The sequence below is a fragment of the Sarcophilus harrisii genome, chromosome 1, assembly GCF_902635505.1.
Source record: "Sarcophilus harrisii chromosome 1, mSarHar1.11, whole genome shotgun sequence".
Taxonomy (NCBI): domain Eukaryota; kingdom Metazoa; phylum Chordata; class Mammalia; order Dasyuromorphia; family Dasyuridae; genus Sarcophilus; species Sarcophilus harrisii.
Window position 1 is genome coordinate 569,998,722 of NC_045426.1, and position 72,089 is coordinate 570,070,810.

The following is a 72,089-nucleotide window of genomic DNA, read 5'->3' on the forward strand; positions in this document are numbered from 1 at the left end:
TTCCCCTGCATATGATGGCATCATTTCCCTGATGTCATGGTCCTCTTCGAGAACAAAGTTCAAACAATATACAAGGCACTGTGCTAAGAAGAGAATAATAATCATTGCCCAGAAATGATTTTCATGATTCTCTTGAGGCGGCATTAGGACAGTGTTTAGTTTTTAACTTGGGAGTATACGATTACCATATTGGACACTGGAAATACGGTGGAAGTGGTTGTCTGAGGAAGAGAAAAATTCTTAATGTATCTTGACCCAAGGACTGGAGAGATTGGTACAATATCTGTCAGCCCTCTGAAGGATTGAAGAGAACATAGATGATAAATGGCACAGGAAGAAAAAGGGTGAAGGGGGTCATCATGACTGATAGAGGGAGAGCCTATAATACTCGGAACATGGATATGTCCAAATAGGCAAATCAGTGTTTGAAGATAAGAAAAATAATACTCAGAAAATCTTAGGATCATACTAGGATTCTTAAAGACTGTAAAAACCATTTAGTCCAACTCCTTTATTTTTCAAAGGAGTTGGACTAAATGGTTTTTTCAAAGGAGGAAACTGAGGTCCAGAGAATTGAAATGACTTGCCCCAAATCCCACAGAGTCTATAAGAAACATTCTTATCCATTACATTATAATAACTCCATATAAATTTCAACATTTGTATAATTTCTATTTCTATAAAGGATCAACAATTATATTAGTGCTTTGATTCAAAGTGATAAAAAGATGTACAGTTTAAATGCAATTATTTGCTTGAATCAAATTTAATATACTTGAGATTCTCTTCTTCTTTGCTTTCTCCCTCCCCCATATAAATGTTCATTAAGTTATATCTATGTTGTTTTCTAGAATGTTGACTTTTCTTTAATCATGAGAATGTTCAATTCAACTGAATATATTAAAGGTAGAGATAAAGCATATACATAAGGCATAATTCTAATGTGCAGGAAGAAATGGAGATCTCTATTTCCAAAGAGATAAGGAAAAAATGGAGAAAATATACCCTGTGTGTGGTAAAACATCAGGCAGCAGAAATTCAATTTGGTTCTTAAAATGTTTTAATCTCTACCTACACAGAAAGCATTATTCCCACCCCCACTCCCACCCCCAGGTGTCTCTGCCTTGCAATGATACCACTCAGTTACAGCCTCCTCATCAAAAAGTCTTTATAAGATACCTAATTGCACACTAATTAACTAAAAGAACACACTCTTGTTATTGCACCAAATAAACTCAGAGTTCCCCCACAGACAGACTCTCATGAAAATCAAATAAAACTGGAGATTGCCAACTGCTTAATTTTTATTGGGTCTTGTCCAGTTTTGTTTGTTTTTTGTTTGTTTTATTTTTTAACACACAGGTCAGTGGTTATCTTTATGACTCTTCTCTTAAACAATCACTTTAGGAATCTGCCTTAATAAATGCTTTAGGCCAGAAGATAACATGAGATAATGCCTTTCAATGTCCAGAAAGCTCTGGGGATAAGGATCTTTCATAACATGAATTCTGTTCTGTTGTGAATATTTACATGAATGGTTCATTAGAAAAATGGGCAATCTCAGTGTCACCAGGCATATTTTATTACTCAGCTTTCTAGTCTACCAGATGATCTCAGAAAACAAAAGTTTAATCCTTTATGTGTTCAACCTTGGATAGCAGAACCATGAAAACAGTGTACATAGTAACTACAACAATATAAATGAAAATGACTCAAAAAGGAAGTTGAAAACTCTGATTATATGGAAAAATTAAAGGTCTCAGAGAAAGAAGAGAAACAAAACACCAAAAACCTCCTATCCCTCAGTTTCCTCATCTGTCAAATAGAGGAGATAGATTGAGTGGTTTGCAAGGTCCTCTCAATCCAAGATAATGATCCCACATGGCAGAGATAGTTCAAAAGGTCATAGCACGAAGGGACCTTAGAAGATGTTGAGAACAGCTCTTTTGTTTGATAGATGAGGAAACTGAGGCTGAGAAAAGTTAACTAATTTGCCAATAGTCGCACAACTATTAAGTGTTTGGAGCAGAACATGGAACAAAGCTTTTGTGACTTCAAACTCAATACTCCATTCAATATAACACCTAGTTGTAGAAGGATTACTCAGACAGAATACTACGTGTGTGTGTGTGTGTGTGTGTGTGTGTGTGTGTGTGTGATAGAAACAAGGCAGTGGAGAAAGTATTCTGGACCTGATTTCTAGAGTACTTGAGTTTGAATCCTTCCTTAGACACAAGTCACTGAAGCTTTATTTGCCTCAGTTTCCTCATCAGAAAAATGGAAATCATAATATCAATTATGTCCCAGGGTTATTGTAAGGATAAAAATGAGATAATATTTGTAAAGCATTTTACAAAATTTAAGGCTCTTTAAACATATTAGTTATTAAAAATAAACTGTGAAAAACATTCTGGAATCATTTTGCTAATCATTTCTTATAGAACAATAACATTAGATAACATTCATATATCTTAACTTATTCAACCATTCTCCACTTAATGGGCATCCACTCCATTTCTAGTTCCTGGATAGGAAAATAACAAATGTAGGTAGGTCAAGACCATAGTTCACCATTACCATTACTGAGTAATAAGTGACAGAAAAACATTCTGTTGCTCAGAAAGCAAAGATTAAAATCCTCTTTCCATGTGGGTTGCAAAAAAACCCTGTAACTCTCTTTGGTGAATCTCCCTGTCCCTCTCTCTCTCTCTTTTCTAATCTGACTTAAGATACATATAACTACTGTCACCATCATCATAATCCATTCAAATAAGCTGTGACTAATGATATGCTACATTAGGTATATGATTTTTAAAGTAGTTTTGAAAAGATGTTATTCCTCCCACCAGAATCTGGTATAGTCAATACTGGTGAAGATGGGTGTTGAACCACCTGGAAGAGAAGCTCAAAAATAAAAAGCACTGTCCGATTAAGGATGATCCAAGGTACATGCTTCAGCTCTTAGACTACTCTCCATTCTAGCCTAAGAAAAGTGAAGAAACATCAAGGAATTGTTTGCTAGGACAAACTCTTTTACCAGGGTTAGCAGAATCAGGCCAAAAATTAAAGGGGGGGGGGAGAGAGATAATTTCATTTATTGTCACCAATCATATGTACCTCACATCAGTTTTTAATTCACTTCCATTCAATTCAACAACTCTTATGTGTGTGTGGCATTTGGGGTTAAAGTGACTTGCTAAGTGTCCAAAGCTGGATTTGAACTCAGGTCTTTCTGACTTCAGGACCAGTGCTCTATCCACTGCACTACCTAGTTGGCCAACAAATTCTTAATAAATGCTTACATGTAAAAGGACTGCAGACAGGGGAAAAGGACATGGATACAAGATGAAATGGTTTCTGTCTTCAAAATATTTTTAAATTTTTAACATTTTATTGAAATTTAGCAAATACTAACATTTTGATAAAAATACAAAACAAAAAATAGAATTACAACATAGGATTAAATAAAAATAGAATGAAACAATCTGTTAGACAGGTTTTAGGTGTGCATTACATTTTAAAATATATAGTAACAAAATTGCACTACATGCCTATATCTTTCTCTGAAATTTCTTATATTTTTGTATGTATTTTTCCCTGTAAGTAATTTTATAGAAAAGGAGAACACTAAAGCTAGGTGGATGAGATGATACTGCAGCTGAGTCTTGAAGTGAGCTAGGGATTCCAAATGCCAGAGGTGAAGAAGGAGAACATTTTAGGTATGGGGTCAACCTGTACAAAGGAAGGAAGACTAGAGAATACTATGAGATGCAAAATGAATAATTTTGATTATATTAAATTTAAAAGATTTTCTACAAAATAAAACACCCAGTGCAGCCAAGATTGGAGGGAAACAGAAAACTGGGGAGAGTAGGGGGACTGAATTTACAGCCAGTGTTTCTGATAAAGGCCTCATTTCTAAATAAATAGAGAATTGACTCAAATTTATATGAATTCTAGCCATTCTCCAATTGATAAATGGTCAAATGATATAAACCGACAATTTTCAGATGAAGAAATTAAAACCATTTCTAGTCATATGGAAAAAAGTTCTAAATAATTTTTGATCAGGAAATTCAAATGAAGATAACTCTGAGATAACACTACACACCTCTCAGATTGTATAAGATGACAAGAAAAAATAATGTTGGAGGAGATGTGGAAAAACTGGGACACTAATAAATTGCTGGTGGTGTTGTGAACTGATCCAACTACTCTGGGGAACAATTTGGAACTACGTCCAAAATACTATCAAACTGTGAATGTTCTTTGATCCAGCAGGGTTTCTACTGGGTCTGCATCCCAAAGAGATCATAAAAAGGGAAAAAATACTCACATGTGCAAAAATATTTGTAGCAGCTCTTTTTGGATTTTGGATAAGGAACTGGAAACTGAGTGGATGCCCATAAGTTGGAGAATGGCTGAATAAGTTATGGTATATGAATGTTATGTAATGTTATTGTTCTATAAGAAACAATTAGCAGAATGATTTCAAAAAGACCTGGAGGAACTGATGGTAAGTGAAGTGAGTAGAACCAAGAAAACATTGAATAAAGCAACAAGACTCTGATCTTCTTGAGGCCCAGCACTCCATCCATTGTACCACCTAGCTATTTAATAATAATGATAATAATAATAATAATATTTACTACCTTATTATTATAGCTAGTATTTATATAACATATTAGAGTTTTCAAAGTGCTTTACAAAAACTCTTATATTTTATTGTCACTGCAATCCAATGAAAAAAGTGCTATTGTTATCCCCATTTTGAAGATGTAGAAAAATAGGCAGAAAGACATAATTAAATGATTTGTCCAAGGTCATATAGCTAGTATCAGAGGAAGAATATAAAAACTAACTTGAAAACCACCTCAGAATTTGTGTAGGGTCACAGACAGTGGGGAAACTCTGGATGAGGTATAAGATCCTTCAGCCCAGAGGGAACGTGCTAATAATGTCTGGCTGGGCTCCCCATCTGCCCTAAGGGCTCTCGGCCTTCCTAAGAAGTTAGGGGGTGATGACAACCTGTGTTGTGATTGAAGGAGAGTGATAGCAGGTGACAATCTATATACAATAGCAACTTGTTTATGTGGTCCCATGTTACAGTATATACTTGGCTCATGCCCAGTGTTTTTGTTACATAAGGGTATGAGGGTATAAAAAGGGGAAAGTCCTTGAAATAAATGGACTCCATTTTCCCACCATCCTCAGGAGTCCTACCTCATCACTTCTCCACTAGGAAGGTATATCTTAATCACCCTGGTGTAGGGATTCTAGAAAGCAATGGTATGTTTTGTCACCCCAACTTGTGGGCTCTCAAAAGCAGGACACAATATTGGTGCCCAATGTGGGGCTCGAGGTGAGGTCCTATACACATCAGCTCAACTGATGCAATTGGCTGAGTTCAGTGGAGAAGTCTCTGTGACCCAGTATATGGTAAGTATAAAAATAGGCAAGCACAAAGAATCAGTAAAGGCTAATTTAGTCACTTTCGTTTTTTTAACCAAAATGAGGCAAATACTAAGAAAAGAGCCTCCCCTCCAAGAGAAGTATGAAGTATGCTTAGCTAGGTTAACAAAGAAGCAAGGTTTGTTGGGAACTCAGAAGCAGATCCCTGAGTTCTTAGATGCTCTGGAGTGCATATCTCTGTGGCTTTGCAAGAAGGAGAGTTTAGAGCCAAAGTTGTGGAAGTAAGTGGGAGAACAACTAACTGAATACAATGGAGTAAAATTTGTTTTAAGTAATTCTACAAGTTTTAAAACAAGGAAAGTTTAACTTGGATGGTCAAACTAGAAAGTATGAGAAGAAAAACAAGCAGAGGGTTGGTGCCTGTAGCCATGGAGGGTATAGCACATAGGACAGAACTAAGGAAGTCTTTTTTTTTTTTTTTTTTTTTAGCATTTTACTGATTTATTTTGCAAACCTCAAGGAGGTTTGCAGGGCATGGCCAGTTGGGTCAAAAGAGAGTTAAGTATCTTAAATACCATGGCCTGTTGGGCAGAAAAGGAATTAAGTACCTTAAATACTTTGCTGATGAGTTTGCTTTTTACCTTCAAAGCTCTTTTTCAATTCTGCCTACAGAGGAGCATGTGCCCTTAGGGGCACCATCTCCTGACACTTCTTCCTAAATCCACCTTCCTGGGTGGGAGGAGGAGGAAGAGGAGTGGGAGGAACAATGACACCATCAGCACTGCCCATGAAGCAGTTTTGCCTACCACCTATGTTCTCATTACAAGAGGCAGGGCTTGGCTCCAGAGCTCCAAGTAAAAAAAACTTGGAGCATACTGGCAACTGCTATTACACCCAGAGAGTCTTTAAGCAAGCTGGTGGGGAAAGGGGATTTTAATTAGGGAGAATAGAGCTGTGTGCTGCTAGGACAACTGAGATATCCCCTGGAGGGCTGAAACCTGTCCCTGTTCAACCCATGGACCCCTTGCCCCCACACACAGTTGGCTTGATCATTTCACCTCCTGAGAGTGCTCACAAAACAGTGTCCATCCATTCACTGATTTGGGAAACTGGAGAATGTGTAGTTAACGTCCCAGTCACTGGCCAAAGATTACAGCAAACAGTTATGAGTCTGACATAGGAGATCAATAGCAGCTGAACTTAGTGCTACTCCTTTGAGATGGAAATTTGAAGATAAAAGAGGAGTTCTTACTCTTTGTAGTAAAAAAAAATCCCCATCAATCTATGGGGAAGAGACATTTTACAGCAGATAGGATTACAATTAAGTACTTCTGCTTTTTAGGCAGAGCTACTGTTGAAGGCCTGCCTGCACTCTCATCTGTTCCCATTCAATGGAAAACTGACCCACCAGTGTGGGTGGAGCAGTGGCCCTTACAAAGTGAAAAAATTCAAGTCTTATTAGATATAGTACAGAAGCAACTTGACCAAGGACACCTACAATCTTCTCTAAGTCTTTGAAATTCCCCGATATTTGCCACAATATTAGATTTCACAAACCACTGGTATACTTTTTAATCCTCAAGGACAGGCAATAGTAGAGGAGAAACAGACATCAAGATGCTCTTCCAAAAATAAAAGAAAGGGGGAGCCACAAGTAACCCTAGAGAACTTCTAAACTTAACTTTATTATTATTTTTATTTTTAATAGAGATGCACTGGCTCCGGCAGACAGGTTTCATAACCCACCGGAAGGGCAGTGTCCAGTGAGAGCAGCTCAAATATCTTTAGATAATTGCCAGGTGATATGAAAAGATTTAGAGAGTGGTGAATGGAAGGGACCAGATAGGTTAACTGCTTGGGGGAGAGGGTTTGCTTGTATCTTTACAGATGGAGAAAGAACCTGATGGGTGCCAATGAGTCGTATCTGCCTTGTCCATCAAAGAGAGACAGAAAAAAAGAAGACCCTACAAATGAAGGAGACCCAAGAAACATCGGGTGGTTCCATTGCTGACTGTGCCCACTACTGAAAGAGCCTGGCAGTTAACCCAATGTGTATGGCAATTAACTCATGAACATCAAAAGTAATTGTCAATGACACTGATGCAGAACTTCAAAACCTGCATGGATCAATGGATTTCCTAACACATGAAGTGATGGACAATGGATTGGCTTTGGACTATATCTTGACTGCTGAAGGAGGTGTATGTGTGGTTGTGAATTGATAGTTATTTTCTATACCTTCCTTCTGGGACTCATGGAAAATTTTATAGTATTTTGTTTATTCATATTGTTTGTTATGTTACTACTTGCTTATATGATATTACAACTTGCCTGTGTGATTCCTCCCATGGTGATGGATTTAACCACTGATATACACCTGCTTCAATTAAAACAAAAGAAAGGGTGAGATGTAGAGGGCCACAGATAGTGGGGGAACTCTGGGTAAGGAATAAGATCCTTCAGCCCAAAGGAAACTTTCTGACAGGGTCTGGTTTGGCTCCCCATCTCCCCTAAGGGCTCTCAGCTTTCCTGAGAAGTCAGGGGGCAGTGACAACCTGTGTTGTAATTGAAGCAGAGTGATACCAGATGGAAAACTACATACAATAGCAACTTGTTTATGTGCATGTGCAGTATATATTGGGCACATGCCCAGTGTTGTTTGCATACATAAGGGTATGAGAGTATAAAAAGGAGAAAGAACTGGGAATAAATGGACCCCATATTTCCATCATCCTTGGGAGTCCCATCATCACTTCTCCACTAAGACATTTTAATCACTCTGACATGGGGGCATGGTATGTTTTGTCACCCCAACTTGGGGGCTCTAGAAAACAGGAGACAACCAGAATTGATCTAGGAAAAGGGAAATAGTTTATCAGCACAGCAGGAAAAGTATCTGTCTTACTGGGGTGGGAGGGGAATAAGGTTCAAGAGCAGTAGCAATCAGGCTTACTAGCAGGAAGTTTGCAGCAGAACTCCAAGCCTGGCACTTTTCACCAGCCATACTCTACTCTACTGCAAGCCAGCAGCTCTTTAGGCAAATAAGCAGTCTGAGCAACACAGCAAGTCCAGCTCAGAAACCTCACCTTCTGTATAAGCCACCAGCTCAGCCTTGACCCCATGGCTAACCAGTATTGAAACCTTGCCCAAAGGCTGGCCATCAGCAAGTCCTTGTCCATCAAGCTTGACAGCAGGGGGACCCTGTTTTCATAGCAATTAAACAGCAGTGCCCCTACACCCTTTCTATCCTGAGACAGAGCAGCAACAAAATCCCTGCTGTGGGGCCAGCCACCAGAAAGACTATGTCACCATACTAACCAGTAGGATCAACAGAGAAGTTCTATTCCCTAGTAGAAGCCATAAAGGAAGATTTTCCTTCAGATAAAATCAGCAATTAAGTTCTGAGGTCCAGTGAAAGTCAGAAGACTCTGAGCTATAGCACAAAAAGCTTGGAATGTGGAGACATAAGGCTTAACTTTCAAATCACCAAGCACAAAGAAAGCAGAAAAATAAGAAAAAAAAAAAAAAAAAAAAGAACCTGATTATAGGAAGTTACTATGAACAGGAAGGTTCAAAGTATAAACATAGAAGAAGGCAATAGTGTCAAAATGGCTACCTGTGACACCTTAGAGAAAAAAGCAATTTGGTCTCAAGCCCAAAAAAGAATTCCTAGAGGAGATTTTAAAAAGTAAATTAGGGAACTAGAAGAAAAATTGGGGAAAGAAATGGGTGTAATGCAAGAGAATCATGAAAAAATAATAGCATGAGCAAAGATATAAAAAAATTTACTGAAGAAAAAAATTCCCTAAAAAATAGAATTAGTCAAATGGAAAAGTTCACTAAGGAAAAAATAATTCTTCAAAACTTAGAATTGAGCAAGTGGAAGCTAATAACTGAGACATCAAAATATAATAAAACAAAATTTAAAAAAATATAAAATTTCCCATAGGAAAAATAAATGGCATAGAAAATAGATCCAGGAGAAGTAGATATTGTGAGAATTATTGAACTATCTGAAAGACATAATAAGAAAATTGTGGACAACATTTTCAATTATTTAAAAAAAAAAACCCTGCCTCAATATATTAGAACCAGAGGGCATCATAGAAATGGAAAGAATCTACTGATCATTGCTTGAAAGAGACCCCAAAATGAAAATTCCCAAAACCATCATAGCCAAGTTCATTCAATAATGGATAGTGGAAAGAAAGATTACATTAATTAGTAACAAATTAATCTAATCTTAAAAAAAAATAAGTGGGTCGTAAAAACAATCAATAATTTCATTAAAGAAAATGACAAGACAAGATACCAAAATTTATGGAATCTAGGCAAAGTTCCCTTGGTACTTAGGGAAAATATATATTGCTAATTGCTTACACCAATAAAACAGGGAAGAAACAGATTAATGAATTGGGCATACAACTAAAAAAAAGCTAGAAAAAAATTTTAAATCACCTATTAAACACCAAATTGGAAATCCTGAAAATCAACTGAGTAATTCATAAAACTGAAAGTAAGAAAAGCATTGAATTAATCAATAAAATTAGAAGCTGATTTTATGAAAAAAAAAAAAACAATAAAAGTCATAAACCAATGGTTAATTTGATTTGTTTAAAAGACAGAAAAACAAATTAGTATCAAAAATGAAAATGAATTCACCAACCATTAAAAGAAAATCAAGACAATTCTTAAGAGCTGTTTTGCCCCATTATATACCAATAATGTTGACATTCTAAATAAAAAGGATGAATATTTTAAAATATAAATTAAAACGATTAAAAGAAGGAATAATATTTAAATAATTCATTCTTAGAAAAACTAAGTTGAACAAGATATCAATAAGCTTCCTAAGAAATTCTCTGGGACACATGGATTCATAAGTAAATTCTATCAAACAATTCAAGAACAATTAATTCCAATATTATATAAATTATTTGAAAAAAACTAGGCAAAGAAGTCCTACCAAATTCCTTTTATGACATATAGATAGTGCTGATATCTAAATCATAAAGAGCCAAAACAGTAAAAGAAAACTATAGACCAATTTCCTATGACAAGGATAATACACTATGAACAGATGGAATTTATATCAGGAATTCAGGACTGATTCAATATTAGGAATGCTATCAACATCATTGACCATATCAATAACAAAACCAACAGAAATCATATGATTATCTCAATACATGCAGAAAAAGCCTTTGATAAAATATATAATCCATTTATATTAAAAATACCAGAGAGAATAGGAATAAATGGAATTTACCTTAAAATAATAATAAGTACTATTTATCTAAAACTATCAGGAAACATTATCTGGGATAGGGATAAACTAGAAACCTTCCCAATAACGTCAGGGATGAAGCAATGATATCATTATCACCTTTATTATTTAATATTATACTAGAAATGTTAGCTCTAGAAAAGAAAAGGGAATTTGGATAGACAATAAGGAAAGAAAACTATTACTCTATGTTGATAATATGATGTTAACCTTAGGAAATCTTAGACAATCGATTAAAAAACTACTTCATTTTGGCAACATTGAAGGATACAAAATAAATCCACATAAATCATTAGCATTTTTATATATTATCAGTAAAGTCCCAACATCAAGAGATAGAAAGAGAAATTCCATTTAAAATATAGACAACATAAAATACTTGGAAATCTACCTAATAAGACAAGCCCAGGAACTTTATGAACACAATTGTAAAGCACTTTTCACACTAATAAAGACAAATTTAAACCACTGGAAAAATATTAAGTGTTCATAGGTTGGCCAAGCCAATATAATAAAAATTACTTTTCTCCCTAAATTAATCTATTCATTTAGTTCCACACCAATCAAACTATCAAAAATATTTTATAGTGCTAGGAAAAAAATAACAAAATTTATCTGGAAGAATTAAAGCCTAAGGACATCAAGGAAATGAATGAAAAAATGTGAAAATAGATGGTCTAGTTATAGCAAATTCCAAACTGTGTGGTACTGGCTAAGAAATAGAGTTGTGGATCAATTCTAATCTAATAGATTAGAACAAAGTATATCATAGTAAATGACTATAATCATCTAGTATATGTGATAAACCCAAAAATTCAAATTTTTAGATTTGGAACAAAAACTCTTTTGGCAAAAATCATTGGGAAAACTAGAAAACAGTATGACAGAAACTAGGGATAGACTGACATTTCATACAATATACCAAAATAAAGTAAAAATGGGAAATGATTTACATATAAAGAGTGATGTTACAAGCAAATTACAGGAACATGGAATAGTTTGTCAGATTTATGAATAAGTAAAGGTTTTAGAACCAAAGAAAACATGGGATGCATTTACAAAATGTAAAATAGATCATTTTAATTACATAAAATTTAAAAAAGGTTTGCACAAACAAAACCAATATAACCAAAGATACAAGGAAAGCAAAAAACTGATTAGGGCCTTCATTCAAATCCAAACATCAACTGTTTTATCTAATTGATTCTTTTTAAAAAATGAAAACCAATATATATGTAAAAGAATAAAATTGTGTTAATGACTTGTCCTAGGATTATTTCTGAGAACCACTGAATAGAAAGATTAAAAGTAATAAATGATAATGCTGATAAAAATAATAATGCTAGTAACAAACCATTATTACTAATACTACTAATACATACTAATACAATCATACAATACAATACAATAATAATACATACTAATACAATCAGTTGCTTCTCCAATTTTACAATGTTACAGTGTTACAGAAAATTGAAAATAAAACAAAAATGCAAGCTAGGTGCATTCCCAGAATTATTTCTATCTGAACTCTAGAAGAGAAAAAAATTATATAATGATAAAAATTTGATTTCATATTTATACATTTTGATGTTCCCCCCCCAAAAATTGCTTTGTATTGTATTTGTCATTATATTATATTTACTTATCCTCATACTAGAATGGAAACTCCATGAGGACCGAAACTGTTTAATTTCTGTATATGTATCTAGAATGGCTAATATAGTTTCTGGTACAAAACTAGTATTTAATAAATTCATGCTTAATTGAATTTATTAAATTCAATTTAATTTAATTTAAATTATAATTTATGATTTATAATTGTATAAATTATATACAATTGTACGTATTGTGTATATACAATACATACATATTGTATATGTATGTATATACATATACATACATGTATTCTATGATACAATATAATATATTGTATTGTATATAACACAATATAATGCATTATATCGTATAAATTAGGCAATGTAATGATTTATAAAGGAAGAATTGGATGTAATGGAATTTGCTGTGGTAAGATAGAAAAATCCTATTAAATTTCTCAGTTTTTTTTAATTGAAAATATAGTGGACCAATTGATATATTCAACTTAATAAATATTTATGGCCAAAAGAATGTTTATAGCTGCCAAGAACAAAGAGAATTGTTTAAAGTAAATCCAGATTTTCCTTTAAAAGATCTAGGAGATTACACTGGCTAATAGTTCTTCTATCCAGATAGATCCCAAATTCAGTTAGGGATTAGCTATATAATACCATTTATTTAAAGAACCACAAAGAATTCAAATGATATCTAAAATAGCTCTACTTCAAAATTCAAGTAAATTCAGTTTTTATTAACTATGTACAAAAAGGCATGAAGCTGTTATATCAGTCTTGTATAAGTAAACTCTGAAAATCCCCTGTCACATATATACAATCTCAACATTTTCCTAGAATTGTTTCTGTTTTTAAGACTCCCTTGACAGAATGCCTTGAAAGAGTTTCAATTATCACCATATGACTACATGATTACATACCTCCTTTCAAAAGGAAGATTGGACTTCAGTGATCCATGAACTTGTCATCTCCATTTGAGTGATCCTTGCATGAGTCATCTTGAGAAACCATCCAGATGAGAAGGGACAGTCCCAAATGGAATGGTGTGTCTCCCGAGGACAGCGGATGTTTCAGATTGATTCTCCATCCTCTTATCCTAGCTGTCAGTATCATTAGGAATTAAATGCAAAGCCTTGGTCTCAATTTTCATGACATTAAAAAGGTAGATTTCACTTGTATCCGAAATGATCTCATTCCTTATTTGTTTCATAATATTCTCTGGATCTGGTTGGAATTTTAGGCAGGGCTACTATTGGAATTGCCCAACTTGACACCCTTTGGCTTCTGTCTGGAGAAATACTTAACAATCAAATATGATTGTGGTCAGTTAAAACTAATACCCATGGCAAAGAGATATGCTTCTGAGGACTTCTGAAGGCATATAAATTTCTTTTTTTTCATGTGTTCTATTCATAAGAAGGAGAAGCTGAATGCAATGTAATCTTCCTGAGTTCAGATTCAGCCTTAGATACCCCTTGTGTGACCCTTGACAAGTGGGCTTAACTCTGCCTCAGTTTCCTCATCTGTAAAATGAGCTGGAGAGGAAATGACAATCATTTCTGTATCTTTGCCATGAAGATTCAAATATGACTGAAATAACTAAACAACAACAAAATGTATTCTGATGAAATGGGAACTTACTGCATGATGTGATAAATCTTAGGCAAAACTCAACCCATTATTAAAATAGGAATAATAGAAACTAAGTAATAACAACAAATATATTCGTATTTCAAAAAACATAATATAGCATAATTATACACATTGGGCCTATTGGGTGTCTTTTCCTCTCCTCAAGAGCTCAAATATGATAATTTAATTATTTAAATGTCTTTATCCTCTTCCTCCATAAATTTGTTCTTCCTGACTCCATTATTTCTGTCATCCCAGTCACCAAGATTTGAAACCCTAGAAAAATATTTGATTTTTTCCTTTTTTTCTCTATCTCTCTCCCTACACACATCTAACCAATTGCCAATAATAAGAATAGATTTTCAAATTGTCTTCCTGTTTCCAGTCCCTTTTGCCTCCAATTTAAAAAAGAATGCTACCTTATCTCCAAAATAAAAGATATAGAATTTTTAGATACATTTGGAAGAAAGATAAAGGAACTCAAAATGAAAGATATTATTCTTCTTTGTGAGGTAGGAGATGAAGCCATCTGTGTGGGGGAAGGGAAATAAAAGTAGTGTGTTTAAGAAGATCAAATCAGGAACAATAACTGTGGGATATTGTGACAGGGAATTAATTAGAAATTAATTTTTAAAATTCAATATGAAATGAAGATTCATTTGAAATTAGATATTCTAAACAATCTTAACTTTAGTTTATGCCCCATAGGTTTCAGCAAAATTGAAATATTAGCTAGTTCCTAATCTAATAGGCAAAATTTCTCCTTTTGCCTATAATGCATTCTTTAGAAATACCTGATTATGTGAAAGTATTCTCTTCAAGACAATATAGGTGTCATTGATGGGATTACCTAAACCTTTAAGATAGTATTCTAATGCCCAGCTTCTTAAACTATGGGTCTTGACCCCATATGGGGTCTTGTAACTGAATGGGCAGTTTACAAAATTATGATTTATTATCAGTAAATGTTTTCTGTGTATGCTTATTTTATATACCTATATCCCCAGGGTCATGAAAAAATTGAATAAAGAGGTGTCACTAGTAGAAAAAGTTTAAGAATCCCTACTCAAATGAAAGCCTGTGTGGTTCACTAGAACGGAAGATAGAGCTCTAGAAAAGGAAAATGCAACTATTTTCTGTGGGTCAAATAGTTTTTCCTGAATCCAATAAACAAGTACTTTGAATGTTTGCACAGAACCTAAGAATGATTTTTACTCAGAATAAAAAGTGTCTAGACACCAGATTTAGGCTTAAAATTAAAGAGATGCTAGAAATAATGTCTGCATTTTGACATTCTTAAAGGGAACCCTCGGTAGGAGCAAAGTGAGTCAAGAGAAATGATTTGGCTGAAGTGGAAGTAGAAGTCATAGAAAGTTGAATTTAGTCTGTAAACTCAATCTGGAGCTCTGAGTCATGGATTACATATAATTCATTTAGTTCTGGAAGTTAAACTCATTGAGGAATTTTAGGTGATATCTTACTAGCTATTTTCCATGTTGTTGTTCTCAAAAATATCCAATGACATCACAAGGGTGATGCCTTGACTTAGTCATGAATTATATTTAAGCGAGGAAGATTAGCACAAAGTCATCAGTTGCACTCTGTCCTCCAGAGTCATCAAAGTTTAATGGCAAAGCAAACTTCAAGACAAACCCCTCTGGTTCTGTATTGTCCAATCAGAAGATCATTCTACTTGGCATAAAATGCAAGAAAACAAACAAACAAACAAACAAACTCATGTGACTTAAAACAATCTACTCCCTAGGTCTTATTTTTTTCACCTTTACAATGAAGCCATTGGATGAAATGTCCCTTATGAACCTTTCCAGTTTCAAGTTTATGATGCCTCTGTCACATACCTTGTTCCACAAAGCTATCCTTAACAGCCAAAGTGATCTCTCCCTCCTATTGTATCTTCTAACATTATGCATCTCAGTTTCCTTTTCTGTGAAATAAGAATCTTTTAATAGATGATTTCTAAAGTCCCTTATAATTTTAACATGCTATGACTCTATGACTTTGCTTAGTCTTCACATTTATTTTTCATACATTTGGCTTTGTATGATACTTATTGGATAGATGTCCTTACACACACACACACACACACACACACACACACACACACGGAAAGGACTATTATTTTTTTAATTTTAAAATTTCCTGTCATATATAATAAGTGCGTAATAAATGTTGAGTTGAACCTATTTTTATTCAACCAGATAATTTGCTTATGTATATATGTCGAAGTTTGGAAAAGAAATGTATGAAGCAAGAAGATATCCATAAATATTATTGGAAATCATGCTTTCTCTGGTGAAAGGAGCTTGAAAGGCCTTAAGTATTTGTTCTCTTTACATAATCTTGATAGTGTATTTTTATTTTGTAGAAAGTAGTTCTTTTTGAGAACTGGGAGACTCAAAGTGTCTTGGCAGGAATTTCAACAAAGCCTCGCTACCAAGAATAGTTCAAAAAGGTGTTTTTGTAGTTCTTTGCATCTTCCTGACTAAATTTCCTCAATTGTAAAATGTAAATAATATTGTAACTAATGTAATAATGTAAATATGTAAATAATTATTGTAACTACAAATATTAATATCATCTCCCTCCCAGAGGTATAAAAATAAAATGATATAATATTTGTAAATTACTTAGCATGATGTCTGGCACAAAATAAGTCCTAGTATAAAACAAAGAATATTTTAAAAAGGAAAATATCAAGATAGGAAGAGAAAAATAATCAGAAAAAATGATTAAAACATAAATACTCTGAAAATATATGCACTAGTCCACAGTTATGGCTATCCCAGATCTGAATGAATTAAGGAGGTGAGGGAAAATGTCTCTCCTAACTCTTCTTTAGGGTCATGTTTATTTTTTTTTAATTTTTCAGTATTAACTTTTGATTGTTTTATTATGCTTGTTTTCTATTTACATTGCTGTCATCATGTATGTCTTATTTTGTTGCCTCTGCTTACTTCACTCTCCATCAGTTCATTTAAGTCTTTTCATGCTTTTCTGCATTTATCATATCTTACAGCACAGTAATATTCCACTGTATTCATGTACCACAATTTGTTTAATTGATGTTCCCAGTTGATGGGCATCTACCATTTCTTTGCTACCATTAATAATACTGTAATAAATATTTTACTGTATGTGATTAATGTTTTATCACTATCTCATTAGGGTAAATGAGCTTAAATAGCTGAATCTCTAAATCAAAAGCTGTTCAATTTTATTTTCATAATTCTACATTTATTTTAAATGGTTGAATTAGTTCACAATTCCACCAACAATGTATAAATATTCTTATTTTCCCACAACTGCTCTAACATTTACTATTCCCATCTTTTGTCATCTTTACCAATATATTGATGTATGTTTTTCTTATTATTAATGACATAGAGCATTATTTTATACTTATTAATAAATTACATTTTTCCTTTGAAAATTGTTTGTTCATATTCTTTGATCATTTATTTTCTTTTGGGGAATAGTTTTCAGTCTTACCTATACATATATATAAACACATTCATACACATGTGCTTAATAGTAGGGATATCTTGCATACCAAGCCATTATCTTATAATTTAAGACAGCTTTTTTTTCTGTGTTTGACTACTTCTTTAAAAAATGTGTCCTAAATTTTTAAATTTTGTGTCTTGTTATTGTTCAGTCATTTCAGTCATGTCTAACTTTTCATGATACCATTTGGAATTTTCTTGGCAAAAATGTTGGACTGATTTGCTAATCTCAGCTTATTTTAAAGATGAGGAAACTCAGGCAAAGCTGATTAAGTGAATTGCTCAGTGTCACACAGCTAGTAACTGCCTGAGGCCAACTTTGAATTTAGGAATACTGGTCTCCCTGACTTCAGGCCTGATAATCTACCTAATGTGAAACCTAGACGTCTCTAAATTTTGTGTATAAGCACATGTAATTAATAATCTTCTATTATATCCTTGGCAATTGTCTCTTTCCCTTGTTCATTTGAGATTAACTCTATCCTTTGCTATGAAAGGAAAATTATCTGTTTCTTTTGTCATTTTTTTAATGATACAATCTTCAACATTCAGGTCACATATTCATTTTTTAATTCTATAAACCCCTTTTCTAGCTGCCTGATTACATTCAACTTCTTCCTTTCATGAAGAAAAAGAAAGAGAATTGTGGAAAAGAAATTGGACATGGTGTCAGAGGACCTGAATGCAAATTCTGCCTCTGATGCATATTCTTTGTGTAAACTTGGCTACCATATATTCTCCCTAGACTTCACTTCTTTCTTACATAAAAGGAGGGAGTTGGACTCAGTGGTCCTTGAGGGCCCTTCTAGTTCTAGGTCTGTAGACTTTAGTTTTGTCCACATCACATTTGCATGTATGACTCAATGTGATGCTTTGGGCATATACTGTGATGTATACTCCCTACAAAGGAGTATTCTGAATAAATACATTTCTAGTTTTGATGAATAGTGTTACCATATTGGGTTTTTGAGCAAAAATAGACCTAAAGTGATCAGTTAGTCCCATATGCTTCCCAAATGTATACTTGTGTTTTTAAGGATGAGTGAGACTATTGTTGTAAATTGTCAGACAATGTATCTTAGCATACTGTAACTAGAAGCCAAAAGATTATTTTATCATGCATAAGGGGAATGTGGCAGAAAAGTAGATTGATTATACTTATAATTCTATCAAGAATTTATCAAGCATATGCTCAAAAAATTTAACTATGGTATAATTATGGAATAAGGGTATAGAATATTGGGAGAAATGTTTCAAAGAGGGAAAAAAGACACAGTTCTTACCCAAAGGAATGTTATAGTAAAAATTGAACATAATACCACTCCTGATTCCCAATCACTGCATGAAGTAGATTCAGTCTTGAGAATTAGAATCCTAACTTCTTTATTTCTCTGTGGTTTTTCTGGATTCCCACTGATAATTACCAGTATAATCTATCTGCAGATCACAGTAGACTTTAGTGACTGATCTAAACTCGCCTCATTATTCTAAGAATAGCATTTTGTGAGGGAGATATGAAGCAACTTGAGCCCAGGCCTTTGCCCAGTGCAGTTCTCTAAAGGCCAACTTTCAAGGATGGCAAAATCCATAAGTCACCATTCTGTGTGAAAATGATAGCAGTATGAAAATAAAAAATTTGATCATTTTCTCACTTGCATATTTTAAATGTTACATTTTGGCAATTATGATGGAAAACCAATGCAAAAAAAAATAATTCAAGAAACCTTCCAATGGAAAAAATGGCTAAGTAGTATATTACTTTTTTAAGGATAGGATACTATAGAATGCCACAAATGCTGGATGTGATACCTTTGAGGGGAATTAAGATTTTTGAGATTTTTACTTGGTATAAAAGGGAAGAGAATAATAATGGAGTTTTTATGAGGAAATTGAAAGTTAGGATAAATAAAAGTAATAAGAATAAGGTAAGAGAGTACCTAACAATTATCTTAAAAGAGATAAAATTTGATCTGTAGAATTTACAAATAAGGCACTAAAATCATTTGAAGTTATGATTATGGAAACATGGTGCTTATACATTGGAGAAAGCACTAATCTGGGTTCAAATATAATCTCTGATGCTTAGTTCCTATATGATCTTGGACAAACCACTTAAGTTTCAGTTGGCAACAGTTAGATAATCAGCAAAATTATGGCATTAAATTCAATGACTTTTAAATGCCATCCAATTCTAGATCTAAGAAATTCTGTCAATATTGTCCTGAATTTCAAAGGTAGAAAGATGGCAAATTATGCTCTTGTAGATTAGTATGTTCCAAGTTCATTCTCAGTGGCTTTCTAGATCAGATTCTTTTTTAACTTTGTGATCCCTTAGAGGTTTTATATAGCAAGAACAAGTCATGATAGGCCAATTTCATTTCCTTGTTTGGAAAAAAATTACTAATGAGTGGATCATGGGAATGCTGAAGACATAGTTTATATACTAACTGGAATTCAGCAGAACACATGGTGAATTCTCTCACAATAACCTGAAGACAAGATGAGCAGATTTGAGTTAAATAATAGTAAATAGAGGAATGTGAAATTGGTGGATGACTATACCCAAAGAATTTTGATTAAAAGACTAATATTAATATCTAACAAAGTCTGCAGAATCTTGCTGAGCAACTCTATTCTCATTTCTATTTTGTAAAAAAGGTTTATCAGATGAAAAATGCTATCTACTTCCAGAGATAGAATGGATAGAGTCTGAAAGTAGATCAAAGCATACTAGAAAACCAGCATGGTGCAGTTTTAGAAAAATTAGTTGAATTAACTAGGAATATTTAATAGTTAAGATAAAACTGGTGAGAGATGTAGGGATATAAAAGCCATTTCAAGTATATAAAAGACTGTATTGTGGGAAAGGGATCTGAAATGATATGTTTACTTTTAGAGATCAAACAAGAAGCAATGAGTAGAAGTAGCAAAGAAGTAAAGTTTAGTTTTGAAGTCAGGAAGTATTCCCTAATATTAGAATTATCAAAATGGGAAATGGATTGCTTCTGACTCTCTGGATTTTGCTAACCTTCTCAGCTGCCTCTTACTCTGAAATATTCCTCTGTTCTGTGGGCTCCCCACTCACATTCCTGAGTTTTTCTTAGGGTCTTACTTTTGGGAGGGACTCAGATCAGCCAATATTCATTTCCCATCTGGCTGTGCTCTAGATTTTCTGGACTTCAATATTGTGAACTTTGACAACATGCTTGCACAATGATACCCTACCCTATTTTTGAATCTCTTCTGGATTTTGGCTATTTCCCATTAGAATGTAAGTTTCTTAATTAGAGGGATTGTATTTGTGTTTTAGTTTTTTTAAATATTATTTAATTTTTCACACTCACCTTTGCAAAATTTTGCATCCCAAATTTTTCTCCCTCTCTTGCCTCATCCCAATGCCCAAGACAGAAAGCAATCTAATACAGGATAAACAGGTACAATTCTATACATATGTCTCATGCTGCATAAGAAAAATCAATTAGAAGTGGAGCCAAAATGACAGTGTAAAGGCAGGAATTTGCCCAACTTTTCTCCCAAACTATTCCAAATTTCCTTAAATAATTATTCTAAACAAATTTTAGAGCATTCAAACACCAAAAAAATACAGAGTAGAACATTTTCCAGCAGAAGAAAATTTAAAAGGTCAGCAGAAAAGGTCTATGGTAACAGGGTGGGAATCCAGCCTGCAAACCCAGTGTAATCTGAGCCAGTGTAGCCCCAGCCTGGTCCACCCCAGGCTCTGTGGCCAGCAACACAGGATCTCTGAATCAGCAGTACCACTGGAGGTGTCTAGACTTCTCAGTCCAGAAACACCAAAGACAACTTGGAAGGTTGGGAGGAAATACTTGTCAAGAGTGGGGAGAGGGCCTTGGGAAACCAGGAAACTAAGAGTGGACATGGGCACTGATTGTGATGGCAGGTTCCTGATGCCTCAGCTCACAAAAGCTCTCCATTAGAACTGAGAAAAGACTGCTGTTTTAGCACATAGATCTTAAAACTACAGTGGAGTGGTGATGCTTCTAATAATTCCAAGGTAGAAAAGAATGCGTGTGATTGGGTCCTTAGAAATATCTCTGAAAACAGCTGCATAAAATCCCTGAAGCCTGGGACAGTGCACCCTCCACTCTGGAAACAGAGCCCTACTTTAGCAAAGAGGTAAAAGTCAAGTAATAGACTGGGAACATGAATAGACAACAGAAAAAAATTCTGACCATATAAAGTTACTATAGTGACAAGGAACATACATTCAGGATAAGATAACAAAGTCAAAGCTCCTACATCTAAAGCCTCTAAAAAATAATAATTGGTCTCAGACTATGCAAGAACTCAAAAGGAATTTTGAAAATCAAGTAAGATAGAAGGAAAATTAGGAAAAGAATTGAAAGTGATGCAAAAGGAAATACAAAAAAAAAGTAATGAGGAGAAGAATGCTTTAAAAATCAAAATTAACCAAATGAAAAAGGCAGTAGAAAAACTCACTAAGGAAAATAGGTTTTGTTGCATTTGGTAGTTTTAAACTCATTTGCAGATTATTGGTTGTGAGACTTTAACTAAGATATTTTCCCACTCTGGGGCTTGGATTTCCCACATTTAAATTAAAAAGGCTGGATTAGTTGATCAATAAAAGTCCCTTCTAGTTTATTACACGAGGTACAAGAGCTATTAATCTACTTTTGGTGTTTACCTCTACCCAACTCTCACTTCTAGCTCCAAGAAGTTATAGCATGTACAGTGGCCCTCAGCAGATGGGCTAAAGCTAGGTGGAGGTCTCAATATGTCAGTGAGTTAGGGGAGTGTCTCCTCAATACATGTGAAGACATCCCAATGGCAGGAGGGGAAGATAAGAACAATTCATTCCAAAGGCCTTAAAGATGACTAGATCAAAAGTCAAATTTCGTGGGAACACTAGAATGATGACTCTAGAAGAGAGAGTGAAGCTGATGACTGTACAATTCTCACTCACTTAAATCCAAATCATGTACAAATCAAGACATCACCCCTCTTTGGAAATTAAGGACAAACATTAATAACAACTAGGTACAAGAAAAGACCTTAATCAAATTGGAAAAAGTGAAAGTCATAGGATAAAATGAGATGATTTCACACAAGAAGCAGAAGGGATTGATAAAAGAGAGGTCTCTGAGAGGTCTGGAAGAAAATAGCAAACCAGATCAAACTCAGAATTTTGGCAGCAGATCCATCTAGCAATGGAGCAGTTCCCAGTTAATCCCCTGAGAGAGAAGTGCTTAGGAGTCAGGAAGTACCAACTATAACACATACGATGCTGGATGACTAAGTCAACCTAGACAAAGCTCTTAACCTTTCAGTATCTAGGCAACTCTCTTAAGATTATACATTTCAGAATAGGTAATGGCCCATGTTAGTAGAGGAAGTTTTCTAATCTGATGTTCCTTATGTCATTGAAAATATAGGCCCTATCTAAAATCAACCCCACAAAAACCAAAAACACAAATATGCTAACAGAATCTCTGGTTTATGAATCTTAAAGGAAAAATCTGAGTTACAAAGAGATAGTTATAAAGTGACTATCAAATTTCATATGTAAGCCTTGGTCAGTGACCTAGGCTGGAAAGGCACTTTCAGTGTCCATTTCATATCAAAATCAGTTTATCAATGTGGCTTCCCATTCTATTCTGGAAGGGAGGTGGGGTGTACTGAGGGTGAGTTATTCAAAACAAAACCTCATTTGTGGGTAGAGTTTTCTGGGTCAACAGAGGTAATTCTTATTTCTGTATAATTGTAAACTTTTTTATTCCATTCAATCATTTACTTACATCCTTATTTCCTAAGTGACCTTTTCAATTTTTGTAGTGAATGGTACTTTTGGTTTTCCCATGGAAGTTCTCCAGATCTTTTGTTTTTACTTAATAATTTCTTCCTCTTCCCTAAATGTGCTAAACACTAATACCAACAAAAACAAATGAACAAAACCCAATTTCTCAGTGTGGCCAACAATATTACTAATAATGATTATTATAATTTAATGTAATGCTTTAAGGTTTGCCAAGCATTTTAAATGCATTATGAGGCAGCCCAGTAACTGGATGGAGTATTAGAATCAGGAAGATATAAGTTCAAATTCTGTACAAAAACTTGCTATTCTGGGCAATTCATTTAACCTGTCTCAATTTTTGCTTCCTCATTGCACACTGGATACGATAAAAGAGCCTACCTCAAGAATTATTTTGAAAATTAAATGAAATAACACATCAGAACTCTTTGCAAACTTTAAAACCAACATAAATGTTAACTACTGTTATGGCAATAATGATAATGATGTTGATTCATTTGATTCATTCAATAATTTCATGAGGTTAATGCTGCTATTATCTTCAGTTTATAAATGAAAAAAATAGAAGTTAAAAGAAATTAAGCAGCTTGCCCAGGGTCATACAAAACTAGGAAGTACTTGAGCCACAATTTGAACCCAGGTATTCCTGACTCCATTCTGAACTCTCTATATACCACGCTACCAAATAAGATAAATTTCACGATGGATCCTTGCACTGGACTTTTCATTTCCCGAACAAAGTTAATTAGGTAATTATTGATCTTTGCTATTCCCTTTTTAGCAAAGGTCAAGTTGAATTCCTCTGATACAGTTATTTTTCTTAATGAAATTCTACAAATCACTGTGATAACATTAAAAATTGAGCTAAATTATAGTGTTGCAGAAATACAATCACTGTTAATCATAGAATCTTCTAGTTGGAATGAACCTTAAAGGGCATCTATCCCATACTTATGCCCAATATATGACAGTAACAAAAGCTCACAATATTATACATCATACAATATTAAAGCCAAATGAGACCCTGGTTACATTACAGTTAGAGGTTACAATCAGCATATGGAACAAGCAAATTAGTGTTATTTTATCCCCAGGATGAGTTTCCATGTCTCTGCCCATAATTTGAAGAATGTCCTTTTATTTCATAGATGTTTTTATTTCAGATATGACTCAATGCCAGTTTATAATAAAATGATACCAGCTGAATGATTGGGTTCATTAAAAATCTACTTTATGTGTAAAATAATATTTTAGATAGTTTTAAAAATCACTTCTTCAATTTTCTTATGCTGAGTCTCTATGTGTAAGGAGTATTTGCATTAATTTCTTTTTTTTAGTTAAATGGTTGATTCTATAGTATAGAACATATGTTTTTTGTTTGTTGATTTTTTAAAATATTTATTCAGTAGAGCAAAATACAGACGGGGAATTGTCCTCAAAAATGGTTTACTCCACACATGTGTTAAGATTATTTAAGATTCTACAGTAGATGTAACGAGAAAAATAAATCACTGTTCAGTAATCTGAGTAACAACTAAAGGCATAAAATGAGTTTCTCATATGCTCAATAAAGTTGATCACCTGGGACATGGAGGATGTATCCAAATAAAAGAAAAAATATTATTGGGGATGAGGTAACATTGTGACTTTCACTTATTTTTATTAGTTCTACCCTTCAGAACTGAGCAAAATAAATCTAATTCTTCTTCCATGGGTGAACTCACAGCTACCATAGAACACGGCTCTCATTGCCAGTATTTGGAGGTGTGCTTCTTGGGGAAAGGAACAACTATCCCAGATACAAATTGAAGTTATATTCTTCAACCTCCTCTATCCCACTCAGGGCCTGGGGGAAGATTGGTCTAAAGATAAAGAAGAGAGAAGTGGGTCACCAAAGAGAAAGGGTATATGTGTGTGTATGTCTATGTATGTGTATATATATATATATATATATATAATGTTTTAGAGATGGCAAATCATATAATGATCACGTTCTCAGAGCAAAGGTCCTGAGGAAGCAAATCATGGCTGGGGAAGCCAGACTTCATTCTGTCCATTCAAAGCTTTTTTTTTGTGGCCCTGTAGTTCGTGGATGGGGTAGGAGGGCATGATTAAAGTATCCTGTCTCCTAAAGCAAATAGCTTAACAACAACAATAATTCTACTTTCTTAGTGAAACCTGGGTAGCTGGCTTTGGAGTTCCCAAAGTCCCTTTAAAGTTCCTGATCTAGAGCAGTAAAGAGATTCATGGAAACATATTTACTTGCTCTCTGAAATAACTCAAATTCTCTTCTCAGAGTTTTTTAACCTTACTCTGCCATCTCTCTGGGGACTGCTCTATCCAAGATCCACCTGAAGGATTGATATGAGAAACTGAAATGAGATATGAGGTGAAAGTACTTTAAACAGTTAAAAGTACTCTAGAAATGTTACTTTTAATCTCCATCTGATCTTCCCTCTTGATAGCTCTGTTTTCACTAGTCTCACTTTTTCAAGAAAAGTTCTTTTCCAGAACTCAGTGTCATCTTCCAAGAGTAGCCCTCCCCAGTTTATCCTGTATGTATCTTGCTTGTACATAGTTGTTTACATGTTTTCTTCCCAATTATATTGTGAGCTCCTTGAGAGTAGAGAATTTTTTTGTATCTCTAGCACTAAGCATAGTACCTGGTACATTGTAAGAACTTAATGAATTCAAATTCACTTGACTTTTTTCCAAAGAAGAAAATTAGCCACCAGCTTTAGAAGGGTTTCTAAGTCACTGACAAGGTAAGAATATTCTCTTTGTATTTATTTATGTTTTGTGTATAAATAAAAACATACAAATACGCATGTATTTGTAGATATTTTGGCAGTTCAATGGTAACACTTCTTAAGTATAAGTTACTGGGGGTACAAATAAAAAAATAAATAACCCCTTCTTTCAGGGAACTCACATTCCCCTAAAACAACAGGAAATGGACTACAGACAACTAATCTTGGAGTGAGGAAATGCCCTTAGGCAAGGCACTTAACTGCTGCCTCAGTTTTCTCATGTGTAAAAAATGAGAAAATATTTATAAAGCTCTCAGTCTAGCACATAGTTGGAACTATGTAAATGTCAAATATTGTTGTTTTCCTTCTATTATTTTGTGGCAGTAGGCTTCAACCCCTTCTTACCTCAAGTGCATGTCCCTTGACCTTACTGGGTAAAGCTGGTCCTCAAACATGATTTATGGCAGGAGTATACTAAATACATTGTCTGGTGTATCTGACTTCAAAAAATTACATAGAAAAAAAGCATAATATCCATAAAAGATATAAAATAAAAGGATCTTCATTTATCATCCCTCCCATAGTGTTGTAATTGGAATGAATTTTTGTCACTGAGTAAGTCCAATATAAGTCAAAAGGAATTTCTTTTTGGTGTTCCTGTTGACAATTGACATGTAATGGTATTTTTAAGTCCCAGAATATTGTAGTCTCCCTCACACAATTTATAATTACTCAGATGAGTTTGGCTTAAACTTCTTCATAGAGAAAAAAGGTGGATGAAGAATTCTATTTATGTGGACTGTGATATGCAATCATAGATCTATCTCAACATATATATTTTGGATAAATACTGTAAATGGACAATGAGTTGAATAGAATGAAATGGGGAAAACAGAATGGATTGTTTTAGAGGGAAATTCTTTTAATGACAAACTTCTCTTTGGAAAAAACTCATCTTCTTGATACCAATTCCATTATTAATGTTGTTACATGTCTACAAGTCATAGAATAAGAATAACTAGCATCTTAAAATTCACAAAATGATTTACACCTACTATTTTATTTTATCCTCATAACAACTTTGTGAAGTAGATGCTATTATATAACATTATAGTTCCTAAGGAATTGAAATTTAGTATTGCTCCATATGTATTGGGAAGGGTCATTGTGGTTAAAAGCAAGCTGCAACACATTACAAATAGGAATTAAGAGAGAGATGAAGAAAAAAAAGTCATGGGTTGGGATAATTGATGGATAGCCTGTGCATTCCACTAAAGTCTTAAATATGTCAAGAAAAATTGAGCTGGATTGTAAGTATGTTGATTAAATCCCTATGGCAAATTTATGGGAGGACATGGATAAAATCTTCACAGAATTGGCAAGCATAGATGGATTTCAATCTGCATTGCTGAAGGAAATATTAAATTGATGAGACAGATCTCTTTGAAGATATGAAATTCTTAGTAGGCTATAATCTCCAGAAGGGCAAGGCCCTTATTTTAATGGTATTATTTTTTCTCTCCTCTCTCCCACACACACCCTATATATGGTATATCCCAGTGCTGGATTTTTGTTCAGGGCTTAATTATCTTAATTGAAATAAATTCATCTCAATCCAATTTTTTACAAAAGGATTTGAATCTTATCTTGATGGGGACATGCTATTGTTGGAGGTAAGGAACTTGTTGGATGAGTCATTTAGTCTCTAAATATTTGTTAAACACCTGGCAGAGCTATTCAGAGAGGACTAGAATCTCTGGTTTGAGGGTTTGGGTAAGCTCTTTTCAGAGCTGCTTAACCACTTTTGGTGTCTACCTTTCACTCAATTCTCACCTTTGTAAAATGTGCAACAGCCATATCCCAGTAAACCATATTAGCAGATGGACTAAGCCAAGATGAGGGGAACTCAGGGATCTCAAACCTATTGGTGAGTTAATGGGATATTTACTCCAAGTATGAAAAGATTCCCACACCCCAGCACAATGCACAGATAATAACAATTTGTTTCAGTGACCATAAAGCAGCTGAAACAGGTACTGTGGTGTTGGAAGGCAGGTTGAGACTCACTTTAAAAGCCAAAATGAGAATTTTATATTTGATCCTGAAGATGATAGAGAGCTACTGGAGTTTGAGTAGTGGGGTTGTAGGATCAGATCTGTACTTGAGGAAGATCACTTTGACAGCTAAGTGAAAGGTGTACTAATGTAGGGAGAGACTTTTGGTAGGGAAACGAAGCAGAAGATCACTGCAGTACACTAGGTGTAAGGTGGTGAATGGTTGTACCATGATGATAATAGTGTCAGGGCAGAGAAGGTATATATAAAAGAAGTAATGAAGGGATAATTGACAGGCTTTGGAAACAGATTGGATATGAGATTTAAGCCTAGAAGTCAAAGAATAAGAAGAATCCAAAAAGATAAAATAAAACACTATGGCTAAAGTTAATTCAGAATTCTTGAATTGGGTCAGGAATGAGGAATAGGCAAGTTTTTGACAGGGGGGTGAGTAAAATGACAGACTGGACCTTAATGACCTTGTAGGTAAATTGAATTTGTTATCTAAAGTTCCACTCTAGATAAAGCATTGGAACATATTCAATGAAATGATAAGTGGGTGACAATGTAGATCAGAGGTCTATTGAAGATGCTATTTAGTGAAATATAGGACTGTATATCATGTGCTAAGCACAGCTTGCATCTGCTATAATCCTTTGAGTCATACTCAACAATTTCTGTCTCACCTTCAGTTATTCCTTTTATATATATATCAAGACTATTTTCATGCCCATGACTTGTATTTTTTGTTTCTTTCCTTTTGCAAATGGAATTTCACTAACCTTTTCTTGTTTTGTATTTTTTTTTTTTTTGGTCCTCTCTGACCTCTCCACCATGCACATCAAATACTAAGTGCTTCAGAAAGAACCCTGTGTTCCAGAGATGCTTTGCTGCCAGTAAAAGCAGCTATTGCTTTGTTTTGCAACCTGGTGCCTCTAAATACCCAGAAAAGAAGGTGCAAGCTATTATCTGAGCTTTTATTCTATTTGCATAAGTATGAGGAATTTTTTTATATATGAAAAAAATCGTTAGCCCCTATAAAGTATAAGCTGCTTAATTCTCATGTCAGTGGGCCACAGGGTCAAAGTAGTTAGGCCACAGAAATGGAAAACAAAAAACAAAATGAAACCTGAGTTATATAATCTCTTGGGAACTACTCAATTCAGTTTCAGTCTAAAGCACCTGATTTTTCTCTGGTGAGACAATGGATTTTCGTCTGCCCTGCTCTATAATTTTTCCTACTTTTGTATTTTCTATTCATTTTGTTTCTTTTCTGTCCCATTCTGTTTTCTATTCCCTTCCCTCATTTCCTCACTTTATTTCTTCTACCAGGTCCACCTGGTTTCTATCTGATTTGAGTGAATTGTACCCAGAGGAACAACCTGGAAAATCTCTCAATGTCAAGGATTCTTTTAGGGATTTTAGAACCTTTTAGCAGTGTGGGGAAGGCTATGGATTCCTTCTCAGAATAAAGTTTTAAAATGCATATAATAAAATACAAGGAATTAGAAAGGAAACAATTATCAAAATATTTTTTTTAAATCAAGTTTATAACATAGTTTAAGAAAGCTTATTTTACATGCATTTGTTATTTCTAGTCTAAGACCCTAAATTGATCCCATCTGGGATTTGTTTTTGTTTTATTTTGTTTTTGGAGAGGGTGGAATTGGTAATTTGTGAACCTAGTCAAATACCTATCTAATTGAAATAATCATCATATTTCCAGGACAAGAATGTAAATTGTGACCATCAAAGTAAAAAAAATTAAAAATTAAAAATAGTAACGTAAAAAATTAAAATCCTAAGTCAATAAATATTTATTAACTGACTACACATAAACATAACATTGTGTTAAGCAATGGGGGAAAATACACAATTTATAGAACCAATGGTTTCATGGAGTTTATACTCCTGTAGTGGTATCACATATATCCATAACTGTCACTCAGAAAAACACTAGATAAATTATTTAGAGAATGCTTTAGAATATGTAGAAAATAAAGTTGGGGGAGTAGGACCAAGGTAGCTGAGAGAAGGCAGTAGTGCACCTGAATTCTCCCCCAAATCCTTCCAAAGATGTTTACATTAATGCCCTAAAACAAATCCTGGGTGACAGAGCTCACAAAAGGACAGTGTGAAACAATTTTTCATCCTAAGACAACTTAAATTTATGTCAGCAAAGATCTGTCCAAATGGGGTGAGAGTGGAGGACAGACCAGTGCAGACCTCATTAGCACAAATCAGACCCCAATGAACTAGAAAATATCAAGTAAAACTAGCCTGATATTCTAGTACCAAAATAGAAATTTAAAAAATACACCAATTATCCACTAAAAGAGATTTCAAAATGAAAACTCCCAGAAATATTATAAACAAATTCTAGAATTCCCAGGTCAAGGAGAAAGTATTGCGAACATTTTGAAAAAACAAACAAACAAACAAAACAATTCAAGTATCATGGAGCCACAGTCAGGATAACAAAAGATTTAGCAACTTCTACATTAAAAGATCAGAGAGCTTAGAATATTATATTCTGGAAGGCAAAGGAGCTAGGATTACAACTAAGAATCACCTACCCAGGAAAATTGAGTCTAATATTTCTGGAGGGAAAACAGGTATTCAATGAAAGAGAAAACTTTTAAGCAACCTTGATGAAAAGGCTAGTTGGATAAAAATTTGACTTTCATATAGAAAATTCAACAGAAGCATAAAAAGATAAATAGGAAAGAGGAAATCATAAGGGACTTATTAAACTGCTTGCATTCCTATATACTTGATGTTACCTGTAATTCATAAGAGCTCTCTTATTATTAGGACAGTAAGTAAACATAATGGTGAAAACATTTTTGAAGAAAGTTTCTCTACTAAAGGCCTCATCTCTTGAATATATAGAGAAATGAGTCAAATTTAATGAATATAAGTCATTTTTCAATTGACAAATGATCAAAAATATGACATTCAGTTTTCAAGTGAAGTAATCAAAGCTATTAGTTATATTAAAAATTAAATCCCTATTGATTGAGAAAAACAATTTAAAACAATGCTGTGGTGTTACCTCATAATTATTATATTGGCTAATAGAACAAAAAAAAAGAAAATGATAACTGTTGGAGGATCTATGGGGAAATTTAGACACTAATACACTGTTTGTGGAGTTGTAAAGGGGTTCAACCATTTTTAGGGCAGTTTGGAACTATGCCCAAATATTTATAGCAACTGTTTTCTGGTGGCAAAGAACTGGAAATTGAAGGGATTCCCATAAATTGGGGGAATAGCTGAACATTTTGGCATAGAATACTATTGTGATATAAGAAATGATAAGGTAGAGACTCTCAAAAAAAAAAAAACCTAGAGAAACATACATGAACTGATACAAAGTGAAATCAGTAGAACCAGGACAACATTCTAAATGATAACAATATAGTGATGATCAGCTGTGAATGATAGCTATTCAACTTTGAAGGATTTATGAAAAATCCTATCCATTCCCAGAGAAAGAACTGAGGAGTCTGAATATAGATAAAAGAACACTTTTTAAGCTTTATTTTTCTTGGGTTTTTTATTTTGGTTCATGTTTTTTTTTTTTTTTTACAACATGAGTAATATGGAAGAATGTTTGCATGATTATATATGTGTAACCTATATAAATTGCTTGCCTTCTCAGTGAGAAATTGGGAAAAGAGGTAAAGGATTTGGAGCTCAATTTTGAAAATGAATGTTAAAAATGGCTTTCACATGTAATTGGAGAAAAACAAAATGTTACATTTTTTTTTTTAAAAAGAGAGAAGAAAAACATCTATGTGAATTCTGTGGTGGTGCAATGAGGAGTCATTGATCACTGGCTTTAAGAAAGAGGGGGACTTTAAAGATTGGATAAAAATTAAGTAGGCAAAGAGTGGGACAGAAAATAGTATAGACCTAGAGAACAGAATTGATGATGATGATGATGATGATGATGGAAGAGGAGAAAAGGGAAGAAGAAGAAGAGAAAGAGGTGGTGTAAGAGGAGGAAGAAAAGATAGAAGAGGAGAAAAACAACAAAAAATTGAATAATGTTTTGAGATTTACAAAATGCTTTACATAGATCATTTCATTCTAACATTACATTAGCCCTATGAAGTAGGTATTGATATTATCCCATTTTACAGATGAAGAAACTGAAGCTGAGAGATATTAAATGACTTTTCCAGGATCCCACAACTAGCAAAGGCATCATACTAGATTTGAACTCAGCTTTTTCCTGATTCCAAGAGTTACATCTTTTCTACTGTATCACCCAATTATCTACTCCTTAAGGTAGAAAAGCAGAAAGGTTTATTTGGGACAAAGAAACATGAAGTACAGCTAGTGTATAGAGTACCTGAAAGGGAGTAGTAGAAGATAATACCAAAAAAGTAAAACGGTGGTGGTTTGTGGGTGGCTTTAAATGTCTTGCAAAGAATTTTGAATTTGACTCTAGACAATAGAGATCAATGGAGGATTTTCAAGCTGAAGAATGGTGTCATTACAGCTAGATTTGTTGGATAGCAATGAGAATGATGGTTTAGAAAATAAAAAGCAGAGACAGGAAAAATGATATTTTAATAATTCAGGCAGAATGAGCACCTAAAGTAAGGGTGCTCGTAGTGGCAATAGAAAGGAAATGTATGATGCTGATAGAACTGACATGACAATAACTACTTAAATGTGAGACATGAGAAAATCCCAAGACCAAGGTTTTGATTATTAATAACTAAATCAATGACAGCAAAATTATTAGAAATGATATAGTATGGAACAGTAGTGGGTTTAGGGTGAGTAGTAATAGCCTCAGTTTTCAAATTTTTTAGGTACTAGTTTGATAGTGAGAAGGATGTTCTCTTAGTAGCTGTAAATTCATGTCTGGAGGTAAGATGAGGTAAGAAAAGGACTGGATATGAAGATTTGAAAATAGTTGAATCAATGAAAATTAATGAGCTCATTAAGGCAAAGGATAAAAGGAAAGAAAATAAAGACGTCAAGAGCAAGTCCTGGGGACCACTCACCTTAAGGGTCATAAAATAGATGAGGAATCAGTGAAGGAAACAGAGAAGGAGCAATTAAGAGGAGCAGGGATGTGTTGTATTGCTAAGCCAAAGGAGAAGGTATCCAAAAGGAAGTGATAATTAACTGTCAGATACCACAGAGAGGTAAAGAATGATAAGAACTGGAGGTAGGGAGCCACCTGACTTGGCAATTAAGAAGTAATTGTTTACCTTGAAGAGAAGAAGTTTTAGAAAAGCAGCAGAAACAGACAGAAAAAAGTAGTTAAAGAGGAAGTGAAGATTATCAATGAAGATAACTTTTAAAAAGTTTAGGTACAGAGAATTGAAGATGAAGCACACTACTCACCTCCTGCCAGAGAGGTGATGGTCTTAAAATGTCTTTGACTGTTGTATATATCCAAATTAACAAATATGAATGAGATGCTCTCTACATCCAGAGAAAGAATTAATAAGTAGTAGTATTGATAAGTATGTGTTTGTCTCATAGAAGCCATCTCTAAGGTTGGGAAGGGAGGAAAAAAAAGAGAAAAAAAAGAAATTTACATGATAACTTTTTTATATATTTAAAAATAGCAACTTTATATAATAGATTAGCAGTTTCATATGAAATCATCTTTTAAAATAGTATATTGTGGCTATATTAATAACAATAAATTAAAAATTAAATAAATAAAAAATTTAAAATGACAAATGAGATATACATTTTTGGATATGGCCAACATGGGGAATTTTTGTTGCTTGACTATGTATATTTATTATTAAGGGGTTTTAATTGTTCAGAGGGTGAGGGGGAAAATGTGGAAGGAAGAGAAAATAAGTGATATCAAAATTAAAATAAAAAATAATTTTAGCAAACTAGATAAGGGGCAATAAAAGAATAGTAGAATGGTCAAATGAAAGATTTTTAAATTAGTTTTTAGTACTGAGGGAATGTACATATTTAAAATGAGAAGTAGGCAATGGAGAAGGAGAGATTAAAGGTGCATGAAAAAGAAGGAATGATTATTAAAACAAAGTTCTAGAAAAAGAGAGTAGAGTTGAAATTAGAACTATAGTTAGGAGAATTCATTATAGCAAGGAGTAAAGAGACCTCTTTTATGACTTGAGGAATGGGGAGTGAGTGGGTGATGTTGATGAGAAGTTTTAAGAAATAGAGAAGAGTTTAAGAAACTCATATTAAAGGTTCTCTGTTTTTTCAAGAGTGGGAGGTTAAGCCATCTGATTTAAGTGGGGGAGGGGAAATTTGAGGTATAATTGAGGCTTGAGGAAAGAAAACATTTTTGGAATTACTGTTGTAGAGTTCTGGTCCTTAATTTGAGTTGCATGAACTTAAAATATAAATAAATATAGATATGAATATAAAGATAGATTGATAACTTAATTTTCATTAAAATTGGCTTCCCTTATGATCCCATATATATATATATATATTATTTCATACATTTAAAAATACTATTTTGATAAGAGATTATTAGACTTCAGTGGACTGCCAAAGTCTACAATACAAAAAAAGGATTAAGATCCCCTAATATAGAGAACAAGATAGAAAGTTAAAAACTGAGAACAATAGGATTGCTGAACACAAATTAGGTCCCAGCTGTGCCATAAATTTGTAAGGGGTGAAATCAACTCTTCTTTGAATTTTTCTGTCAGTGGGTTGGAAGCCAGAATAGAGAAATACGATGAATATGAATTATCTATGAATGAGCATTAACAGGTAGGGAATGATCCCTCTCACAACGATAACACTAATGACAATGGCAGGGACAGAAACAGCTCCAGCTCTTACCATCACTAACACTAGACTAGAAGCAATAACTGATCACCATCTCAGCAAAGGCTGCCATTGTTATTCCTTGTCTAGACTTCTTTTTCTGAACCCAAGCTAGAACACAGCACATTGCTGTATGCATAATTTAAAGATTAAAGAGGTGCTTTATAATGTTTCAATAAATTGCTAAATAGATCAATAACTTTTCATCATTTGCCTCTCATAATCACTGCTATTGATGGTTTTATTTCATCAGTCTTTAATAAGTTAAAGTAGCTATGGTTCATTTCAGTCCCTTTTTAAAGACTAGTGAGAAAGGTCAGGAATGATTACTTTTCTTCATTCATGGAGTTATTGTTGCCAAGAAAATCTCAAATGGGTTCATAAATGGAAAGACACAACTGAATGACTAAACAATAACAATCTACAACTCCAAACCCAGTGCTCTTTCCACTGTTACAAGTTTTCAAATTCTGAAGTCATTGAAGTTTCAAACTTCAGTGTGAAACAAATCACATGCAGAAAATTCTTCGCAGATGTTTATTTACCAAATCTGGCAATGAATATTAACATTATTGAAAAATAACATTTCCCTAAAGTGCAAGGACAAATATAGACACTTTCATATTTAGTTCTTCAGATGGAAGTTTTCCTTTGCTTATTATTGTCACTGAGATGAGACTGAAAATTCATATGCAAGAACAGAAGATTGAAATGAATTCATAAGACCATAGAATTTTGAGTTGGAAGGAACTTTGAGATAGTATCAGTAAGCCATTTTATTTTACAGATGAGGAAAACGAAATCTAGAGAGGTCACTTAGCAAGTTGATAGGAGAAACAAAATTAAAATAAAGACAATATGGTTCAATGGAGAGTGATGAATTTGGTTATAGTTATAGGACCTATATGTGAATTTTAACTGCCATTTACTTGTGAGTCTTTGGCCATGAAACCCCAACTCTCTGGACCTCAGTTTCCCTATCTGTTAAATGAGGAGATTAACAACATAACTTTTAAAGTTTCTTTCACTTTTTAATCTAGGATCCAATAGAAAAAAATCAGTGACTTTTGTCCCTCTGAAATATTGCTTTCCTATTTAAATTGGAAAAGAGACCAAATCTTCTGGTCTGAGGATGATTTCATTGTATTTTTCAGAAGACCTTTCTAGCTTATTTTGCAGTGGCATAACCCATGTGTGCTATTTGCCAGGTTTACATTTTCAGAAAAACAGTACTATTAATTATACACAAGACATCCATGAACATTTGCAGTTGGCTTTATATATTTGTTTCCTTGCCCTTTTGTTAACTGTCTTCCTTTAAAAGATACTGAAATTGCATCACCTTTTCACAGAGCATTATTCTGGTTTTCCCTAATTGGTTGCTATGGATAATCCAGTGATGGCTCTGATTTATTCATGGCCCTGGGTATTACTCTGAAGATCTTCAAAAACTTGAAAGCAAACACACAAAAAATGAGAACTTGTCCACATGACTAAGACCTAAAAATGGTAAGACTGGGAATAGAGGAGCCTAGGGGGTGGGCTCAAAATGAATTCTATATACTTTGCTTTCTATTCTTTTGAAAAATTCTTTTTCCTTGTTTTCCCTCCCCAGAAAGCTGTGCTTTTTGATAACTCCAAGTATGGTTTCGTTATGGTAATAGCACATTCTTTTAGCCTGTAGATATGAGGAACAGAAGTAGAAAATACTTATGGCCAGGAGAGAAAGAGTACTGTCAAGTCAGAAAACATATATTAGGCATCTACTATGTGTCAGGAGCTAGACAAAGGAAGGAAAAGAAAAACAAAAACCCTCAACAAACGGAAGATTGGGAAACATCACGTAAATGAACAAAACAAGCTATTATATCATAGACTTCCTAGCAAGGTTATTGTAATGTATTCATTGCCAAGATAATTTTAATTTCCACAAATGTGATCTTCCCATTCTAAAAACTCACATAATCCTTTATTAGTAGAGAATCCTCTGATTCCATGTTTCTATTTCAAGGCCCCATGGAAAAAGGCTAAGTTTTGTGGAGTCCCCATATTTTTCTAATCTCTTCCAAAGGAACGAACAATCTAGACATGACTCAGTTGTAGTCCAAAGGAGTTGTAGCCCAATTTGGTTTGTGAGCAATGACTGATTTTTGAGATATAATTGCTGATACTATGGATCTTTGTCCCACACTTCATGGCCAAAAAAATTAAAAAAAATTATTATCTGGTAGCCAGCCTTCTGGCAATGAGCCTTCCTGAACCCAACTAGGTCAGTAACCCAGTTTGTCATGGGATCTAAAATCAAGGCCAATGATATTCATAATCTTCAGATGGGGAGGACAAAAATGCCCTCCCCAAACTGTGATGAAGCATCAGAGAGGACCATGAGCACACACAAAGTATTAGCATAATATAATAATATTGACATAATAGTGTCATAATAATGACCTTGGAGAAACATTCACATTGACTGTTTCCTTTCCTATTACTGCCAAGTGATGATTTTGTTTGGCTTTCAAGGGCCAAAAGGAAATTTTCCCTCAAGGTCTACTAGCATACCCTGATCATACTCTATATATGACTTAACAAGTTTAATGAGACTTTGTGGGGGCTGGCTATATTATGACATACTAAAGAGAAAGAAGAAATGCAGATATAGAAAATGGAATGTAAGTCTATGCTTAGAGTGGGCAAAGAAAAGTAAATGATAAGCTCTCCAAAGGAAGCTATGAAGAAGTATTCCAGATGTATTCCTTTAAAAATGGACCTAATTGTCCAGCGTGGTATACTAGAGTATTAGAACTGAAGTCAGAAAGACCAGGATTCAAATCCTGCCTCTAACACATTTTCTGAGTCATAATGAACAATTCACTTTATTTTTCTGAGCCTTAGCTTCTTCATCTTTTAAATGGAGATATTGGATAAAACAGTTCCTCCGTGTTACTCCAAATACACACTACACATACACACACACACACACCCGAGATAAATTGTCATTTAAAGGAATCCTTGGGAGAAATGCTTTTAGGTGATTTCTATAGGAAACTCTTGTTCACTGGTATAAGAAAAAGAGACCTAGATTAGAAGCTAGCCAGAAGAGCTGGAATTTGATAATGCATCTATGTAATGTTAGTTTTTCTCCCTCTGCCTTTTCCCTCTTCAGCTTCCTCATCTGTTAAATGAAAGGAGTGAATTAGAACAGGGGTTCTTTACTTTTTTTGGGGGGGTTGTCATAAGTTATTTTGATAGTCTGTTAAATTCCATGGATGTATTCTCAGAATAATATTGTTTCTACATTTATAACTGAAATAAATACTAAATTTCAGTTCGAAATAAGCAAAAAAAGAAAATATTTTCCCATTCAACTTCGTATATCCCAGATATCTCTCCACTGACTTCTTGGGAATCTATGGACCTCCATTAGATGAATAATATTACTATAATATTACTACTAGATATTTTCTCAAAGATAAAAAAGGGGGGATAGCAAAAGTTAACCTCTGTTCTTTATTTTTATTCCCCCTCCTCAAGGCAATTGGGATCAAGTAACTTGCCCAAAATCACATGGGTAGTTAAGTGTTAAGTGTCAGAAAGCAGATTTGAACTCAGAATAGGATAATAAGTATTCCTTACTTCAGGGCCTGTGTGCTATCCACTGCCCCAAGAACCTATACTTTCTAAAATATAGCAATTCTCTTTGTAGTGAAGGAAAAGAATTGAAAATCACAGGGATGCCCCTCAACTGGGAAATGACTGAACAATTTATGATATATGATTGTGATGAAATACTACTGTACCATAAGAAATGATTAAAAAAAAGTTTTAGGAAAAAAAACATGCAAAGATTTGCACAAAATAATGAAAAGTAAAATGAGCAGAATGAAGATGTTTGTTTACAGTAATAATACTATTATGTAAAAAAAAAACCTCAAGCAAATAAGTCATTTTGACAATTATAAATAACCAAATTAACTATGAAGGACATATGAAGAAAGATTCTATTTGCATCCAGAGAAAAAACTGATTTATATACATACAATATGCATACGTATATACTATACATATATGTATATATTTATACACATGCATATATATATGTGTGTGTGTGTGTGTGTGTGTGTGTGTGTGTAAAACTTTCTGTGTTCAATGGTGGCCATTTTTAGAGTGGGACTTGGAGAGGGGAAGGGAAGGAAAAAAAGGGATGAAATGATCTCTTGGTTTATGAGACTCTGGCTTGCCCTTTGAAATCACTTCCAATTCTGAAATGGTTTTATGTAATAAGCAATTCTTTCAAAAAGTAAATACTTGTTTCACATTTTATCCATTAGTCAGGTTCTGATGTTCAAATTTTGTGTTTTCTTTAAAAGGAGGTCTCACCTGTACTGTATCCCGACGGCTTATTGTATCATTTTCATTGCTTAAAAGGGATGGAGGCTCCAAGATAAATCCTTGAGTAGGTTTTGATTTCCTCCTGTTCTCTGATTTCACTTCTGATAAGGGTTCCAGATGGCCATAGAATCCCTTTGGATAAGTGTAACATGAGGGATTGGACTAGAAGATCTCTAAGGTCTGTTTCAACTTTCGTATTCTGTCCTTCTTTGACCATGATTAGGAGTGTGTCCGGGCTGCATAGATACATAGATATTATGATTTGATTCATAAGGCATAGATAATGGGGGAAGGGGTTTGAGGAAGAAGGGAGGGCAGGAATATATCATACATGAATTTGAATAAAGTAAAAATATCACTCTTCATTTGAGCAACAAGTTTCATTTTCTAATTATTAGCTACAAAATATGCCATGTAGAGCAATGCTCAGAGAACCCTATGCTCCTGACAAATTGTTCCATTGCTCTGCCTTTTTAATCTTCATACTTTTATTCATGATATTTTTTTCTTCCTAGAATGCCCTCCTCCATCTATACTTTAACTTACACTTAAATCTTACACTTTAACTCAGAATAAAATACACTCTCTCTATGGACCCTTTTCTTCTGAGATCAGTGGCCAATATTTGAACCTCTGGTTTTATGTGGACTGGATTCAGTCTTAGGGGCAACTCCCATATAGCACTTTTTCTGTGAACATCAAAATCTGGTTCATTCATTGTTTCCCTGGGTAACATTAATGTTTGGCTCTATCTAGATCTCCATAAGGAATAGGAAAAACCTTCAGTTCCCATATGATCACTACCAACACACTCAATATAGATTCGGGTTTATTTAATCTAATCAAAAAGAAATGCAAAGATCAAAGTACCCAATAAATCAACTTTCCTTCATTTTCTAATAGAACTCACCATTTAAAGTACCTACACAGTATAGACATATACTACTATTTATTCAAGTTTTTCCAAAAGGCAAAGGCACTTCAGATTACTAGAGAGTTAAGTAATTCATTCTATGGTGAACTGATCTACTTATGAACCTGTATGATCCTTCAGACTTATTGAATTGTCATAGGATTGAATGTTCCCTCAGTCATTACTAGGTTGTTGCTAGAGAGATAATCTCCTTTCCTTGTGTTTCACTAGCTCATAACATTCAGCTGAAGGTTCATAAAACTCAGTAATGAAGGTCACATTTCATATATGCTTCCCTATATCTTGGCTTTAACTCTTCCTGCTTCTTGCCTATAGTTTCTATTTGTCACAGAAACTAGGTGTGATCCAGAAATTCCTCCTCTGTGAACAGAAGGTTTAGTCCAGGAATTTCTTCATTTGCCTTATAAATTCATCACTGCTACCCAACCCAATCTCTTCATATTCCTAAATTGCTCTTCCTCTCTACTTTGCTCACAAACTTTTTAGCTACTTTACCAGTACCTCTGTTGGCTCTCCTCTCTAGTGACCACATGGTTCCCTCTTCTATTAGAGATGGTTCCCTTGTGTAGGGTTTCTTAAACTTTTTCCACTTGTGACCCCTTTTCATCTGATAAATTTATATATGACCTTGGGTATATAGATGCGTAAAATAAGTGTACCAAAAACCATTCACTTATAATAAATCATAATTTCAAGATTGCACATTCAGTTGATCCTCAGTTTAAAAAGCTTTGGTCTAATGCCTTAGGATTCCTCAATAAACCAAAGCGACAGAGATACAGCCAGAGAATGTGATAGTAAATTTGGATATTGCCCAGGCTCTACTGGGTAATATTTTTGATAAAATGCATTTTTTAAAACTGCAACTCTAATGGAAAGAATAATAGTGTTGGACTCAGAAAACCTAAGTTCTAAGACTTGCCTCTGACATAAAATGTTGATGTAGGAATCCTAGGATCTTGGAAACCATAAAGGCTAATGTATACATGAACAGAAATTCCCTTTATAATGTCCTTGACAAATAGTTATCAACTGTGCTCGAAGACCTGCAAGGATAGAGAACTACCTTCTGAAGCAAACGTTTTAATAGTGGACAGATCAAAGAAGTGGAAGGCACATTTATGAGTCATCTCACCTTCCAATTCTCTGTCTCTGGATCTCTGTTGTTTAGAGACCAAATATCAGAGCTTAGTTCAGATGCATGATTTGCTACTATTTAGTAATCTTTAATTTGGAGTCATTGAGCCTGGGTAAATTCAGAGCAAGGTAAATTCACATTTATTGAGATGTTATCAATGCTTCAACCAAGGTTTCTTCTGTGTTGAGAAGTAATTTTCATTTAATATGGAGTCAATCATTTCAAGGGGAATCTTACATAGGGGCCTTTTAAGCCTTTCTCTAGTAAGTACTCCCATTAGAAACAATCTAAAATTCCTAAGGAAATCTTATTTACTATTCAAGTGGTATTTTTGTTATAATTTCTTAGAGGATAGATAATTGTATATAATTCTTATAATGATTATTATATTACTAAGATTTAGAAGAGAATGGCATAATTTTATATACATCCTCTTCCTGATCTTAATGAATATCATTTTCTATTATAGTTATTTGTATATGTGTCATATTCTCCTACTAGGATATAAACTTAATGATGGTAGGGATTTTATATCTATTTCATCCACTATTTAGCACAATGATCTGCCTATACTACTTAGTGAAATGTTGTGAAATTAAACTTGTACTCTCCCCAGCACTAAAGTGCTTTACATCTAAGTACTCAGATATATGTTAACTAAATTAAGCAAAAGAAATCTCAGTAAAATGACATCTATTATTACTAACTTCCATTGTTTAGTAGTGCCTCTACACCATAATTATCCTTCTTCTAAGAAATTGTTATTAGTTGCACAGAACATTTGTTTTAGCTTTGTTGTAGAATACATATATTAATACATTTCTGCTATTCATTTACTCTTCCAAATTCACTTTTAATACTACATGCTCTAAAGTAGCTCTCAAGTTCTCTCACATAAGCTATTTCTCTAGTATTATAAAGCTATTGTTATTTCCCAATTGACATGTGCTCTCAACTTTCTGTAAACCTCAGGGACAAAAGTCAGTTTTTTATATCAAAAAGAACATTAGATTTGGAATCTTGGGTTCAAGATCAAGCTTTAGACCATAATCCTCTGCTTTCTAATCTATAATATAACATGGTTAGTTGGTCTCCAATTATTTTGACTTAAATACTTTCATGTTTGTTGTTCCAAATTATCCTCTAAAAGGGAGACAAGTAAAAGAACTGTGTCTGTCCCAGTTCCTCCTAATCACTAGAGGGTCACTCCATTCACTCAAAGGTATTGTACTCTGCATTTAAGTAGAAGATGACTTTAAATCTTCCTTAACATAAATGGAATTAAAAATAAGTAAAGAAGTAGGCAATATAAAGCTTTAATTCAATTTAGCTGTTGCTAAAGTATATCCGATTTATGTTTTCCCAGATTTCTCTGCAAATCATAATCTTTATCTTTTCTTAGAGCATGGTAGAATTCTATCATAGTCTCATGCCATAAAATTCATATTTTCCTTTTTTAACATGCTAGCCAATTTGATGGGTATGAGATAGCACTTCAGAGTTGTTTTAAATTTAATTTCTCTAACTATTGGTGATTTATAATTTTTAATATAATTTCTTCTTCTGACAACTATTTGTTCATATTCTTTAACCATATATCAGTTGGAGAATGACTCTTATTTTTATAAATTTGGATCCCAATTCCCTGTATGTTTGAGAAATGAAACCTTTATCAGAGAAACTTATTGTAAAAAATTTCCTTCCTCTGGTTTCCTGTTTTCCTTCTAATTTTTATTGCATTGGTTTTGTTTTTGCAATCCCTTTTTAATTTGGTGTAAATATTTTTTTCCCTTTCATGATTCTATTTTTCAAGGTAACTATGACCTGACTTCTATTTTATTCTGATTGAATGACTGATTGACTGTACACTGTCTGAGTTCAGTGATATTTCTGAGATGTCTAGATTGATTTTTTAGGAATAATATAACTGATTTCTTCTAATAGGAAAGAGGCTTCCTGGGTAAGTCAGGTCTTCAATCTTTTTGGGTCTCAGTGTATTCATTTGTTATCTGAACTCCTAAAATCTATAAGTCTCTTGTAGAAAGATGTCAGAAAGATTATATCAACTTCCTTACAAATTCTCCTTTTGCCACTCATATTTTCAAATAAGTTAAAGAAAGTTGCAGTTCATGTGGTGATGACCATGCCATTTGTGAGGGACTTAAACCTTTTCTACATTGTCATACCTTAACTCACCAGAAGAAAGTGTTTCATGAAACATTCTTCAGGTGACACTAATCAACATAAGGAAAGGATTCTTAATTGAGAATCCATGGAGTTAGTTTTTTTTGTATTTTCATATTTTGATATAACTGATATATGTATTTAAAAACATGAATCTGAGAAAAGGTCATCAGGTTTTACCAGGGAATCTATGACACATGCAAAAATGACAAAGAAACCCTGGATCCTAAGATCAATCTATCATTTCAGGAATTTCCTTAAGAGATTATAACTAATTCTGCTCTCTATCCCAAACCTGCTACTATCTACAGACAGCAATATTTGCTGGAGTTCCCCATAGGGATCTTCATAGACAAGATACCCCCATACCACTCCCATGGACTAGAACTTACAAAGAAAGGAAACAAATATTTATTAAGCACCTTCAATGAGCTAGGCATTTTACAAATATTATATCATTCAATTCTCACAACAAACCTGTAAGGTAGGGGCCATTATCCCCATTTTACAGTTGAGGAAAAAGAGGCAGACAGTCATTAAGTGACTTGATCAGGAACACACAGCCAGTAAGTATCTGGGGTCACATTTGAACTCAGGTCTTTGTGAGTTTAGCACTTATTCCTCTGTGCCACTACCAAATCTCTTTATAGAGAACCAAAAAGTCACATAAAATCAAATTCTAGCTTTGGATTAGATGCCAAATTACCTTTCCTAAAGAACACCATTGTGAAACTCTTAGTAGAAAGACCAAGGTCATGATAAATAATCATTAGCATTGTGGGCTCTTAAACCCTAATTTTCATCAAGTGCCTCTAATTTCCTATGGAGACATAATTATCAGCAGCTGACCCCCAAATGGTGATGCGCTTACCTCTTCACATGACTCTTTTCTATATCAATATAAGGGACTTGCTTTCCTCAGGTTCCATACATATCTGTTTTTGATTTAGCTCTCATTGACAACATGCTTCATGTCTGATGCTCCCATTTCCATTTCAAGACAAGAATTCTGGGCACATTTGCCCAAGTTTATGCCCAGGATATAGTTTTTAGTGAGTGGCTTTAACTAGTTTTGATTGATGGGTATCCAAGTGATGTAAACTTAATAAGTATGATCCAAAACAGAACTGTGGCTTTGCTCTATGTGCAGATGGTAAACAAAGAACCCTATCCCCCTAAAACTGTTATTGGAGGGGGTTCAAATCTCTGATATAGTTGTCACTATCACTTCTTTTGAGTTCTTTTCTCCTTCTTTAAAATACATGCATGTCCTTCTTTTAAATGCAGATAATGTAGGCAGAATTGGGGAATCTCAGAAAATTGCCGACAGCTGACATGGTGTCCAACTCTATCCTCCACAGCTGTCTGCAGACAATTTGCCAGTCTTGAATGACAGTTTCTGAAACAGCTGGCAAAGCACTTCTGGCTGCACTTCTCTCAGCTCTGGGCAGGCAAGTATCTCTGTCAGAAGTATAAATTCTCAGTCATGGCTGGTGAGGGGCATCTTTATATTGATCAAAAAGAGACAGGAAGGGAGTACTCAGGAGGGAAACATGGTGAGGTTTGTTTATTTTTCCACCATAATGTGGAATCCTTTCATCAGTTTTAACTTTTAGGTGAATTCATTTAGAGTCTGTCCCACTGGGCATAATTAAAGTTAGATACCATGAAAAAATATGAAAGCATATTTGGGCTTTTGTATACTTTTCCCCTGAGATTACCTCCCATTTACGGTACATCTCTTGTGTTTACATTATTGTTTACATATTGTCTCCCCCATTCAAATGTTAGTAGGTGCTTGGAATTGGAGACAGTATTTTGGGGGGGGGTGGCACAGGAAGGATATCCCTAGGCTTAGCACAGTTCCTGGCACATAGTAGGTAATCATAATGATAACTGATGATGATGATATATATTATCATATAAATATATATATATATATATATATAAAAGTATATACTTTTCCATAGAGGAAGTGGATAAGAGGAATCTAATGATCTTCAACTTATCTAGATTTAGAACAGAAATGACCTCTAGTCCAACTTTTTTTTTTTTAACAGATTTTACAGATGCCAGTATTTAGGCTCAAAAAAGTTAAGTGACTTGTCCATGATTGCACAGTCAGTAATAGGCAGAATGATTACTGAAACCCAGGCTTTTTGATGTATCACACTCCACTTCAAATCTAAAGCTCAATCCAAAAAGCAAAATACAGTGAAAGAGAGGATATCTAGCTAGTGCAGTAGATAAGAGTACTGGCCTTGTAGTTAATCTTCCTGATTTCAAACCTGATCTCATATTTACTCATTTATTAAACATAAACTAGGCAAATCACTTGACCTCAGTTTGCCTCAGTTTCTTCATCTGAAAAATAAACTGGAGAAGGAAAGGGCTAACCACATCAGTATCTTTCCCTAGAAAATCCCAAATGGGATCACGAAGAGTCAAATTCAAAGGAACAACAACAATATAGTGGAGTGTTGAATTTGGAGCTGTAAATCAGTGGTTACAATTTAGACTCAAATATTTGCTAATCTTTGAACCTACCACAAATCACTTAACTTTTTTTGATCTTACTCAGGGCATAGTTCCTGCCTTAGAGATTTGCTTCAAAGTTTAAAATGAGATAATGTTTATAAAGCAATTTGCAAATTGGTAAGTATTATGCAAGTATCAGATATTATTCCCCCCAAATTTTGCCATTTGGCTTAGCAAGAAGGGAAGATAGCTGGGTTCACCTTGAAAATATATGTTAATTATGTGTTTATGGGTTTGAATAATATTGAATAATGGGTATTTGGGTGGGCTGATAGGATCTTAATTTCTATCTACTGAGCAACTGATGTGAAGTGAGCAGAACAAGAATAATTTATACTTTAACAATAGTCAATCAGACAATAAACATATTTTAAGTTCTGACTATGTGCTAGGCATTGTGTTAATCACAAAGAAAGGTAAAAGTTCCTGATTTCCAAGCTCACAATGCAATAGAGGAGACAACATGCAAACAACTTGGTATAAACAAGTTATACAGAGGATAGAGTAGAACAATGTAAATTCAATCAACTTTGAAAAACTTAAGAATTCTGATCAACTTTTCTAGAAGACTAATGAGAAAACCTAACTTTGACAGAGAACTAATGGACAAAATATGAAGGATAAGACATTTTTGGACCTAGGAAACTATTATTTTGCTTAACTACTCACACATATAAGAAGGGTTCTAATTTTCTTTTTTTCTTTTACTAGTGAAGGAAGATATTAACAACAACAAAGTATAAAAAAATCAACATATAATGACTTCCAAAATTGTCCCTTCTCTTGAATTTGATTATTCTTTAATCACAGAAAATGCTTTAATTTCAATGCATGGTAACTTCACACAAATAATAGATTGGAAAAATACAACCGAAAAGAGGTGAAGTTTTCTTGATAGAAAGGACTAGGCTAAATACTTGGTCATGTAAAAGATACTGGATTTCAGCAAATTGGTGGTTGTTCTGGAAGTGTTTTTTTTCCTTTTTCTTTTTCTTTTTTTTTTTTTTTTTTTGAAAAACAGAAATATGCCCCAGCTTTGAAAATACAAATGTAATCCTCAGAAATCCCTTTCATTCCAAATGAGGACACCTCCCCTGACATGCATAGCTTCTCTTTGCAATAATTGAAAAGAATTCTGCCTTCCCTAACAAGGCAACACAAGAAAACAGCTTGATTTCAAATAGCTGCCTCCTGCTGAAAGTATTTGTCCTAATCAAGTTTTATCATAAAAAAAGCCCTCTTCCTAAAAGTCTTCATCACTCCTCACAGGAGTTCTCCTCCTCTCCTTTCAATGAATGCATTCTCCAAAGACCTAAGGGCTACTGGCTTGTGTCTGGCACATGTATTTCACTAATCAAGTTTCATTTGATAATATCTGCTTCACAGCTGTTAGGACGCCTTTATGTTACTGATTGTAAAGAAATTATCACAATGAATGTTTTTATTATGGCAGATTCCTAAAAAAAAAGACTCTCAATTCCTATATAGAAATAAAGGGAAGAGCACCATCTAATTATTTGTTGATCTTTATAAACCAACAAGTTCATTTGACCTTGACAATGTTTATATTGTGTCAGCTTTCACTGGATTTTTGGCAGATACTGGATTGTAGGAATAGAGCTGTAGAGCTAGAAGGGACCACAGATGTCATCTTGTCCAACTCCCTCCCCACTAATCCTGATGAGAAAAATGAAGTGTGTCTGTAGGGTAGCTAAGTAACTTTTCCGCTAATCAGGTAGATAGGCAGCATTTGAGGTGGTGGGATTCGAATCATTGATTCAAGCACTGGTATTCTTTCCAGGTTGTTCTGAATTTCAGTATTTTTCACATAAGGAAATAAGTGTTTTGAGATGCCATATATGGGCTTTGTCCAAATTCTGGACAGTGATTTCTATCTAATTGTCAGGCAGGAAAATTGACCTGAATTATACTAAACACAACTTGTGGGAAAAGGTAAAGCTGTGACTTTTTCTCTCCTAATTTGCCTCCCACTAGCCTACTTTAAAATAAAAATAGGTTTTATTGATGTCTCTTTTTTTAAATCATAGTCATTTCTAGACACACACCACCCCCACACCCTTGATGTTGAAATCTCCATTATAAAACAACCAATAGTGATTCTGTCTGACCTTGTGTACAACATTGTACTCCCACATTTCCCCATCTTTCCTCTAAGAGTTGTTGTTCACTCATTTATCAGTCATGTCTGACACTTCATGATCCCATTTGGATTTCCTTGGCAAAGATACAAGAATGGTTTTCTATTTCCTTTTCCAGATTATTTTACAGATGAAAACTGAATCAAATGGGATTAAGTGATTTACCCAGAGTCACAAAATAGTAAGTAGCTTAGGCAAAATTTACCCTCAGGTCTTTCTGACTCCAGTTATGGTATTCTACCCACTTCACCACCATCCTTACCTCTGGGAGTAAGAAAATACTTTTATTATCTGTTCAGGATTATTATTGGATGTGGTTTTTTAATTATTAAGAGTTTGGGTTTTCAATGGCAATTTAATTTACCTTCTTGTAGGTCTTATACATATTTTTCTGGATCTGATTATTTCACTCTGTTTCAATTTGTGCAAATCTTCCTGTGTTTCCCTCATTCCTCTGATACACATTTACTTATTGTATAATATTTCATTACACTATATACCAGAGTTTGCTAAGTAATTCCCCAAATGATGAGCATCCACTTTTCAAGTTCTTTAGTACCACAAAAATCCCTCTATGAATATTGTGATAATTATTTGATTTTTTAACCTCCTTGGGATGTATAGAGGTATGTAAGCAGAGCATCATATAGTTAGAAAAATACTAGATTTAGAATCAGAGAAATCAGAAGACCTCAATTCAAATCCCATGTGGCTTTGAGCATATCACATGACCTCTCTGACCTCATTTTCTTATCTATAAAATGTTAGAAAATAAATTAGATGACCCCTAAGGTATCCTCCAACTCTAAATCTAAAATTGCATGCTCTTCTTTATCTAGTAATGAGATCACTGGGTTGCTAAAACATTTAATGACACACAGTTTTGTGATATCATTATAGATTCAAATCACTGGAAGGAGTCTCAATAGTTATTTAATCCAATTTCTGATTTTCAAGTCAGACTTTGCATAAGCACTTGTGAATTCTGTTAGTTTTTTCTCCCCCATTTTTACTTTGTGGTCTCTTCCAATTCCAAGCCATTTAATAAATTAAGTAACATTAAAAAATAACATTAAGTAACTTGTAAAAAAGTCATAAAATAAATGGAAGGGATAGAGCTAGAAAGCTATGATACTTTTATATGCAGCTTCAAAGTCTTATGTATTAATTGTCCATGTTTTTATTGTTCTATCAAAATGTTTCATTTCATATTTATTGAGTGAGAATTTATTGAACATTTACTAGATACAGAACTTCATTTAAGTGCTCAGAGAGATTACAAAAGAAATAGAAAACTAGTTCCTGTCTTCCAAAACAATCCACTGTAATTAGGTAGAAAGATTATAAATGAGGTAACAATATAAGGTGGTATATGACTGGATGGCAACCTGACTGGTTCCTATTGTCTAAAGCCAAAGAGTACAAATATTCATTCTATCACTAAATAGTCCACAGGAAGCTTAATGCTGCTAGTTAGAAGTAGGAGCTTCTTGAAAGAATCTTAGTTGAAGAAATATTTCAGCCAGTAAGCATGTATGAAATAATCAAAGTGTCAAGATTACAGTACTTCATCACCAAAGAAAATGAAGAAAAATGTATTCTCGGAGGAAATTGGAAATTATGGGCTTTCTGCCATCCTCCCTAAGGCAGAAATATCTTGGCTTCTTACCAGACAAGATGCTGTTTTCCTGTTATTACATAGTAACCCTGCTTTTCCTAATGGGGAATTGGCAAGGAATGTGAAGATGTGTCATTTATTTTCATGAAACTACAGAGAAGTAAAGAAAACTTGTTGTATCACAGTTGTAACAGCACATGGAGCCTGCTTTGCTGTTTTGCTTTGTGAAAAATTCTCCTGCAAAAGTTTATGGCCATAGACAAACTGTCTTTCTCTGTAATGAGATGGTACAGTGGCTAAAGTGCTGGGTGTGGAGTCGGAAAGAGTTCAGTTCCAGCCTTGGACATTTGCTAGCAATGTGGTCCTGGGCAAGTCACTTAACCTCAGTTTCCTCATCTGTAAAAATGGGGATTATTACAGTCCCAAACTCTCAGGATTGTTGTGAGGATGAGACATTTGTAAAAGTACTGAACTCAGTGCCTAACACATAGTAGATTCTTAATAAATTTTTCTTCCTCTTTTCCTTTTATCACAGAACTAGGCTTACAAAAGAAAGTGATATTTATTCAAAAGTAGAAGGGGTGGATTATGTGTCTAAAACATGGAGAACATTTTTTTCCAGGCTTCTTGTAGTGAGAAATAAAAATAATGGCTAACACTTATATGGCACTTTAATATTTACAAACTTTCCTACATATTTTATCTGATTTGAAGACTATGATAAATTGGTGAGGTGGTTGCTATTTTTCCAATTTACAGACCAGAAAACTGGTCCGAGGTTGAAAGAAATTAAATTACTTTTCTGGACTTAGCTAATAAGTATCTGAGAAGGAATTTGAAGAACCCATGAAATAATATTTTTAAAGTCCTTGATATAGTATCTGTCACATAATAGATGTTTAATAAATGTTAGTTTCATCCCTTCACTCTCTTTCTCTGTTCTATACTACTACATCATCCTATCTATTTTGTTTTCTTTCATCTCTCTCTCTGTGGTACTGCTAAACAATATTAGTGTTTATAGGAATATAAATTTAGAACTGAAAGAACTGTGTGTCTTAGAGGCACAGTCTGATGCTGAGGGGTAGAAAGGCTATATAGTTCTTCCTTCAACATTGTTAACTGGATTTTTTTTAATATGGTACATATTTATATACATATATGTATAGCTACATATATCCATATTTAAGATACATATCTCTGTGTGTCTATTTGAATATGTATATAATATATGTATATATGAAGGGGAAGGGGAGAGAGAAAGAGAAGACAAAGACAGAAAGGGGAAGAAGGAGAGAGAGAGAGAGAGAGCAATAAACACTGAAACAGTGACTCACATATATGTATATCCACATATGCCTACATATATAAAAACACAAGGAAGTGAATCTATGTTAAAATGTTTGTGTGTGTGTATATATGTTATGTGTGTGTATATATATCTCTACATATCTATATATCAACATTAAAATGCTAATAATGCAAGAGATTAGCCACTCTTCCAATGGGCAAGCTCCATTTTTCATAGGCTGACTAAAATTATACCACAATTAATACCTGTACACAGGACATCAGTAATAGGGAAAGATTGGTGCTAATTTGCAAAGTGGCCTAGAAAAATTAAGCATACAGAGTGATTCAAAATAACTCTTAAAGAATTTTTAAAGGGGAAGGATTTCACTACTGAATTCAAGTTATTTCATTATAGTCCTATTTTTTTTTACTTTTGTTATTGCCCTTCTCATTTCACATGCCCAAATAAGTCTTCTTTGGCCCTTTAGGTTTGGGTGAAATCACCTGGGGACATCCTGTTAATATGCAGCTTGCTAAGGATACTTCTACATATCAGGGCAGCTGCCAAATCATTTATTATTTCTTATTATTTGGCCCACAGGAATTGACTTGTCAGGTGCCCTCCTAGGCTGTTCGCACAATTTTTCATCACAGTTTTTGTTCTCCATGGTTCACTGCAATATTGTGTAGTTTCATGAGTTCTTCCTTGTCCTCCTAGAAGTAAGCACATAGTCCATTTGAGGTTTCCGAAGGGTTTTAACCATTAAAAATGCCAGAGAAGCAGAGTTGGGCAAATAGAACACAGATGGAAAGTTACAAAGTTATTTGGAGTGAAGGGACTTTGGTTTAATTCTCAACTTTCTTACTGATATAAAACCAGTATCCAAGAATTCAGAGTAGATGTCAAAGACCTCCTTAATGGCTATTTAGTCTGATCCATGCTAGGAAAAATGTAAGTGACCAGTGGTCAGCCAGATTTGCTGAAAGACCACCAGGGAGACATCATAACATTTATGGATTCAGGACTGGAAGGGACTTTAGAAGCCATGTAGTTTAATCCCCTTTGTTTTACAGATGAGGAAACTGAATCACAGAAAACTGAAGTGAGGTAGGATTTAAATTCTGGTCCCCTGACTGACTTCTGACAGCCTCTTCTATTCAATACATCTCCCTTCTGGGGCCAAAAACAATGAATGAAATCTTCTAGTCAATAGCCCTTCAAATCATTTAAGATACCATATCAAAAGCATCTTTTATCTATATCATACACTTCAAAAAAAATCCTCACATGTCATGACTTTACTGCCTAAGTGATTTTGAACAAGGTATTTATTTTCCTTGGACCTCAGTTTATCCCTCTATAAAATGAGAAGGTATGACCAGCAGGTCTTTTATAATCTCTCAAAGCTCTAGTGGTAAGATTGTACTTAGATCCTTTGGGAAGTAAGTGGAATTGGACCTTATGTCTAGTAGATGATTAGATGGATCTACTACTCCAGCATTTCTCCATTCATGTTTTTAACATACTAAGCCCTGAACAACTTTCCTATGTATTACTCTTTTATTCCCAAATCTGCTTGGTTTTTTTTTTCCTTTTCTGAAGACACTCTCCATTCTAGGTTATATTCACTCTTATAGTAGACCCAGCAGGGTTAAAAAAAAGAAAAATGGATGCAAGTATTTTTGGAGGATCTTTTATTACACAAAGAACTTGCAGATTCACTTCTATTTCCTTGCATATTCCAAACTGTCATTCTAACCACATTATCTTCCTACTTCAAATGATTCAGTCAGTCAGTCAGTGCCTACCATACACCAGGACACGTGCTAAATACTGAGAATACAAAAGGAAAACTGTGGTCTCTTCCCTAAAAGAATCCATATTCTACATTATTATCATGTTAGGAGATAGAGTAGGTATATATGAGAAAAATCAAAATGCTTAGAGGAAAATCAATGTTGCTTAGTCACAGAATACTTTAAGAAGTATTTGAATAATAGAAATGTGGAAAGGGACCAATTTGTTAGGTACTTTTAAAGGCCAAACTGAAAATTTTACATTGCATCCTTGGAGTCATAAAAAGCCACTGGAGTTTGTTGAGTAAGGGTCTGATTTGATCAGAACTGCATCTTAGGAAGGACCACTTTGAAAAATCATCTTGGTCCATATCCTGATACTATGGTCAAAAAATGAAAAAAAAATCAAAGTGAATTGATTGAGGGAGAAATTATTGAACAAACCCAATGGAATCTAGATGATTCTGTCTCTGCTGCTTTTCTTTCAGTTGTCTGGGATTTGAGTATTGGAGTATGGAGCAAAAACTATATTTTTTGAATTTCTACCATTTAGAAAATTCCAGCTGGGGAAAGATCATTGTGGACAGTTTTCTACATTTTCCAAGATATGTTTGACAGATTCTGGAAAGGATCTTATCTTTTTTACCCCTACTCCCAACCCCTGAAGTATAAGGAATAGAGTAGGATATCAACTAGGATCTGGCTATGACTGATGAGAGATTGTTTATTGTCTCTAGGTGCAATTCTTTTTTAAAAAAAAATTGAAACCATCCAAGTGGAGAGGGTAGGGGTAGTTATGTCTAGAGCAAATAAGATGTTTTCAAAAAGGAATTGTTTACACCTATAAATGAAGATCCAGATTTATTAGACAGAGATTTATAAAAATTCATTGCCCCAATCTCTTTTCATAATACAGAATCCAAGTATGTGCAGCTATCTCTAAAAAGTCTGCTCTGAATGGAACCTTTAAAACAAAGCTTAGATGTTTCTGTGTGTCTCTGTCTTTCTGTCTCTCTGCTTCTAATTGGTTCTCAGTTTATCAAGTTAAGATAAATTTATTCTGCACTTTTCAAACTCAGAAGATGAAATGTTTTCAATGTATGGTAGTAATGCCAAAAACTATACAGGGAAATATAATAGTGATGGCATTTTTTAGTGGAAGTTTTGTGTATGGTGTATGATTATTAAGGTAACACAACAGAGTGTGCTATTACTACATCTCTATAATTCTAAAAGGTTAATGGAATTGTTGATCAATATTTTAATTTATTCTAATTTGCCTTGTCTGGATGCATTCTTCTAATAGTTTTGCATATCTTTGCATTCATTATAATAGATTAAGAAAAAACCTTTTTACCAAATACTCATTTGTGGCCACTTTCACCAGTTTAAATTTGAACCACATTGTTAGTCAAATGTCAAACACTTTAGAAATTTTTGCATTAAAAGTCACCTCTCCAAGAATGCAAGCAATGAAGTTCACATTATGACTGGAAAGAGAAAATGCCTTGTTATTCAAAAGTCTTCTTCCCTTCTTCCCAAGCAGGAAGCTGATAAAAAAACAAAGTTGAAAAAGACAGATAAAACCAACAACCTTAGTGCTTTTATGGATTTGGAAAAGTAGCCAAAAAAAGTGCTAGCAATTCATTTTTGTGTAAGGGCAAATCAAAGGGGAAAAAATGTGCTGACCTGTAAATGTGAAATCAGAGCTATGTTACAATGCATTGCTATATTGTAACCACTTAAGATATAAATGCAAGGGGGCATTATCACATAAAGGATTTTCACCATTTGTCACTCACAAAATGGTCATTGGTTTCCCTCATTTAAAAAGATCATTGGGGAAAAATTATTAGGAAAGGATGTAAACTTTGGAGAAAAGAAGCTTTTGCATTATGCAGTCACATTAAAGAACTACAAATTAAAAAGGAAAAACAATTTTTACCAAACATCTTCTGATTGTTGTTTGTCCTTCATTCTGGAAGTGAACCAAAATGTCAAAGAGGTGATGGGCAAGTGAATTGGAGTGAGGGAAGGCTGTGCAAGATCTTTTGCCTCACTTTCCCTTGAAGAGCCATCCGGGTCCAGTGGTAAGATATAGATCAGGTGGAAAGGAGATGGCCCTGAATGAAATGGGAGACTGGTCTTTTTAAGCTAAACCTAGGTCTCAGTTTGACTGAGGTCACACCAATTAGGTGATTAAGGCTAAGTAGCAACTGAGGCAAAGAATCTCCTCTTTTACCTAGTCCAAAAAAAATCTAGATAAATGAATGAATGAATCTGGGAGGGAAAGACCCTCAGAATTTCTAGACAAAGCAGAAATTTCTGCTATTTACATTCAATCTGAATCAATCTGGACCCAGACAATGACCAAATGGGGCTTGGCCTAGGACTTATTGGTCACAGTAAATAGTCATTAAAAAAAAAAAAAAAAAACTATGCTGCCCATATGACCTTGATTTTTTCAAAGTCTCAGAAAGCTCTCTCACACTGCACTAATAGGGAATTTTTTTCACTTATACCAATGAATTAAAAAGTTTAAGCAAAATAAATAAATAAATAAATAAGCCACCTGCTAAAAATTCCCTAATGTAAATGGGCCTTTGGACTTTGAGAAAATATCTATATCTATATCTATATACCCACTTATCTAGTTATCTTTCTATTAATGTATGTATATAAATATATGTATAAAGAAAGATAGAAATATAATTGTTCAAAAGATGCATCCTCAAACCCCTTTAACTGAATTTAATATGTCTTTATTAAGACTCATTCTAGTAGACTCTATACTAGATGCTAGAGACATAAAGACTAAAATACAAATCTTTCTTATAGAACAGTAATATATCATGATAATCATATACCACAATTTAACTAGTCAATTCTTAATTGATAGACATCACTGTAGTCTCCAGTTCTTTGCCACCACATTAACAGCTGATGTGAACGTTTTAGAATATAGGTTCTTTTCCTTTTTTCCTATTATCTTTGGAAATAAACCAAATAGTGTTATTGATTGGTCAAAGAGTATAGGTAGTTTAGTAATTCTTTGGGCACAATTACAGATTGCTTTCCAAAATGGTCGGATCTATTCATAATTCTACCAACAATTAATTAGTGTCCCAATTTTTCTACAGTGACATTTGTCACTTTCCCCTTCTATCATTTTAGTCAATATGATAGGTATGAAATGATATTTGTAATATAGTTGTAGGGGAGATAGCAATGATTTTGGAGTCCCCTGATTTTAGGGGGGGTCTTCTGTTCTAACAATAAATCAATAATCCTAAATCTTCTGGGTTTAGAGTCTGCCTCAGGGAATTCCCACACTCCCAGTCTAAGAACAACAATTTATCTGATTCTGAATAGACCATTCCTCTATTCATTACTGACTGTCAGATAGCTTTTGGCCTCAGAATAGTCCCAAGGACCAAATTCCTGAGACATCTGTTGGTTAGTGAGAACCAAATTCTGCAGATCACTACTGGCCCTACTTCTGGGCCACAGAATTAACATGTCAATGATAGAAAGATGGATAAAGGTGTTCTCTCTCTCTCTTAGCACTCTGCTAAGTTCTCTTGGAATTTTGTTCACTTATAATGGCATTATAATTACAATAAAATGTTGCCCCTTGACCAGGAAATAGGTTCAACCCTGCAAATTCTTTTGAAACACCTCAAGACACCAGTGGGGTCCCCTTCCCAATGTCCACATTATAATTTATAATACTTTTACCAATAATGATGTAGAATATTTTTCCTATGATTATAAATGATTTTGATTCTTCATTGGAAAACTTCCTATTCATATCCTTTGACCATTTATCAATTGAAAAATCACTTATTCTTATAGATTTGACAAAGTTTTTTATATGTTTTATATTGAGACTTATATCTGATAAACTGTCTATAAATTTCCCTTCTCCCCCACCCCATTTTCTTCTTTCCTTCTGATCTTGGATACATTTATTTTATTTGTACAAAACCTTTTAAATTTAATATAATCAAAATGATCCATTTTATATCTCACTTCAGTTTCTATCTCTTGTTTATTCACAAATTGTTCACTTATCTCATGTCTGATAATTAATATGTTCTATATTCTAATTTTCTTGTACAATTTCTATGCGCAGGCCATGAAACTGTTTTGATCTTATTTTGGTAAATAGGGTAGGATATTAGTCTATGTCCAGTTTCTGCCATACTGCTTTCCAATTCTCCCAACAGGTTTTTACCAAATAATGAATACTTATCCCCAAATTTTAAGTCTTTATACTCATCAAATACAAGATAATAAAAAAATCTTGCTGGTACAAATTCTCTACTCTATTTCATTGATCTACCTTTCTAACTCTTAGCTAGTATCAGATTTTATAATTACTGTCTTATAATATTTTTAAGATCTGGTACTGCTTAATCCCTTTCCTTTATACTTTCTTCATTATTTCCTTTGATATTCTTGACTTTATTTTTCCAAATTTTATTGTTATTTCAAATTCAATTAAAATGGTACTTTATTTAGAATGGCATTGAATATTTAAATTTGTATAAAATTTTCATTTTTATTATATTGGCTCTGCTTACCCATGAACAAAGAAGAGTAAAATGAACAGAAGCAAGAGAACATTGTACATGATAATATTGTTTTGAGAACAACTTTGAGCAAACAAGTTATTTTGATTATTATAAATATCCAAATTAAATGTAAAGGATATATATGAATCAAGATGCTATCTGCATTTAGAGAGAGAAATAAGTAAAAGTATGTATAGAATTACTATGTAAATATATTATTTATGTTCAATAGTAATTATCTATAGGGTAGGGGTAAGAGAAGAAAAAATAAAAGAAATTTTCATGATAATTTTGTTATATATTTAAAAGAAATCCCCAAGTTGTATGTAGTAGATTTACGGTTTTGTGTGCAATGATCTTTTTTTTTTTTAAATTGGTACTATATGTTAGAAAGATTTGTTTTATTATATAAATTAAAATTTCAAAAAGAATAAAATGAAGTGGTCCATACTCTCATGATGACTACATATTATTAGTATGAAACAATGTATACATAATTAAGTGCAAATACATAAAAGTATTTTTTCGTGTTGACTTTTGGAGCAACTATAACCTTTTAGTATCTTTCTTTCAACAGCTAACTTGTATTTATTTTGTAAATACTTATATAAGTCCCTGTTGATTTCCACATTATAAAATATAATGTCTTCTACATTCAAAAAAATTAAAGAAACTATCTCATTTCTATTTTTGTATCCCTGGAGCCTAGAAATGGAGCTTAGACTAGCACATTGTTGGTGCTTAATAAATATCTATTTAATTGAATTGAGAAGAAAGACTAGAATGCTCTCTCTCTCCACACAAATATATGTATGTGTGTGTGTGTGTGTGTGTGTGTTTATATAGGAGTCATGAAAAAAAAGAAAAAAAGTGATGGTTGATTGAACTCATGGGAACTAAAGAGATCACCAAAATATAGAGTGAGAAGAAAGGAAAAACAGGGTGAAGTCCTAAAGTACAGTTACATGTAGAGGAAGGAGTGGCCAGGCAGGAGAAAATCCAGAAAAGAGCAGCAAAAGTGCTTATCATGTCTGGGAATAGAGTTGAGTATAGTAATCAGCCATGCCAAATGCTTCCAAGAAAGCTAAGAACAAAGAAAACAACTATTAGATTTAGCAATTAATAGATCATTAATAATCTTGCAAATAACCGCTTCAATTGACTGATGAGGTTAGATGCCATATTGTAGAGAGTTGGAGAGTGAAATAACCTTGTTTTTTCTCTAGGCATTTGAACATGGAAGGAAGGAAAAAATATAGAATATAGCTAGAAGATATGGTAGAATCAAAGGAAAGTTTTTAAATCTAGGGGAAATCTAGGCATGATTATAAATAGGTGGGAAAGAACTATTGTATAAGAAGAAGGGATGAACAAAGAGGTGAGCACTAGGATAAGACAGCAGGGGAAGGAAACAAAAGCAGAGCAGAAGATAGTTTTGCAAAAAAAAAAAAGAAGAAGAAGAAATGATATTGGAAGATGGAATGATGTTAAGTTGATCTGTAGAGGTGGGGAAAAAACAAAACTTCAAATGGATAGCTTCAATTTTTTTTGATGAAGTATTTTGCAAAACCCCTGGCTAAGAAGGAGGTGTGTGGGTGCCTTTATGAAATAAGTAAATGTTTGGTACGGAAGGAATGCAGAGAGTGAGAAAGTCAATCAGCTTAAAAGAGCTTCTTATAGAAACTGATTTGTATTTTGCTAAATCATCACCCAACTCTTTTTTTTATCCTACTTCATATAAATCTTCTAGGAAATTATATTAGTGGAAGGCTATGAGAAAGGAATTTTAAACCACAGTTCTCAGATATTATGCTGGGCTATTGAGGTTCCCTATAATAAGGTCTTTGTTTACCTAACCTGCTTTATTTCCATCACTCCTCTTCAATATGCATTCTCTGTTGTATAAAATGGGACAAACCATATACTACTGTGCCTTTCTTACAGTGTTATTGTGATTGTCTAATAGAATAATGTATATAAATTGTTTTTAAAATCTTAAACCACTTTGTCAGCTGTTACCACTATTCTTTGCCAATGGTACTGTGATACAACAGCATGCTTGTAGTCACTTTGAATTTTTCAGGGGCTTTTATTTTTCAAGTTTCTGCAGTTATTGCTAAAATGATTTTCATAAGAGTTCTACAGTAAGAAATTTTTGTCCAATTCAAGACTTTTACAAATGTAAATCTTGGATGTCCTAGAACAACCATGACTTGGATGATAAAAAAAATTTTTTTTGAAAGGAAATATCTTTTGTCAGACCACATGGTCCTACTTAGGAGTTTGGGAAATATGATCATTAAGGTTTTATACCTATCACAATGAGTACTGTGATAATTTAGCTGTCACTGCCTTCTTATTGGCTAGCTATTATCTGGGCTTCCATTTGTCTCTGTATAACTTAAGTTGTTTAAGCTAGACATCTACTTTCAATACTCCACTATAATCTTAGAATCAGACCATTTAAAAGTTGTCCAACTTTTTAGATGATATAGGTGAAGGTCATAGGGTCAAAGGATATAAAGTTGGAAAGAGTTTTAGATGTCATCTTACCTAATAACTTCACTTTACAAATAAGGAAACTGACACTCAATGAGGTTAAGGAACTTCCTAAATTCCCACAGAATTGAGATTTAAATCTAAATCTTTGATTCCAAATTCAGTTCTATTCCAGCTATATTAGGTTTCTTTTTGTTTTTGTCTTCAATAAATAATTTCACCATCAGTTTTAAAAACAGTTACACTTTTAAACATAGGTAGCAGTTACATTCTTTCATGTTATGCTGGGCCAAAATTCTCATTCCTGTGCTTTTTTTTCCCTAGTTTCAGGCGAAAACCCATATCAATAGGAAAAAAAGCTATTTTTAAATATCCTAAGTTGGTTTTAAAGCCAATTTTCTTCCAAGGAGGCAGAGAATGTATTCTTCTATTAGTATTGCATTCATGCCAAATTTGAATGTTAAAAACAAAACCATTTGAAGTGTCTTAAGAATAATAAAAAAACCCTAAAAACTCTTCTAAAAAAAGATTTAGTTTTTCATTTGATTTATGCAAAAATAATCAGATATTCATAAAACTTTTCAAATCTTTTCAGATGGAAAACACATATACATATGTGTATGTGTGTGTCTATATATACAGACATATACATATACACACAGAGACAGAGAGTTCCCTTAAGAACGGTTTTTTAAAATTCTGAACATATGAATTAATAAAAAAAAATCTTCTAAGCAATTGCAATTCTACCACCACCATATGTCCAAAGCAATGTTTGGGGAACTGGGTAGTTATAGTTGATGGCTAAACATAAGCACCTCAGTTGTGAGTGAGATGATCACATACAGAACCTGGAAGCACTTCAGCCTCAGATATCATCTCAGAAGTGTCCTCTACCCCTAGAGATTGAAAGTGAAGAGTTTTTTCAGGACTTCCATTTAAGGAAGGTACCCAGGCTAGCCATTCCTATCTGGCTCTATCCTCTGAACTTTTTCCATCATGCTCTAGTCTGACTGCCTTCTCTTTCCTTTCTCTTCCTTTCAGTTTTCATTTTCTCCCTTCCCCCCACCCCAATTAGTATGTAAGCTCCTCAAGGGCAGAGATTTTTTTCTTTTTGCTTATATGTATATTCATATCAATTAGTTCAGTGCCTAGCATTAGGCAAGCGCTTAAAAATGTATTTTATAAGACTAAATGATGCTATAGAAACATTTGCAACATTATATTTTATGGGCAAGAAAATGGAAATCAGAATATGATGTCCCCTCCTTCTTTTCTTTTTTCCATTCCTTGAAAGTCATCTTTCAACTGTCTATTCTTTATAAATGCATAAATCTGTCTTGCTCATAAGCATAGCATGAGTGGTTTTGTCAAATACATTGTTACTATTTAATCATCTGCCAGAATACTGGGTTGTCTTTTTTTAAAGGAAATGAGCTATGACCTCATTAGAATGCTTAGTTTTCTCATAGTAATTAATATAGTAATCTCATAATAATTAGACTATTCTATAACTTGATGTGGTGAAGATTTGTCTCTCTATAATCACTGCTTTCCTTTCTAAATGTTCTTAAACTATCCTTTTAATTGCATATTGTAGAATTTTTCTAGCACTCAAATTCAACCCATAGTTTTTAGAGTCTATTCTTTTACATCTTTGAAAATTGGTTTAAAAAATCTCTTCTTGAGGAAATAATATAAATACTCAATAGAGTATAGATAGATTTCTGTATCTTACCTTGCAGGAGAATAGGAAGGGAATGGGATATGGGAAGAGGCTGAGGGTGGTGAAAGAGAAGGACTATTGGGGGAGGAAGTGGTCAGTGCCAAAACACTTTTGAGGAGGAACACGATGAAAATAGAGAATAAATGGGGAAAATACAGTTAACAAAAGTAATTGTAAAAAAGAATTTTGATTCAAGTTTCTCTGATTAGGTCTCATTTCTCAAGCATAAAGGGAACTCAGTCAAATTTATAAAAATTAGGATTCATTCCCTAATTGATAAATGATCAAAAGATATGATCTGTGTCCAAGGGGATATAAATTCAGGCATACTTTTTGACCAAACAACAACACTACTTGGCATGAATATCAAAAGAAATTCAGGTAGAACAAAAAAAGGAAAATGACCCATATGAAAATATTCAAAACAGCTCTCTTCTCAGGGAAAAAAAAATGGAAATTGAGGGGATACCTCATTTAGGGATAGTTCAATAAACTGTGGTGTGTTTATGATGGAATATTATTGTTCTATGAGAAATGATTAGCAGGATGCATTCAGAAGGCAAAAAAAAAAAAATCACCTGAAACATCCTCCATGAATTCAGGCAAAGTGAAATGTACTGTATACGAAATTGTGCTGGGATGACCAGGTGTGAATGACTGCTCTTTTCAGTGGTACGATCATACACAATTACTCTGAAGGACTTTAAGATACAAAATCCTGTCCATACCCAGAGAAGGAACTAATTGTGTCTGAATACTGACTAAAGTATTCCTTCTCTCTTTTTTAAATTAATTTTTCCTGAGGATTTTTATTTTCAATTTCTATCCTTTTTACAACTTGAATTTAATAAAAATGTTTTACATAATTTCACAAGTGGTTTCTTAATTGTGGATGGGGATAAGAGAGAGAATCTAGAGCTCAAAAATTTTAGAAATCAATGTAATTTTTTTTGTTTTGAATGTAAGTGGGGAAAATACTGAATAAATAAAACGAAACTAAAAAAAAACTCTTCTCCCTTATGGCAGTGTTTAAATCCTGCAAAATCTTTCAAAAATCTCTGATGGTGTCTTATTAATCACATCTGTGAGTTCTTTCATTATCTTGGGTTATAGGCCTCCCAGGCTTGATGACTTGAACTGAAGGCTACTTTAATTATCTTTGTTTACTAGATTGCTTTATAAAGAAAAGTTTCATCACCAGATAGACAGTCTAAAGGGGTCTTTTAATGATTAGCTAAACTGGTCTTCAGAGAACATATTTGGTTTGTTCTCTGGTCTATTCAAATTATCATTATAAATAAATTTTGTTGTTTAATCATTTCCAATACTTTTTGACCCTATTTAGGAAAGGTTCTGGAGTAGTTGGCCATTTCCTTCTTCAGCTCATTTTACAGATGAATAAACTGAGGTGAATAGGATTAAATCACTTGTCCAAGGTCACACAATAAATGTCTGAGGCCAGATTTGAACTCAGGAAGATGAGACTTCCTGACTTGAGGCCTGGCACTCTATCCACTACAGCACTTAGATATCCTAATAAATAACTATCCATTATATTCCTTTCAATATTTTTTGTCTTTTTATGTTTCTTCTTCTACTATAAAGTAGAATTTGAATGGAGAAGGTCAGGATTTAAAGTCCAGAAAGTATATTGAGCTTGGAATAAGGTGTATATGGCCAGAAACCTTATAAAATGGTGATTGTATCTAGAATATCATCAATCAGGAGAAAAAGACCTGTAGAAAATAGATCACAAGTGGTCAAAGCTATTGGTGAGGTAGTGGAAAAGTCCAAATAGTGAGTTTCTCTGTGAATATTTGAGTATGACCAGTATAATCCATCAGACTAGCAATTCAGCAACCTTATTTACTTCAGCTCCTTTTACCCTATCTCAGGTCCAATCTATGCAGTGAGGTAATACAGTAGAGCACCTGGTCATGGAGTCAGGAAGACCTGAGTTCAAATCCAGTCTCAGACACTTAGTGTGTCACTTGGTTCTTCATCCTGTAAATTGAGTTAGAGAAGGAAATGGCAAATTAGTATCTTTGCCAAGAAAACCACAAATTAGGTCAAACACAGTTGGACATGATTGAAAAAAAAAACTCAACAATAGAAAGTAGACTTCCCTCTCTCTATTTCTGTTTCAACATTTTCACTTTGAAGTTAGTGTTCTTAGTGAAAAGACATTAGGCCATGTTAACACATTTATGGTTCAATGAAAGAATTATGGCTGAGTCAATTCAATTGATCACCAACAATTAAAAAACCTACCAATTTAAATTTTTGTTTTCAGATAACATTAGTGGAAAAGGTAGAAAACCAGTGCAATATAAACTTGTCTCTAATGCAATCTAGGTAAAGTTTTCATAGATGTGAGCCACTTTTGTCACTGAATACCTCATGGAGAAGAGATTCAAACTCCGAAAAAAGGGTTCCACTATCATAAATCTTTGGTCTGCATTTTAAAATAATATAAGAACACTCATGGGGGTCTAAAAATAATGACTGGGTGAGTGATTCTACTGTGAAGGTGGGGGAGGCCTGAAATAAACCTTGGATGAAAGCTGAATCTATAAAAGGAGATATAATTAAAATTTGTCATGTGTCCATTTGGAACCAGGACTTCCTTATGTTATGTTTTGCAGCCCTGCAGTGCCAAGCACAATGTGGATGCTCACTTGAGCGTTTTTCTAATTAAGATTCAGTAATGTATAGATTTGCTAGAGAATTCTGTGGTTAATTCCACTGACACAATCTGCTTAATCTTCAGTATTATTCTCATAGCCTTATTCTGCGAAGACTTACATCTAAATTGTCTTTAATCAGAGTGACTATTACTAATTAGCATGCCAGACTTCCTAATGAGCTATTTCTCCAATCCCTAGAAAAAATAATAAATCTCAAAGGTGCACTTTTCCTTTCTTGATCCCTTAAAACCTTACCCCTTTCTCTTCACAAGACATTTAGCCTATGGAGATAAGATATTCACATTTTCCACACGAGGGAAAAGATGAAATGAAGTTTGATCATAAATCCACTATTGGCAAAATTATATGTTGAAAATAATACAATGTATAGATGTCTTATTTCCATTTTTCTAAGACTAATGGAAGGATCAGATGCCAACTCAGCTATAATAATAAATAGTACATTCATATCCACATTCAGCTTCATTTGTACCTCTGCTGTTTCCTTTATCCTTTCTGGAGTCATTCTGGAAATGAACTGTGGTTCACTTGAGTGGCTAGAGAAATTATTCTTTTTGCAAAACTTACATAAAACTGGTTAAAACAGAAAGCCTAGGATTGGGCTGTAAGGATGATTTTCTCATACTCTTCTTTAGATGGCATAGTGGCACTCACAAGGATAGGGGAGAAAAGAAAACAAAATTATTATATGTGTGAAGCTTATTTCTAACAATCCCTCACTTCTCTCCTCCAGCATCCTTTCATTTTTTCTTCCTAATAACCCAGACATTTCTCAGATAACTTTCCTGTGATCAATCTTCATAATACCACAACCAACTCAAATGTTTTTTTTAATCTCTGTTAATCAGGGTAGCTGAATAATATGAAATATCCCTTTTCTCAAGGCCATTTACCTAATAGCCTTCAAGACTATCAAGAATAAATCTCTATTTGTGGATTTTAGGTACTGAGCCATATAATTAAACAAACTTTTTTTTTTTTACTACCTGCTTTATATTATTCAAATCAAACTCTATAGGCAAGTTCATATATTTTCTACCCTCATAACCATGATACCTTAGAATAGAGTGAAAAATCATAGAAATAAACAAATTTATAGAAATTAACCCAAACATCATTTTATGGATGAATAAACTGAGACTCAAAGAAATAAAAAGAGGGTATTTGGTAGAGAAATAGATAAATTTACAAATGAATGTGATGACTAGATAGATAAATAAATAATAAGTAATTCATATGTAGATGATAGTTAAAAGTTGATAGAACACTATCTTTTAGAGGTACTATTGCATAATAGAGAACTGATTCCTCAGTTCTGATACCTCAGATTCAGGAAGATTTAAAATTCTACCTCTGCTTCAGACTGATTGCTTGACCCTGGACAATTCTCTTAATTCCTTCTCTCCCACTTTCTGCCTCAAACTACTCTCTAAATCCAGAAGTTTCCCAGAGAGTAGTAATTTGAATTTATAGAGCAAGTTCCTCTCTGAAGCTCCCTAAAATGGTAAAAACCAATAAGTAAGCATTTATCAAGCACCTCCTAAATGCCAGGCCCTTTTGTTAAGTGTTGCAATTATAAATAAGAAAATGAAAGACAGTTCCTACCCTCAAGGAGATTATAATTTAATAGGAAAAGAACACATGCACAAAAAGCGCTGAAAAAGGGCAAGGAGAGAGAAGGTACCAGTAGGATAATCAGAGAAGGTTACCAGAAGAGTTCAGTCTGATAAGAAATAAGGAAATAGCTGGTCAAAGTTTTGAGAGAAGCTCTCTTTTCTATCTTCTAATCAGAGGGGTATCAAGGGTAAATGATCCTATTGAGGTATGAATTAATCACAAGTCTGGCTTAAAAAAGATGCTTTATTCACAACAGTAATAGGCAATGAAATTATTATTGATTCCATTTTTTCTGCAATCTCTCTTTGTTCTGTTTCCTTAAGTGCCTTGATCAGAGAGCAAAAGCTAATAAGCTTCAGATCCAAGATTCAAACTTACCTTAATTCTAAAAATCAAACTCTCTAGTTTTCAATTCCCGTTTTTTATATTTTTTCAGCTCTCAGTTTTAATTAAATGGAATGTCAAAAAAGAGCTAAACCATCTCTTTTTGCCAGATTATTCATTGTATTCTTATCAGTAGAAAGTAAATTAAAGCATTTTATTCCATATAATCATCATCTCTTCAGACTTAGCCTTTTGTCTAACAATTGTTTAAATCATAAACAATCTATATTTTTAGTACCACTTCAAGACAGGCTCCATGTTTGTGGCACATCCTCTCTCTAATTGACATTATCACTACCACTCTTTGGTTTATTACCCTGTTGGTAAGCAGGAACCTCTGAAGCTGTCATGTCAAATGCCTACTGCCTTTCCCAGAGCCTTCCCTGGCATTCCTATTTGGCAAGCAGCAAATTGTCTTTTTGTTATTGCACCATCTGACTGACATGCCTAATATGAATAGACTCTATGGTAGCAAGGAAATGAAAGGCTATATTTCTTGTCATATTGCAGAAGCACCCCAGAATGGCCTCCCAGTCATTGCTAAACACTGTGATATTTTGACTGAGGTGAAAAGTAACAGCAGGGTGGACTATGACAGTAATGATGTGCACCATTCAAATAAACTCCCCTTAACAAGAATACAATCTTCTTTCAAGAGGGAGAAATATTATTGTAATGATGCTGCCAATGTCCCAAAAGTTATTTCAGATTTTCTTCATTACCATTTTCTCCTACTTTTTTTCCAATAAAGTGTTAGTACATAATATACATAGTATACTTGGTACATAGCATAATTTTGGAATGTTAAAATAGCTATAACTTATCAAGTTTTTTTTTTTTTCTGACTTTATGTTTTGCCTTCCCCCACTCAAATACTCATATGCCTCACTCAAGTAGGGAAGTATTTATAAAGAGTAGTGGACTATGAGTCTAACAGTCAGTTCTAGCTAAATTTAAAGACAATTATCACCAAGAAGGTGATCAACAGGTGATGGATTTTCTTTGGCCAGAGGAGCCCAGTAAGACTTTCTCCTAAAACCTGAAGACTTGTAATTTATATCAGTAGATGAAAACATTAAAATAAAGGATCTTTTGAAATAATCTTCTTTACCTAATCTAATTAATCTTGCCCAACAGTCAAAGAAACCAAAAATAAATAGAAGGATTATACATGGCTTGTCAAAGTCCAGAAGGTTTTAGAGGGCCATATTTGTATATTAAGAGGAGAGATTCAGAGTCAACAGTCTGACTTAGATTTCTTGCTGTGCCTCCACCTGGCCTTTTTTGTTCCAACTTGTCTTAATTGGTTTGTGTTGGTACATTCTGAGGATTTGGAGGGTTAGAGGGACAGTGGCATTTTATACCCAATAGAGTCCTTTGCAATTTGTTGTAACTTAAGTCCTAGAAATTGTTTGAAGGAGATCACAGGTTGAAAATCAAGATGTACTGGAATTAAAGGGCAATTTCTAACTCTAGGTCTGACATAGGCTTTAGATAAAGACCTTGATTTTTCTTAGCTGGAAGAAATGAGTTCAAAAGATTGACTAAATCTATCTAGGCTTTTTTGAGCTATCTAGCTAATCTCCATTCCAAATGAGTTTGTCCCTGGTGCCTAAGGCAATGGCGGGTGACATTCCTCTCCTAAAGAGTGACCTCTCTCTTAATAGAGAAAAATATAAATGTACACAGCTGAAATTTGGTGATGACCTGCCTTTCTCACTCAAAGGACTAAAACTTAGCTTTTGCACTATAAGCTTTAAAAAAAAAAGAGCTAAAGATGAAAGAGTTAATAGCTTTCTTAATTTGGTTAAATTTGGTTAAATTAAATTATAAAATTTGGTTATTTTGACTACTTCAAACAAAGATTAAAAGGCAACAAAAGTGAGAAAGAGAAGTATTAGGGAGCAGCACAGATTCAATATGATGCCTAATAGGGAATGGCAAAGACATGATATCCACTGGGAAACAGGCTCAGTAGAACAGAGCAATTATACTATCCAGAATGCTGACAGTCCTACATTGGTGCAGGTGTGAGATGTCCTTCCACAAATGCACAGTAATCATACATGTTTCCTACATGTTGTATGCAATACTTGTGCCTATGCATCTCTATTGTTCCTGCTGATGGTTTCTATATCATAGTAAACAAAATAAAAGTGTTCAATTAGCAGAAATTGTGACATTTTTAAATTATTGCTGGAATATTGAAACTTCTAGTAAAAGTTCCAGGAAGCCTATAGACTTCTGAGAAGCATATGTGAATTTAAGGGGACAACTCTCAAAAGAACAGGAGTTCAGGAATGTAATACTAGGGAACTATAGGAATCTTATTTCTCTGAATCTTCCAAAGAACAAAATAGGTGTTTCATTTAAGTCGAGGCCAAATACTGTGAATTCTATAGAAGAAAATCCCAAGATATACCTGTACAAAAAGGATGATTGCTTCACAATCTGGCACCAACCTATCTTTCCAGATTTATTTCATATTATTTTTTTCTACATATTTTATATGTCAACTATGCATTTGCTTCTCTCTTGTTTTTTTAGTTACTTAATACTTCTAATGCATCTTTAATCTCATTGAGAATTGATCCCTCAATCATCTCTAATTTTCAAATTCTCCAGTCTACAATTTCTCCTTATTGTCTTAGAACATTTCTAAGTTTCTCTCACTTTAAAAAAATCAAAAACAAAAAACAAAACCCTTCCATAGACCTTGTTATATCCTCAAGCTATCACTCTATATTTCTTCTTCATTCTTAATAATGTTTCTAGAAAAAGTTATTTATGCTCATTGAGTCTACTACTAACCCTCCCTTGTCTTCTGAACTCATTTGACTGAATTTGCTGTTTCTAACATTACCAAGAATCTTTTGATGACAAATATGATAATCTTTTTTTAAATACTCACCTTTTTTAACCTTTTTTTCAATATTTGACACTATTGGCTATCCTCTCTTTTTAAATATTCTCATTTTCTGGATTTTCATGACACTCTTTTTTCTTGGTTTTCAACTTATATATTGCCACTCTTCTGTCTCCTCTGCAGGACCAATATCCATAACATCTCCCCTAATTCTAGATCAAATCAAGTCAACAATCATTTATTAACTGCTAACTCTGTGGCAGATATTGTGCTAAACCCAGGGGGGAAAAAATGCAAGCAGAAGTAAAGACAGTTCTTGCTCTTAAGGAATTTACATTCAAATGGAAGAAAGCATATAAAAGGAAGATGGAAAAAGCATTGAGGGTGGTAGTGAGGAAGTTATGAATGTATCCAGCAGGAGGGAATGATAGAGACCAAGAGAGTTAAAGAGTATAGACTGGAGGGGAATTATGATATGTATGATCTGGGCAATCCCCTTAAAATGGAATTTCTGGGAGGAACCAGATAATCAAAGGAAGAGGTCACAGGGTGAGGGGCAGATTCTTCCGTTCCTGTGTCTGAAGATCAAGATTAGCTTCCAGAGTGAAGTGGTTTGTAGACATTGTAGAGAATGCCTGGGAGAGTCAAGAGTGTAACCTATATAGGTATGCTAGTTCCTTTCCTCTCCTTTCCTGATGGTCTCATCAGCTCCCATTAAAATCTCTATGCAGATGATTCTGAGATCTATATATACAATTCCATTCTCTCCCCTGAGCTTAAGTCCCTCAATACCAACTTCCTATTGGTGAACATTTCAAATTGGATGTCTTGTTCAAAATAGAACACATTCTACTTTACTCTAACTTCTCTTCTAAACATTCTTATTTCTATTGAAGAAATCTCCATTCTTCCAATTTCCCAAGTTTATAACATCATTCCTATGTATAATATTTTAATCTCCCTAGCCTAGGGAAGATATGACTTTTTATCTCCTCTTGAAATAAGAAGAGATAGCTATCATTGTATCTGCTCTGCTCCTGGAGATGAGGACATATGATAACTGTATTCACTTGAGTATTTGAAAAGCTGCTATATGGAAAAGAGCTGGTCCGCCGACCTCAGACTATGACTTGGGACCCAGACTTGAGTTGCCTGAATCTCTGTCCACTCCCTCCCTCTCCTGGTCCTCAGTGACTACACTGTTCAGCACTGGGTGGTAAATCAGGCTGAATCAGGTGGAAAATAGGCTGAACAACAGTGGATACCTCCACTATTTACTGTAATATTTATATATTTCTTCACCATTTAACATATATAAAACTGTCTAACATTTTTATTAGGTTTCTATTTTTTATGCTCTACTAATGAAACATTTGTGTGTTATTCCCCTATTTTCTTCAATAATCCTTGTGGTTTTTAATTGATGATTTTGCACAGAGGAATGATTTTTTTAGGAACTCATAGGTCAATTATAGAAGAGTTGACTATACTTTGAACTGGCCATCTCTCAGGGTGACAGAAGCAAGCCCAGATGTGGTTTTATCCTTAAATTCTGCCTCTTCTGATTCTTTCAGCTGTCCTGGTCACTACTTTCTTAGCTTAATTTCTTTTCTGTAAATGCTCACCAAATTGTCTATTCCAATGGTGGTGTCTATACTTAAATCTCTGCTCATGTTTACTAAGTTTCAGCACCTACTTCAGAAATCTACCCTCCCCCTTCCAGTTCTTATATCCATCCACCAAACTAAGCACTCCCAACTAAACTCACTTCATTTCTGCTCTTCCCACAGTGGGGTGAGACCTTCTTTTTTCTCTGGCTCTATTTCATTGCTGTATCTGTTCATAACACATTGAGAACAAATGAATAATTTAGATTCTGTACCACGTTACTGGGTACATGAAGGCCTCAAGCCTGAATTTAAGAGCATTTTCTACCATGAACATCAATAACTACTTATTGAGTGTCCACAGGGTGCATGACTACATATTAAATTCATGGAGCATTATGCAGCATGTTTTGGATAGCCTGCTGTCATCCTGGATTCAGGCTAAAAAAATTGTAAAGATTAAGGAAAAATTCAGTATAAACTAACCAAGACAGTAATGTCTTCTGATGAAAGTGCATTCAGTAATCAAAGGACCAAGGATTGTGTTGCCTGGAGGCAAGGCTTAAAATCATAGAAGTTTAGAGTCAACAAATCCTCCAAAAACTATCACCTTTTTTCCTTTGGACATTATTCTTCTATTAATGAAGATCAAAGTTGAATTTGCTTTTTGGAGTGTTATTTTATAAAGTTGGAACATATTGAAGATGTGGTCCATGAAAGGCATCTTTTTCCACATAAACTGTCCTCTTGCCATGACTTCCACATCTTATACTTGTTCATCTGAATTTTTTTTTTAAGACTTAACCTCTTTTTGTGTTAAGCAGAGTACCCTGAACATAATATGTATTAATGAATGTTTGTGAATTGAATGGATTCCTATTTGGTTTCATCTTATTAGATTCAGTGCATTTTTTCAATGGATTAAATTATTTTATATCCCAATTTTATATAATTTATTCCTTATTGACTTCAGGTTATCATTCACAAATCTGATAAACATTAATTCATACTTTGAAATATTTTTTAACAGAATAAAGTTAAGGGCAGAGCCTTGTGAAAAAACACTAGAGACTTACTCCCAGATTGACATTGACATGCTAAATTATTCATTTTTGTGTCTAGTCATTCAATCAAATTTGAATCCAACTAACTGCATTATATTCTCAACCTAAT